The 72,089-nt window shown below is 38.0% G+C and overlaps 6 protein-coding genes across 6 annotated transcripts; 5 read left to right on the top strand and 1 right to left on the bottom strand.

Moving 5' to 3' along the window:
• Positions 1–9,549: 9,549 nt before the first annotated feature.
• On the bottom strand, positions 9,550–10,499 carry LOC126792042 (uncharacterized). Its single transcript, XM_050518547.1, has 3 exons — positions 10,386–10,499; positions 10,021–10,146; positions 9,550–9,696 (listed from the first exon to the last, which is right to left on the bottom strand). The coding sequence occupies exons 1-3, from the start codon at positions 10,497–10,499 to the stop codon at positions 9,550–9,552; spliced, it is 387 nt and encodes a 128-aa protein (XP_050374504.1).
• A 6,423-nt stretch (positions 10,500–16,922) lies between these two features.
• LOC126792041 (uncharacterized) lies at positions 16,923–17,390 on the top strand. The gene has a single exon (XM_050518546.1). It carries the CDS (start codon positions 16,923–16,925, stop codon positions 17,388–17,390), a length of 468 nt encoding a protein of 155 aa, XP_050374503.1.
• A 12,931-nt stretch (positions 17,391–30,321) lies between these two features.
• Positions 30,322–30,681, top strand: LOC126792040 (glycine-rich cell wall structural protein 2-like). Its single transcript, XM_050518545.1, has one exon. It carries the CDS (start codon positions 30,322–30,324, stop codon positions 30,679–30,681), a length of 360 nt encoding a protein of 119 aa, XP_050374502.1.
• Positions 30,682–36,816: 6,135 nt separating this feature from the next.
• On the top strand, positions 36,817–42,333 carry LOC126790759 (uncharacterized). Its single transcript, XM_050517103.1, has 6 exons — positions 36,817–36,893; positions 37,226–37,360; positions 37,480–37,569; positions 38,169–38,318; positions 39,231–40,825; positions 41,250–42,333. The coding sequence occupies exons 2-6, from the start codon at positions 37,268–37,270 to the stop codon at positions 42,175–42,177; spliced, it is 2,856 nt and encodes a 951-aa protein (XP_050373060.1). The 5' UTR covers positions 36,817–36,893; positions 37,226–37,267; the 3' UTR covers positions 42,178–42,333.
• Positions 42,334–49,264: 6,931 nt separating this feature from the next.
• LOC126792039 (self-incompatibility protein S1-like) lies at positions 49,265–49,660 on the top strand. Its single transcript, XM_050518544.1, has one exon. It carries the CDS (start codon positions 49,265–49,267, stop codon positions 49,658–49,660), a length of 396 nt encoding a protein of 131 aa, XP_050374501.1.
• An 11,772-nt stretch (positions 49,661–61,432) lies between these two features.
• On the top strand, positions 61,433–61,879 carry LOC126790788 (S-protein homolog 5-like). Its single transcript, XM_050517134.1, has one exon. It carries the CDS (start codon positions 61,433–61,435, stop codon positions 61,856–61,858), a length of 426 nt encoding a protein of 141 aa, XP_050373091.1. The 3' UTR covers positions 61,859–61,879.
• Positions 61,880–72,089: the final 10,210 nt, after the last annotated feature.

Raw genomic sequence — 72,089 nt, 5'->3', positions numbered from 1 at the left:
TAAAAATACACTTTGATAAAAGTGGTCTTAAATGATTAATAATAATCTGAGAAATAATTTGGTAACTGTCGTTACAAAAACTAATTGGTCGAAAGTGATTCAGGAATAAAGACAATGTGTGTCGAGTTAATATCAGATAAAGAGCTATTAGATGTCACAATCCCGAAATTTCGAATGATAAAAATTCGAATTAGAAGCCATGATAACTCTAAAACAATCTCAAATATAATGAAATTATCTTACAACAACAGTGTATCGAAACTGAGTTCTCAGTACGACATAGTGACTTGAATAATACATTACCAGTTTATATACTCAAGTATTAAAACAATTGAAAATGTAATATTCACCTAATCCTCACCACAAATAGAAAAATGAAACCCTCAGTAATCATCTGAGTAAGCTCTCCAAGCCTGCTAATCCCCACTTGCATGACTATCACATACACCATCGATTTGGTGCACCGGGATTATAAACACAAACCTGGTAAGTTTTGCAGCCCGTATAAGTAAACCAACATTATAATATACCTCATATACAAAGGAAATATAACATATAACATTTAAAGACAAGTATACTCATGAGACACTAGACAACCCATCTGGTTGCCCAATATTATTTAAAAATATGTGCACTCATGAGACATTGGTTCTTGATTAATTGTGGTGGATGAGACCGGAAGGGAGATAACGTACCTTCCAATATAATGGATTATTGGAGTCACTATATATATATATATATATTGTTGTGTAAGAGTCGCTTGGTTGTAGTACAATAACATGTGTAGATTGTTATATTGTACGTGGTTTTAACATAGAGTTTTGTTAAAAATGTTTTCTGGTCTTCGGACGTTGTTAACAGTAATCGGAACCAAGCCTTGGCCGGGTGTCGATTACGATCAGTTAGAACTCTAGTCTGTCTGCCGGTGTACTGCATGAGGGGTAACAAATGGGTTGTCTGGGTCTCATGAGTACTCATGTTTTGAGTGATATTGGGTAACATATGGGTTGCCCAGTGTCTGCTGGTGTACTGCATGAGGGGTAAAAGATGGGTAACTGGGTCTCATGAGTACCCATGTTCTCTGTTCGAAATATCGGCGATATCGCCGATATATCGCCGATATTTCGAATCCGATACGATAAGAGCATATCGGTCAAAATTTATCGGTCAATGGTCAAATATCGGTCAAACTTTGATTTTATTATTATTTTTTCAATTTTTGTTTAATTTTTTAATATTTATTTCCTCTTTTTTTTTTGAAAAACTTATTTTTTTTTTCATTTTTTCATATATATTTCTAATTTATATAAATTTTAAATATATATGATGAATTTAAAGTCTAAATAATCATTCTTAAATACCTATTTTTATTATTAGATGTCGTCCGTGTACTTTAATTGTCATTAAATCAAGTATTTATTTTCTTTAGTTTACTTAGTACCATTTTTTTAATTTATTTGGTACATATTGAAGTATAATTTTAGAAATTTTATTGAAAATAAGGAAATCCGATATATCCCTGATAAAACTGATATATCCCCCTATATATCGTTTTACCTCTCGACCGATACGATGCCGAAAACGATATTTAGACCATTGCCCATGTTTTTAAATGATATTGGGTAAGAGACAACCTTATAGTTTAAATAAACACTGTAACATTATATAATATAGCGACCCATATATATGTATCGTATTTACCATTTTAGTACACATACACAACCCACTATATTATATAGATGTCACAGTTCAGTCTTTTTAAGAAATCATAAATATGAGTCACCGCCAAGGGTAGACTCATCATAGTGAGATTTACTCACGTTATTGCATGAGTGAAATTTCCACAACACCGAGAGCGATTTCCTCACTCGTTTCGTCAGTCACCTAATAGCATGATAAATTTCTTAGAAATGACACGTTAAATTTACAGGCGACGACTCATCACCGTTAAAACACTGTTCATGCTTAGAACGTTCATAAAATCACTGTTCGTAAAGTTACTGTTCATGAACTTACTGTTTACGACTTTTACTGCTCACGCCACCCTCCGGCAGCCACGCGTAACCTCACACGCAGCCTTCAAAGCTCCAACATTTCACTTCCTACACCGTCTATGGTCGTTAACATGTCCTCTGCCACCCTCTGGTACTCCCACGTGCCGCCACAGACGGCGACACGCGCTCCACCACCACCTTCATTTAAACCTCACTAAATCAACAAACATTCAACATCAAAGATGAACAACATGAGGAGGAGATCACAACCATACCTTCAAATCACCCCACGCCGGTCGGAGACCGCTGGAATCGCCGCCACAAGATCCCGGATTGGGAATTGAAGATCGGAGTAGCTGCAGCTCGATTTGAGCCTCACCGCCGGTGGAATCGTGTCGAGGAGGAGGAGAGAGGACCCGCAGTCGTGATCTCGAGCTCCAGCGTTCGTCGATGCAGCATCTGTCCTCTCTCGGTGGCGCCGCATCACGGCGCGGGGTGGTTCGCCGCTGCACTGGATCGGAGCGCCTGGGCCGTGCGATTCCAACGCCACTACGGTGTCGTGCACGGTGGCCTGAGAATGGAGATCGCCGGCGGAGAAGGATCAAAGATAAATGAGGGTCGGGGAGGGGAGAGAGAAAGCGGCGTGGGGGAGGGGTTTCCGTTTTAAGAAAATTAGGTTTTCCCAAAATTTCCTTTTATAGCCTTCCAAAATCGGAAACCAACTTCCGTCGATAATAACTTTCACATACAACGTCCGATTAAGATGCGTGACATGTCCACGAACTTGTATCGACGAGTTCTATAACTTCTGTGAATGAAGTTTTCAGAGACGAGTGACGGAATAAAAGTCAACTCTCAAGTCACATAAAACGTAACGTTTTTCAATTTAAATTTTCGAGTTCGGTTCCGTTTCGTTTTACATCGATGAGAAAACGAAAAATGCGATTTTTATTCAAATTCTAAGTTTAATAATCTACAATAATTTATACGAAGCAAACCCGAAAATTCGGGGTATTACATTTAATCTCCTCTCTTTCTTTTTATACTCATCCCAAAATCGAAAACTAAATTTCCGTTGCTAACAACCTTCACATAATACATCCTATTAAAGTGTGTTGCGCGTCTACAACTTATATTGACGAACTCTACTACTTTTATGAATGAAGTTTTTAGAGATGAGTGACGGACTACAAGTCGACTCTTGAGCCACAGAAAACGTAACGTTTTTGAACTTAGATTTCCGAAATCAGTTTCGTTTTGCAAGGTATCAACAATGAGGCGTAAAAATGCGATTTTACTCAAATTACCAGACTTAATAATTTACAAGAATTATACGAATTAAACCCGAAAATTCGGGGATTTACATTGGAAGTAAAGAAATTAAAGCAGTAATCATTGGAATAAGAAGTTTTTTTTTTTAATAATAAGATGCTTAATATCGTTCCAATAGGTTTGGTAAAAAAAAAGCGGGCAAACCATCAGGTCCAGGGGCTTTTGGCAACCTGTTTGAGAAATGACAGTATAAGTATCAGCTCTAGTATAAACCATCTTTCGTGAAATCTGAACTACAATTTTTCTTTATTTCTCTTCGGTGCGTACTATTTCAGTATCAAATGGATCCATGTCCGAACTCGCGCATCGAGTGGCCGAAGAAATTGCACAAGTTGGGAACACAAGAGCACATATTAGATGAAGCCTAGCGGTAGATGGAGGACACGTTTGCGAGCTGAGGAAGATCAATCGTAAGAAAATTTTGCTCGAGCTGAGAGAAATTATCCGGCTCCACTGGAAGAAAGAGGATCACGTGTTTCCCGATTCCAACTCTATCGAGAAAATGGTGCTTTCTTGATTTCTTTTCTTTTGTTTGCGGTGATTTGATTTAGGTTTTAAGGATTTTGGGATTGTATTAATTTGTGGGCGTTTGAGATTGGTTGTGGAACATTTTGGGGACTAGGTAATGCTGATTTTAAGGTTTGGTGACCCGCACGCTGCCCCTGCAACAGCCCTGCACGCACCCCTGCAGCCCCTGCACGCAGCCAGCCCCGCAGCTCCGCACGCAGATCCTGCCCTGCACCCCCTGCGACCCCCCTGCTGCCCTGCAGCCCCTCCAACCCCCTCTGCTGCCCCCGCAGCCCCGCAGGGTCTCTTCCGCATTCGTTCCGCAAAAACATCTTTTTTTTTCCTCAAGACCCCGCATTAAAGGATTTAAAATTGCTCCTCCCGCATATCTATGCAAGAAACAGGAACTATACAAGCAAACTCTTCGCTCAAGAGAAGCTACTCCCGTCTTCTCTACCCTTTTGGGCCTATGGCATGCCGAGCACAATAGCCTTCTGGGTTTCATACTATATTTTCTTTTCCTTTTGCCTATTTCATTATTTAAATGTTCATTGGCACATTTTTATTTCTAACGATATTTCACGTGCTCGTATAGGTAAAATCATTGCTCGTCGTACTATGGTGATGACATTCATGCCGAGATGGACGATACTTTTGTCATCTACATACGATTTCGATCGTATTCTCCCAAGATTTTTATGTCATCAGACGAAGATCGAAAAGTAAATAATCAAGCAACTTCATGCATGACAATCAATTTGCAGAGCAATTTAATTAGATGCGGTCTATTTAGCAGACCAACAAGTATGTTTTTCTTAAAGTTGCTGCTTTTGAACATATATATATATAAATTATCGGGCGCTATTATCCTTTTCATGTCTTATTTTCCGGCCTTCTTATTACGCCGATGAGACCAAAGAGGGATATGATTCCCCTCTTGGTCGACGTTTTTCGTGTGACGGTCCTGGGGGAGTCACGTTATTATTTAAAAGCGAAGATATCGATTTCGTGTGCTCGCTTGAGTGCACCGCTGTTTTGGGTGTGATCATGAGTATCGCCGATATGCATCGATTATTTTGTGACCATATACATCACAACCCTTCTAATTTCGGTTACATACTTGAATAGTTTTGATTATTCGAAACTTATACAATCCTCGTTTCTTATGGATGCGGCGCCATCACGACCGTTATTTGAATGTTTGAGTTTTCTTAAACTCATGTCTATAAACGATAATCCCAAGGTTTACGTACTCATTTATTTGAGTTGAAATTCATTACTCTGAAGCAATACTATTTGCTGATAAAAGATCCCAAAAAATAACGAATTCTATGGGACACACTTAATGAACGTCTATGACGTTGTAGTATCAAAGATGACCTTGATGCAGACTTCACATCCAAGAAACGCATGCCATTTTTGGCACCTGTATCTATTTCTTGAGGGAATTTTGGAGATGGAAAAGTAACATTCTTCCATTCTCAAGTAAGCAAACATTTTTGAGCCTCAGGCTAAGGCTCCGCCCGATCGGATATGCAAGATTTTGTTGCTACAGACTTTTGATTAGTTAATCTATTTGACTATGTTTTCTGCTTACTATTTTTCAAGTATGACGTTGGCATTGCCATGTTTCTTGCTCGACTTTAGTTTAAGTCATCTATTGGAATTGGAAGTTTGGTTGTGTTGTATTAAATATTGGCATATTTAATAAAATTTCTCGTATTTCTTGTTTACAAGATGGACTCGTGAAAATTTTATTTGTCTTGACTTAGCATGCATGGTCAACGTTTGCAACTCACGTTGTTTTTAAATTGGCCGCTTTTGGGTTACATGGGACCCCAATAACACTACATGGGAACGTCAAAATTGACGTCGTTTTTCCCAGTTACTGTTCCGGCATTTCCGGAATGTTTTCCGGCGTATTCACCACCTTCCGGCCATTTGTCGGCGTTTCCGGCACCGCCATCCGGTTCCTAAAGGCGTTCCATGTTGGACCTGAAGTTACGGCCTCCATATCGGCCGCCGCCGGCCGGATTTCCAGCAATCGGTGCCGCCTGCTTCCGGCGAGTTTTTCAGACGATTTTTTCTTCGTTTCTCGTCATTTTTCCGACATATTTAAGCAGTCATTTCTGCCACGTTTTCCTAGTCCAAATCTCACCCGGTTTTGAGTTATTTTGACATGGTTTTCCGGTTAATTTTCCGGTTTTCTCCAAGTCGTTTCATAGCTCAAACGATTTTATTATTATTGGTGACCACCCACACCAAATGGATGGTTTTCCACCTGAATTGTTTGGTATAATACCATGTTTTTTCAACTCTTAAGTTGAAGAATGTAGTTCTATTGCCATGTGATACACTCGATGGGATTCCACATTTGTTTCGATCCCCCCTCTTACAATATCCTACGGCGTATTGTCTAGAGAAGTTCATCGCGTTGCTGACTCTCTTAATTTTATTTTGAGCATGTCCCGCCGTGAAATCGAGTGTCTTGCTAATTGCGTAACCACCCACACTGTCCTACGGCGCAGGTAGTTGTTTTACGGATATCGTGCAGTGATTGTGTTCTATATCTTCGTGCCTTGCTAAGTGTTAAAGGCCATACATGCCAATGATGGATTTTCATCTTGATATTTGTGTTAAGAATGGAGAGGAATAAATCTGTCAGATTTCATTGACAGTAGCTTTTTCAAGCTTAGACAGTAGCTTTGTTAGCCTGCAGACATAGATTTGCTTGCCTACAGCAGTAGCTTTATGTAACTCAAGATTCTTTGAATCATGGGTTCGGTTTTGCTGTCTCCTCGGTTTTGACATGATCATTTTTTGGTCATTTTGAATGAAATATGATGATTCGAGTTCTTTGAAATTCACATGATCATCTATTTTTCATGTTCACGAAGCGATTGGAGGACCACCTCATCCGTGCTCCACACAGTGAGGCCGTGCCTATCCGTGCTCCACACGGTGAGGCTGTGCCTATCCGTGCTCCACACGGTTAGAACTCTCAAAATATGAGAGAATTTCATATGACCTGGTCCTAGCACCGTTGGTACCATCCCTGACAGTGGGAAGGAAGCCGGCGATGGCACCATCGTACGCTGTGGTGTTTTCGACACTCGTGGTATTGCACCACAAAACAAGGGCGGCAAACGCAAAGATGAACTAGTAAGGGTCATAGCTTCGGTCTTGGCTCCTACCTAGACGAGGGTGAGACCATTATTCTCTGGAATCAAAACCAGAAAGAAGCGAGGTGCGTAGGCACAAGTATTTCGCCCATCATCAAGAGATATTCTCTAAACATGTGTATCAACTAAGTTTATGTGGGATGCTACAGACTCATTTTGTTGATGTTAGAGAAGAATAGAAATCTCACGAATTGATCGTATACAGCGCGCGTGTGTATTTAATGGATTGATTTCCCATGATTGATGATGTATTCGCTTATGCTCTTATTTCGTTGTAAAGCATCAACGATGAGCAACTTGACCGAAGTGGAAAGAATCAATACAGGTTGAACTAGACTTGTTTTGTTGGTCATTGTTCGTAAGTGTAATGAGAAAGATGAAGTCATGCGATATATGCAAGACTTATGGCGCAAAGATTGTCTCATTATCCTAGTATTGACTACAATGAGTTATATTCTCTCCTTATGGATATAATTGCTTTCCGCTACTTGATCAGTAGTAGTGTCCATGAAAACGGATTTGCAGCATATGATAGTGGTCATAGAATATCTGTAAAGGGATCTTGACGCAAATATGAGAGTGCCCGAGAGACTTTAAATGCCTCCAGACCACGGAGAGCTTATGTAATCAGATTGCAACGTTTGAGAGAACGTAGTACAATCGATTGCAAGAACTCATACCCATATGTGTTCATATGAAAGCTAATTCTTGATTCTCTATTCCGTCTAAGTATAGATGATGAAGAGATTCAATGAGATATACATTCATATATGTAAGTATTGTTGGGACACTATTGCTTTCATTATGACGTGATTAACTTTGCGCCTATGCATCGTCATTGGACTTGCATTGCTCCTTTAACATGGGTTTAGTTCTACACTTAGTGAACCAACACAAATCCTATCCACACCAACGCCGCCCGCCAGCAGCTCCAGCAACATCAACGTACGCCTTGGTGTAGCAGTTGACACTGGTAGAGTAGAGGATGCGTACGGTTCCGTCTCAGACCAAAATCAGTCCTTCAATGATCTATTCCCCCATTTTTTCCGAAAGACACATTGAATGTGACAAATCAAAATCTTTCCAGTTTCGTAGGTCAACTTCAACGAGACCTACAAGACAGCTCGCTTGATGAAATATGGTGAAATTAGTACCGTTGGAAAGGTCTATGTGTCTACTTTCCAGGGACACCAACCATTTGTTCATAGCTATCATATTGAGTGAGTTACAGCCGTTTTAGCAAAATAAGACAGTTCTGTCCGGAAATTTTCAAGTTAGTTAACTTCGACAGAGCACTGTGAACTGCTCCGATCGGATTAGGTTGTGAACCTTATGTCACTGGAAAGCCACGGGTGTTTACTTTCCATAACATTTTACGGTTCACTGATACCTATTTTGACGAAGAAGTTATGGCCGTTTAAGTGAGTGCAGGTCGTTCTATCCGAGAATCTGATTTTCATTGCAAACTCTTGTTTTGAGTTGTTATGCAATCTTGTTTCCTAAGATCTAAGTTTGGCTAAGTATAGCATGTATGATCTAAGGATGTCTGGCTAGATTAATGATTAATCATTAGCTCAAGACTACGTTTGAGAAGCGTGTAATGAATGTTGTATACGTTGTTCTTTGTACTTCATTATTATGGCACTAATCATGGGGAGTTGTTTCGTAGACTTCAGGGGGAGTCTACCTCACATGATGCTATCAAATGTAGACGGTGCGTTGTGCTCTTTTTCCCTTCGATCAAGCTTTTTTTTTATCCAAGAGGTTTTTATTTTGCTTAACAAGGTTTTTACCGAGGTAACGATGTGTGCACCATGCAACCTAAGCATGCGACACAAGGGGGAGTGTTCCGGGAGAATTATTATTCTACCCTTGTGTGTGTCTTAGCCTAATAGGTTTCCTGTTAGAAGATAGATTAGCATCTCCGTAATAGTTTAGGACTCCGAATCCTATGGGATTGTGGTTTTGTAATGTCTATATATAGGCCTCCATATCATTCAATAATACACAATTATTTCATTCTGAAACATACTTCAATTTGTTATGAACTCACACCAATTTGTGTACAACAAATTTCACATCTTCCTCAATCTCCTCTCTCATTTGTAGTCGAAAATCTTATCGGAAATTTTGGATAATATCGAGTCGATAATGACACGTGGTACATTATTATTGGTTGTAAATATATCTGGTAAAAAAAATTAATCATTTCACAACAAGACAAAATTGAATTGCTCAAGCAAATTGTAAATGAGTGTGTGAAAAAATCGATTTGCTTGAAACAAAATTTGCTTCTGAGACCACCTTTTGCTTGAGCAAAACCATTTTATGAGTGCAGATGCTCTAAGATAGCATGCAAGATCCGTAACCAAATTCATTCAAGGACTGTAAATTTATAATTGCAATTGTACAATGCTATAGTGCAAATGAAGATGTTTCATCACCAAAAAAAAAATCGAAAGAAAAATTTTTTTTACATGATTTTAACTTATTAGTTTTTGCTATATATTCTTGGCGCTAGATTTCTCTGATGTTCACTTGTCGATTACTTTGTCTTTGATAAACTCTGTAGTATTCTTAGCCACCCCCCATGCACTTGAGACAGTACCTTTTGTTTTATCTGTGATGTTTTCTGCTGTTTCTGTTACCTTCTCGGTCGCCTCCTTTGTCGCTTTGCCCACCTAAGCTCCCAAAACACTCAAACAAGTTAATTTTCAATAAACTGGTTGTTGCAAGCAAGTGTTCAATAAGTGCAAAATATATTCATGTGTGTTTGAAAATGCAATGTTGCGGAGCACCATGGAAGATCTCTTCTAAATATGCATTTTTAATAGATTGACAACCCTAAACCTGATCATCACCTTGCAATGTACGAAAATACTAGCTAGAATTCTAATCTAGTTTTTCCTTGTCAGATACTACAAAATATTAACCAGTAAACTCATACGTACTAGGTCAACCTATAACTCTGTGTGATAGAGAATCAATAGTATCGACTGCCTTACGGTTTTCGCAGTGGTTTCTACAGTATCCCTCATGAATTCACAGGTCTGTCTCACTTCTTTAGCTCCATCTTTAACTGCATCTGCTGCTTCTTTTGTCTTGTCAGCTGCATCATCCTCCTTCCTTGACTGTGATCAATTAATTTACCATCAGTAATTCATTGAGCACGATATCTAGCAACACACTGTGAAACTTAATTTTGGCAAAATGAATTATTTGTCTTAAACCTCCTTGTCTAATTAATCATTCATAGTTTATTTTGCTATTAAATCGTGCCAGCGAGTTGCAAAATATTTGAAATCATATATGCACAATTGCTACAACATTCTACCATGCAAAATATTGCCGAAGAATTTAAAGAACTAACTTGCAAAGGTCTTGTGGCCGAAGTGACAAACCCTTTGATGTGATCAGATATTCTCTTGAATGGAAGAGATTTGGAAAGCTTTGCAGTGAGGTTCAAAGCTGACTTCTTTTTCATTGTGTATTTGGTTACACAATATCACTTGCAAAAGCAGTTAATTCTATCTTTACTTGGTCATATTCAAGGTTGGTTATATAATGCTTGGCCGAGGAAGTAACCACCCACATTTCAAGCGATGAACAAATGTCGAACAAAGAGCACATAACTCTCTTTTGTGGTGTAATACTGTGCATGTGTGTGTTGTGGTATAATTTTCAAGATACGTATAACTGTTTATCTTAGCACATCTTTCTTGCAAACTAAAGAAAATTTTGTTTCTTGGTAAGAATACGTTTGTTGGTCTTAGCTTTCTGTTTTTTTTTTTTGATTAAGTCTTATAGGACCAAGCCCGGCTTGCTCGACCCTATAAGGCCGCATGTTTTACCCTAATAATAAATTATTATTAATTGTTTTTTAATATAGTTCTCCTATTTCTATCCTTTTTTTGGTTAATTGATTATGTAAGCCTTATTTCTATTTATTTTATCAAACAACACTATTTTGAGTGATACTACATATGAATATATATGCATATATGTCTTAAGCTAAATCTATTATATATATATATATAATCACAAGAGGACGTCCGCACATTCCTTAAAGTGAGGACGTCCGCACATCCCTTAAAGTGCGGATGTCTCTGGATTTTTAGCTGCTCAACGTCGACTGTGGTAGTTCTCTTGCCGGATGAATAACAACCATCAGTATAGAGCTTATTCTCTATGGTGGGTCGCAGCAAAACAAGTTTGCAGCGGACTCGATCGAGCTTGAAGTTTCTGCCATTATTGTTGCCTAAAGCTTTGATTCTCAATCTTCTTCGTGTTCATCTTTATGGAAATGCAGTATGGTAGCTAACTCGATCGAGATTGAAGTTTATGCCATTATTGTTGCCCAGAGATTTGATTCTCGATCTTCTTCGTGTTCATCTTCATGGAAATGCAGTTCAACATGTCATTGTTGTTCATCTGGCAAGAGAACCAGAACCGCCACCGCCACCGTTAGCGCCGGGCAGCTAAAAACGCAAACCAGACTTTAAGGGTTGTGTGGATGTTTGTTCTCTAACCGGCCTATATATATATATATATATATATATATATATATATATATATATATATATATATATAGTCTCTATCCAGAGTGAAGTTCCAATTTTGACACACTTTTCGGTCAAATGTTTTCACCATAAGAATTTGACCGAAAAGTGTGTCAAAATAGGAACGTCACTCTGTAATTTCATAGTGAAGTTTCACTTTGAAATTACATAGTGAAGTTCTAATTTTGGCACACTTTTCGGTCAAATTTTTTCACTATAAGCGATTCACTATTTAGGTATGTTATTCAAGATCATCTCTACAAAATTTCATCTAATTCGGACATCGTTTGAGCTTTCAAAATTGAGATTTACACGAACGATTCACGTTGAACAGTTTTAATTCATTCATTGATTTAATCTAATTTCAATATATTAACGATGTCCGAATTAGATGAAATTCTGTAGAGATGATCTTGAATAACATACCTAGATATTGAATCGCTTATAGTGAAAAAATTTGACCGAAAAGTGTGCCAAAATTGGAACTTCACTCTGTAATTCTAGAATAAAGCTTCACTCTGGATATAGACTATATATATATATATGCAAGTAAAATACGATTATAAAATAAAAAAGAAGAGTCTTGTATAATATGTATAATTATATAGCTAAATTTTGATTAAAAATAAATTTAATGTATTTTTTAGATAACATCAAAGTCATGTTCGGTCCGTTTCGACCCTAATTAAGCTTGAAGGAATGAGTCATTAATGGGGCCGATGACTTACATATTGAGGTCTTCCCTGGCCCTTACTTTTGGTGCCTTGGTTAAATTTTTCGATCCATCCCCACCCTAAGTCCTAAAATTCAAGATAGGGCTAGGGCTAGACCAGGATGGATCTCAAATGTGATCCTTTAGAGAACACAGTTTGACGGCCGTCACAACGCATATCATCCTTTGTTGGAGCCACAATCTCCGGTCTAGATACCGTCATTTGCATTAGATTTTCACGAACCAATCTTCTAGAGGCTCCACAACCCCTAGAAAATGGAGCTTCAACAAAACCCACCAATCCCCATGAAAACTCTTTGATGGGATGTTGATTCGATTCGTATCAACAACTTGAAAGAGTTCCTCTACGAACCCTCATATACACCATCGAAGCCCGCCGCCTCTTTTTGATAGGTCTCGTATTGCTTACCGAGCTCATTAATCTTTTATTATACGATGTCTTGACCTTCTTCATTTGAATTCAATTTCGAGTTTCATTCTATGGTTGCACGATGAATTTAATAGATAAGAGTTAGATTTAGATATTTGATTTTCTAAATGTTTGAAAACATGATTAATGGGTGTTGGGCTTTTTAATTGATTTTACGCTATATCCAAACATGATTGGGTGGAGCTTCGTTGTCTCTGCTTTTTGCTCTTTGAAATAAGAACCATTCGTTCAATTTGATGGTTGAGATTAAAATTTTTCAATAAATCCTCTACTAATGAAAGAATCACTAGTTAGTATCCCTGATATTCTGTAATCACTATCATTGATATACTTATTCTAACTCCTAGAATGGTGGATTTAGGGGTGGCACTTAAGACCGAAAAACGAAAACCGAACCGAAAAAACTGAACCGAACACAAACCGTAACCGAAATTTAGAAAACCGAACTGAACCGAAAAACCGAACTATTTATAAAATAATGTCGTTTTACGTTTATCTTACTGAATATTTGATTTGATTAATGTGATTTTAGGTTTATATTATATATAATTATATGTTTCTCTTTTGTAGTGTTATATATGTATATATAATCATTTATGTTTATATGTATGCCCATATATGTATGTTTCAAATAAGTTTGCTAAAATAAACATATATATATATAAGCGGATGTGTAATTACTAAATCCGCATCAATATGAAACAACTATATGAAGGAAACTTCTCAGAATCGATCGACACTAGTCGATATGATTGATATATATATATAGTGACCCTATAAAAATTTCATCCAATTCAGAACTCGTTTAACCGTCGGAATTTCCGGTAAACCGAAAACAATACTAATATGTCATAAGGGAAGACCCATTACCAAAATGCGAACACCAAAAGTCGTTTGCATATCTGAAATCACCTAATTTTTGTCACCAATTGTGTGCGGTCGCACCAAAGAAACCTATTTTGCAAAGCCCCGGTCAATGAGGATTTTTAATATGTCAAAACGCCTTTTTTTTAGTTGACTGTTGGTACGAACAGTCAAACCATGTCCAAAAAGGAAGAAATTTTTACGGGGTCTCTAAATATATATACAAATCACATCTACTGGTGTCGATCCAACCATATTTTGAACTAGAGTTGGGGATCGCCTAAGTGTCAACTAATGTATCATAACCTTTATATTAGGTTTAAAATAAAACTATCGCATTATGAAGCGGCTATATGAAGGAAACTTCTCGGGATTGATCGACACTAGCTGATATGATCGGTATATATATTTAGTGACTCTATAAAAATTTTATCCAATTTGGATCTTGTTTGACCGTCGGAATTTTCGATAAATCGAAAATACCACTAATATGACCTAAAGAATGACCTATTACAAATATGCGAACGCCAAAAGTCATTTGCATATCTGAAATCACCTAATTTTTGTTACCTATCGTGCATGGTAGCAACGAGGAAATTCATTTGGCAAAGCCCCGGTCAATGGGGTTTTATTATGTGAAAACACGTGTTTTTTGGTTGACCGTTGGTACGGACAGTAAAACCATGTTCAAAACTGACAAAATTTTTACGGGTTCCCTAAATATATATACCGATCACATCTACTGGTGTCGATCGACCATATTTCGAACTGGAGTTGTCTATCGCCGAAGTGTCCACTAATGTATCATAACCTTTTATATTATGGTTATAATAAAACTATCACATTATGAAGCGACTATATAAAAGAAACTTATCGGAATTGATCGACGCCATCCGATGTGATCTGTATATATATTTAGTGATCATTTTAAAATTTCATCCAATTCGGACCTCGTTTAACCGTCGGAATTTCCGGTAAACCAAAAACAACACTAATATACCATAAGTGAGGACCCATTACCAAGATGCGAATGAGAAAAGTTGTTTACATATTTGAAATCACATAATTTTTGTCATCGATCATGCGTAGTCGCAACAAGGAAACTCATTTGGCAAAACCCGGGTCAATGGGGTTTTATTATGTGAAAACGCCTCTTTTTTGGTTAACCGTTGGTACGGACGGTCAAACCATGTTAAAAATGGATGACATTTTTACATGGTCCCTAAATATATATATCGATCACATCTATTGGTGTCGATTGACAATATTTTAAAACTATAATTAAAAAAAATCAAAAAAATTTTTCAAAACAAAAAAAAAACGAACCGAACTGTTCGGTTCGGTTTTCAGTTTGACCTATCAGAGAACCGCGAACCGAACCGAACTGAAGTTCAATTTCAGTTCGGTTTCCGGTTTGAGCCCAAAACCGAACCGTTTGAACCGAATGTCACTCCTAGGTGGATCGTATTGTATGTAAGCTGTATATATGCCCTGTAATCTCTTGCTGCAATAGATTGAAAACATTCACAATTCTCTTTATCCTCAATAAGTTGGTCCTTATTAAAATTTTGAGTTTTTTTCACCAACAGTCCCTCAACTCTGGTGTACCTACCAATGTGATACCTCAACTCTTAATCGTACCAATGTGATACCCAGACTCTAATATTGCTATCATTGAAGTACTTCCGTCAGTTTTTTTTAACTTTTCCGTTATCTTGGTGACGTGGCAGGTACGTGAGGCCCACAAAGAGGGTTAAAAGACAAAATTAACCTCATCTGAGAGGAGCAATGTTTTTCCCGCCCTTTACCTTGAGAAAGACACCCACAATTCCAATTTTGGCGCCAATTTTTACTCCCTACTCCTTAATTTGTGTCTTTTATCTAACTAAATAACTACCGCCAACCAGTCGACCACAATCTGATCAAACCTAGATCAATCTCATTTTCTATTTTTACCCTAACACTTGTTAAACTAACAGAATAAATATATAAATTTATATGGAACATCTCATTTCCACAATCTCATAAGAATATAGAAACACATAACTTAACGAAATTCAACTACATGTACCATTAGTTCTTACAAGCAAAAATCATGGCAGATCAACATAAAAGGTGGCAACTAATGGTACTTAAACATGTATTTGAATTCCGTTAAGTTATGTGTTTTTATATTCTTATGAGATTGTGGAAATGAGATGTTCCATATAAATTTATATATTTATTCTGTTAGTTTAACAAGTGCTAGGGTAAAAATAGAAAATGAGATTGATCTAGGTTTTATCAGATTGTGGTCGACTGGTTGGCGGTAGTTTTTTAGTTTAGATAAGAGACACAAATTAAGGAGTAGAGAGGGAAAATTGGCGCCAAAATTGGAATTGTTTGGTGTCTTTCTCAAGGTAAAGGGCGGGAAAAACATTGCTCCTCTCAGATGAGGTTAATTTTGTCTTTTAACCCTCTTTGTGGGCCTCACGTACCTGCCACATCACCAAGATAACGGAAAAGTTTAAAAAAACTAACGGAAGTACTTCAATGATAGCAATACTAGAGTCTGGGTATCACATTGGTACGATTAAGAGTTGAGGTATCACATTGGTAGGTACACCAGAGTTGAGGGACTGTTGGTGAAAAAAACTCTAAAATTTTTAATGACTCGTAGCGTATATATAACCACATACATAATAGAAGATGAGATTCCACCTTCAAAACTATGTTCAAGAATAGAATAAATGAATACGTCATCACAAGTAAAGAAAATAATGTGGAAAATAATGTTTAAAAAAACTTCATCAAATAAATACGTACAGGATGTAGCTAGTTGAAAAAAATAATAATAATCGACACTGTCAAGCATTTTATTACACTCTTCGGTAATGCAGAATATGCATGTTGCTCTATTGGTGTGTTTCCAGATCGCACCACTCCCTAATGTGAGAATTCAGAGACTTCGACTAAGTGACTTACACGACTCAAATATGGCGTTGCACAAGAACGACATGACATCTGACCATCGTCCTTAAATTTTCTCACCTTTTCATTCGACCTACTTAACCACGTACCCCTTCTGAACTCTAATTCAAAGCATTCATTTCTTTTCTCAAGATCGAGTACCAAAGTCAATATCGCGATTTCTTCTTTCCTCAATTTACTGCAAACCCTAGTTCGATCTATTAATTACTCTCAACCGTCCCCCAACCTACATACCCCTATATAAACCCTAGCCCGGATTCATAAGGTTCTCAGATGTGGTGTTGTTCAAACAGGTGAGTCGTTGAGGAAGAAAAGCACAGAGAGTGAGAGATAGAGAGTGAGTGAGGTAAGATGGAGATGCAGCGTGTCGTTTTTGTGCTTGCTCTGGTTGCTTTACTAGCATCAGCAGCTTGTGCACGTATGGTGCCTGATGATCAACCCACTACTAGCTCTAAGGAGAAAACGGCCGTTCTGGATGCTACAGCACCGATGGCAGCTGCCCCGACTGGCGTTAGAGACAAGAAGTGCATAGGTGCGGTTGGTGGATTTTCCGGAATGGGGGGCGTAGCTGGCGTCGGCGGTGTGATGCCCCTTCTTGGTGGTGGGATAGGAGGTGCGATTGGCAAATTTGGCGGAATAGGTGGAGTTGGTGGTATCGGACCTATCGGTGGAGTAGGTGGGGTTGGCGGTCTCGGCGGAGCAGGAGGAGTTGGCGGTCTTGGTGGAGCTGGTGGGGGAGTTGGTGGTCTAGGCGGTCTTGGGGGTGCTGCTGGTGGAGGAGCCGGAGGAATTGGGGGAATTGGTGGCATTCACCCATGATGGATCGAATAATCTAGCTAGCTTGATCATTTTGTGTCTTTGCATGACATCCTTGGCTAATCGATCAGCTATCGATCAATTATTAGTACGTAGAATCATGTTTAGTCAGTACTATCTATGCATGCACGTTTAATTCAATGTCGAACTTTGTTATCTATCGGTTTCAAGCTATAGCTAGTTTTTTTGGTGATTGTTTGCTGTCTCATTTGAGACATGCATCCAGTTATATTGTATCTGCATGTACTTTTCCATATATTACATGTTTACAATAGCTTGCTCTGTTTGGATTAATGGTATTCGTCAGTTGGTCATTTTAAGCTGCATTTTGATGTGTTAGAAACGAATGAATCGAAGTTGAAATTAAGTCCAATCAATAGTAGAAGGCACAATCAATATATCCAGAGTGAAGCTTCACTCTGAAATTACAGAGTGAAGTTCTAATTTTGACACACTTTTCGGTCAAATTTTTTCACCATAAATGATTCTATATTTATGTATGTTATTCAAGATCATCTCTACAAATTTTCATCCAATTTGACAATGGTTTGAGCTTTCAAAATTGAGATTTACACGAACGGTTCACGTTGAACAGTTTTAATTCATTCATTGATTTAATCTAATTTCAATATATTAACGATGTCCGAATTAGATGAAATTTTGTAGAGATGATCTGGAATAACATACCTAAATATTGAATCGCTTATGGTGAAAAATTTGACCGAAAAGTGTGCCAAAATTGGAACTTTACTCTGTAATTTCAGAGTGAAGTTTCACTCTGTAATTTCAGAGTAAAGCTTCACTCTGAATAGAGACTGATATATAGTCCCTATAGATATATGCTGTTGTACAATAACTCATTGAAAATCAACCCGATTTGCTTATTCTTACCAAGCTGATTAAAGATGTTTGCACTAAAGTTACATCATCATCACACGAGCAACACGAGTCCTTCCGGCATGTATATCTCTTACTTCTACCAGATTATATAGGAATGCATGCATGCATGCCTTTCCCGTTTTTTTTTTTGTATGCCTACCCTGGATCAGAGAAATTTATATATGTTGTACGTACAAATATATACGCGAGCTAAGGGTATATCTGCTTGGCAAATAATGGCGGAATGTCTCCCATCTAGTTCTTCAAATAGCAGGAAATGAGTAGGAAGAGACTTGGGGATTGTTGGTGCAGAAAAATTCGCGAAGGTATTCCTTCACCAACTTAAGATCAAGTTGAACAGGAATGAAAGATCTCGTCGGGGATATTATGTAACTGTTAGTCTAGTAGGTAAGTGTTTGAGGAAAATGAGCTTTTGAGTTTGGTGCTCTCAGATGTGAATTGATCAGCCTGTTAATCTAATGTTTCTCCCTTCGTCATGCTTTTCAAATTCTATGGCGTTTGTTGGGATTACATCCAATGCAACTCAACCCCACATCTTATTTACTCCTCGCGGATGGTTAGCTATGGGTAGAAAGTGGGAGGTTCCATTCGGAATTCATGATTTCTTTTTCTGTCACCGGTTATTACGCATTGCCAAAACATATTTATTTTATAATGTGTCCCCTCGACCACTCAGAAAAGTATTCGAGGACCGAGGATTTAGTTTTTGTGGTTGGAAAAGTGAACCAATCATGATCCAAGGTGAATGGGCGGCGCCCAAAATCCCAATCAACATCCCTAAAGCTTTTTTCCACTGGTTGACCTCTTTCTTGATGTATATACTAAAATTTTTCCTAAATCATGTAACTCTGGTGATGAGCACATTATATATCATATTATTATTCTTTATTTATATTTGTTAGTGACTTATTTTTATTAGTTTGAGTCATTTAGTTTGATATTGTGTCATTATAAGTGTTTGTCTTACGTTAATAAAATGTTAAAGATATTGAAACAATTTATCTATTTTCATATGGTAAATTGAGTCATTGATTTAACATAAGTGTTTTTCCCTTTTAATAAGCAAATAAGTTCACCACTTTCTTCTTGTTCTCATAACATGTGTAGCCTACAATTGATGGAATGCATTCTCATTGCATTAAGTGTGTTGTATTGAAAATATTACCTTAGCCATCAATTGTTGAAACTAACTAGAACATGAAGGATGCATGAAACAATCTCTCATAAAATAACGTGGCTAGAGGCAAGCTTGCTTGAAAGAATGAATTAACTTTTCACTCGTTCAAAGATTGTGTTCTTGTCATTCATCTTTTCCACATGAAAAATAGAGAGAGATGTCAAATGGAATATGATGAAGAGAGGAATGAAGTATGAAAGCATTTATGAGTGAAGACATTTTGCCATCAAGCTTGAGAATTTTGAAAGAGGAAAAATCATATTCACATGGAGATGAAGCTAGAGTGAAGATCTTTGTTTCCCTATAAATAGATGTTGTTCAAGAGAATAAAAGAGGAGGAGAGTGAGGAGAATTTGAGAGACACATTGTTGCTCTTTGTTCTTCCATTTTCTTAGCTATTTTCCTATGTTGCATTTTATAGTTTTGAGCATGTTTTTAGTTTGTCTTATGTATTGCTAAATTTCCTTAACTAAGGTTAATGAGGAAACCATATTATGAAATAGGTTTTATTCAATTATCTATTGATTCCCATAATCACATATTCCATGCCTATGATTCTTGCTTCAATATGCATTAATAAAATCTTTGTTCCTTTCACCTCTAATGTTATGCATTTTTGGTAGTTCGGAAGTCACTTTTGTTAATTCATGCTTAGTTTTATATCATATTAATATGAAATCATTTGATCTCTTGTCATTCAAATGAGCTTGTTTCCATCTTATGCTTAGAAAACACTTTGATCTTTTTTAGTTTCAATAAGTTTGTATACATGTGATGCTTTGGTGTCCATAATTAAGAAGTGAATAAGAGTCTACATTAGAATTTATTCATGTGTGCTTCATTGATAAATCTTGAGAAAACAGTATATTGATTTCTAGACAGCTACTCCTAATTGGGAATTAGTAGATAATATATCGAGACTTATTGATTAATGTGGTGGAATCTGATACCTTAGTTACTTCGTCATCAAGGTAATCCTTATCTCTTTATTTTGTCTTTATTTTAGCTACTTCATAACCAAATTTCATTCAACTAGGTTAGTGTTAAATTAATTTAGATGATTAACTTTTTCTAATATCATACATTCCCTGTGAGTTCGATCGCGCTCTTACATCTCTGTGCTATAATAGATTTGTGCGCTTGCGAGTAACATTTTAAGACACATCACCCAGTTAAACTACTTAACATTATCTCTATGTGCAGCATACATCACCCAGTCAATATTTTGCAGTCCTCATCATTGGCGCAACAGCTTTGGATGAGGATGGAGGCTTCCGAAATTACTATGTGGGGAAGGGTGAATACAACCAAAGGATGCTGAAGAAAACGTCAAAAAACATGACGCAATGCGCAAAGCATTCGATGAAAAAGTGCAAAGTGATTGCGACTAAAGAAGAATAGATACATGGACTTAAGATTAGGTTGGATAATGAGATCTCTAACAGGGCCAAGAAGTTTGACCTGAACCAAAGCGAGATCCACAAGAGTTCATGCAAGTATTACCGCTTGGGATGGGTTCAAGGCCAGCAGGACGCGAATGACAGGCTTTTTGATGATCCTGACGCTTTTGACCATGCCATGGGACTAGAATCTTCAGCATATGATTGGATTAAGGGGATGCATCCTGCTGACAAACCGGATGACGATGGAGAAGACCTTTAATGCATTGTTCGTTTGTTAGCTTTTGGTGCACTTGTAATTTATTTTCCTATTTAATATCCAAGAATGACTCTTTTACATTTCTTTGAATCATTGAGCTGACTCTCTCAAAAGATTACAACTAATGTTTCATACTGGCAACAAGTGACTTTGGCTGAAGATATACGAATGCGATAAATTTTGAACTATCATGCTGACCAAGCCTAAGAAGGAAGTTTTATTATGAACATCTCTTCCAACTACCAAGCAATTCGTGGAAAAGGATCTCATCTCACCTTGGCAAGTGACGAATTTAAATGTAACACTGTAATTCAATGGCAATTGAATATTAGTTTTTACCTTGCTTTTGGTTTTAGATTTAAGACGCGATCCCGTCAAATTCAGATAAGCATTCATCGTTTTTAAATTTTAGTTACAAGATATATCATACTAAAATTTGACTGTAACGCCTAGACAAGATTTTGGGATAAGTATACTTTGACATTCAAATTTTAATTTAGAGATCTCACATCAATTTCAAACTATTGCTATGCACTCATGAGCAATATAAATAAGTCACATCGAGGATGTGTTAGCTATCTCTTTCACTTCTCCTTTTAGCTGTAGAAGATGCCTCCCAAAGATTGTGAGGCCAAACTAAACTTTAGCATATGTGCTGATTTACCTGATGAGACTCCTATTGGCCGCATCCAGAGCAAGCGAAAAGAGATTGCGCTTGATTCAAGTCCTGAATCTGGCGCGGCAGATATTCCTATCCCGATATCCTCTGATGGCTCCTTTGAGCGCTCTCAAACCCAGCCCTTCGACCTCAACGATGTTGGAACTTGTCGACGTCTGAAAGCTTGGCTTACGCAACTGGAAAAAGGTGAATGTGAAGACTTGCGAAAGACCAACCTCAGCAGCAATTCCTTATATGGTCACATGGATGCGGGCTCGTCACATCCCCTCCAAATGAGCCTTAGCTCTGAGAGGTATAGAAATTTTGTTCGCTTGTCTGCTGCTCAAGAAGAATTGAGCATATTCAAAGTTCTCCACGACCAATTGCAGGTGGACTTAATTCCCAATGATTGGCGAGGACAGATAGTGAATTTTCTCGAATACGAAATTCAACCAAAACATCCTATCGAGGTAAGGAAATTGCGGATGAAGGCTGGAAGGTATGTAATGATCAAAGATTTGTTGTTCCGTAGATCCTACTGAGGACCTCACCTGCGTTGTCTCGGGCCAAGTTAAGCACAACGCGTGTTAAAGGAGATACACGAAGGTTCGTGTGGATACCATGGGGGAGAAACATTAGATTAACAGCCTGATTAATTCACATCTGAGAGCACTAAACCCAAAATCTCATTTTCCTCAAACACTTACCTACTAGACTAACGGTTACATAATATCCCCGAAGAGATCTTTCATTCCTGTTCAACTTGATCTTAAGTTGGTGAAGGAATACCTTCGCGAATTTTTCTGCACCAACAGTTGGCACCGTCTGTGGGAAACGTCGAAACATGACAGGATTGGAAGGTCATGATGCGGTTCCACCCGAGGGTAATGGATCGGGAGGTTCGCAAGACAACTCGAACGTGGATTCGCATGAGAAAATGAAGAAGATGGAAGAAGAGATTGCTCAACTTTGAAAAGAGAAAGACCATCGAGAAGCTCGGAAGCAGAAACGCAAAGAGGACTCTCGTGACTCCGACGATGAAACAAGTGATGAAGACTCAGAGGAAGTAGACATGTAGAAGTCTACTCGCCATGATGCAAATAACTCGGGAGGACGCTCCGTACCTGCACCAGAAGGGGATCAGAAGAAAGCTTAAAAGGCCAAAGGCAAAAGCTGGAGGTCTCAAATGGAGAAGATGTTGAGAGATGTGCGAAATTCTAGTCCGAGAGAATTGGCAGCCACAATCGCCAGGGAGATAGGGAAATCACCATTTATTGAGGAAATTTTAAACATGGAAAAGCCACGCAAATTTTTTATGGCTGTCTTTCAACAATATGACGGGACAACTGACCCCGTGGATCACCTTCAGAAGTATATGCAGTAGATGACCACGGAAACCAATGACGAGAAGTTATTCTGCAAATTCTTTCCTTCAAGCCTCACAGGAGACGCAAGAGCATGGTTCCGTGATCTGAAGCCAGGATCGATTGCCAACTTTGAACAGCTGAGGAAATCCTTTGTGTCTCAGTACTTTTGCAATAGAAAGCGTAAGAAGGACATGAAAACTTTGTTTGTGGTGAAGCAAAAAGTAGGAGAGAAGTTGAAAACATTCTACGATCGCTTTCAGACTGAGCAGATACAAACTGAATGGTGCACATCTGAATACGCGGTCGTGGCATTCTGTGAATGACTTCTTCCTGGATCACAAATGTACAAGGACCTAGTAAGGAAGCCAGCTAAGGATATGGGTGAAATCCAAACAAGGATCGAAGGAGAAATCATACTTGAAGAAATAGAAATTGCACAAGCCTTAAGGAATACGTCACTCGTAACACCGCGAGTGCAAGGAGATTCAGGTAGAGTTCCAACTGAATAAAATAGATCATGGGGACAAAACTGGTGCTCCTGGCAGCAGGGAGTAAATAGGCAAGGGCCTCAAGAGATGCAAACAAGATACACAATCTCACCTTCAGCAATCCTGCACGCCCACCAACATGAGAGAATATTCACCAAGCCGCGACCGTTGATGTCGGACCCAGCAAGAAGAGACCAATCACGATACTGTGAGTTCCACAAGGCATGCTCGCACACCACAAACTAGTGTCGAGATCTCCGCATGCAGATCGATGATCTCATGAAAAAAAAGGAAGCTTACGCAATACTAGCCTCAAGGTTTGAAAAGGGGCGGAACAACTCCACCTGTTAATGCTACTTCAACTACCAATCCAGCTCCCTTACAGAACGGGCCGATACGAGAGATTCTTGCTATCCACGGAAGACCAACGTATCCTGGAGAAGATGATCTGAGGCTGCGTTCGAAAATTAGGTAGGTAGAAAAGATCAGAAGAGTTTGCTCCATCGAAAAAGAAGTACACGAAGAGGCGCGACCAGGGCAAGAATTAACAATAAGCTTCTCGAAACAAGACGCTCACGGTGTACAATTCCCACACAGAGACGCATTGGTGATCTCAGTACAAGTGGCCAATTGTGTAATGCGGAGGGTGATGATCGATGAAGGGAGCAGTGTTGAAGTCATATTCTAGAAGCGTTCAAGCAGCTTAAACTTGACGAGAACTACATAAAACCGAGCAGGGCACCACTCAGTGGGTTTGAAGGAACCGAAACATGGCCAATAGGCGAAATCACGCTGCTGGTGACCACGATAGAGAAAATAGTGGAGATAGATTTTGTTGTGGTAGACAAGCCGTCGTCGTATAATGATTGGATGCACAAAATGGAGGTGGAGGCTTCTTCCAGATACCAAGTTGTGAAATTTCCCAGTCCTGGGGGAAAGAGTATCATTTTCAGTTCGCGGAGCCCAGGTTTTATCAAAGAAACTTTATGCAATGGAGATCAAAGGAAAAAGTTATGCCCGGGAGTAGGAATAAGAGAAGCAGGCATAGCAATTAAAGGAGGGCCTACCAGATTTAGAGGAACCAAAAGAAGAGACAAGTATAACTGAACCTCTCGATGAAGTGATTCTAGAGGAAGGTGAAGAAAAGAAGGTCCTGGTAGGAACCCTCCAAAGCAGGGAAGAAAAGGAGCAGTTGGTGAATTTTTTGAAGGAGAATTGAGATGTATTTGCATGGTCCCGCCAAGATATTCATGAAATAGATCCCCAAATTGCTTGCCACAAGTTAAACGCCGACCCATATTTCCCACCGTATCAGCAAAAACAGCGGAGATCAGCCCCAGAGAGAAATAAATTCATCAGCGACGAGATCGATCGCCTCTTAGACGCTGGATTCATCCGAGAGGTATGGTGCCCAACATGGATCTCAAATATTGTTGTTGTGCAAAAAAAAAAACTGAATGTGGCGAGTTTGCGTGGATTTCACCAATCTAAACAAGCCATGTTCTAAAGATTGCTATCCCTTGCCAAAAATAGATCAGATGGTGGATGCTACTGCCGGATATGAGCGGCTGACATTCCTCAATGCTTATTCCGGATACAATCAAATCCCCATGGCAGAAGTGGACCAAGAGAAAACGACATTTATCTCAGAGCGAGGATTATACTACTACACCGTTATGCCGTTCGACTTGAAGAACGCGAGGGCTACATATCAACGATTGGTGAACAAAATGTTCAAGGATCAGCTCGGCAAAACAATGGAAGTTTACATTGACGACATGGTAGTGAAAAGAAAGAGCAAGACAGACTACATCCAAGACCTCAGTGAAACCTTCTGAGTATTACGTTGCTATAGAATGAAGCTCAACCCAAAAAAATGTGTTTTCGGGGTCGCGACAAGAGAATTTCTAGGGTTCGTAGTGAGCCGGAGAGGAATAGAGCCAAATCCAGAGAAAGTTGAGGCGATACTACGCACTGGCAAACCAAGAATGAGGCGGGACATTCAAATCCTAACTAGAAGGATAGCGGCTTTGAGTCAGTTTATTTCGAGATTAACATATCGGTGTAAACCTTTTTTCAAAGTTCTGCGAAGCAAAGGCACAAACATTTGGGGACTAGAACACCAAGATGCCTTGCTAGAGCTAAAAAGGTATTTGGCAAGCCGAGCTTTTCTAGCAGTACCATAAAACGGAGAGCCCATGTATCTCTACCTCGCGGTGTCGAATGTCGCAGTAAGCTCTGCCTTATGCTGAGAGGATTTTGGAAAACAGGAGCCGATGTTTTTCACAAGTAAAAGTTTGATCGATGCGGAAACAAGATATTGTTCCGCAGAGAAAATTATTTTGTCTTTGGTCACAGCGAAAAGGAAGTTGCGACAGTATTTTGAAGGCCATCAGATAATAGTGCTCATAAGCCAGCCAATAAAAGCAATACTGTAAAATCTGGATTTATCAGGGAGGATGACTCGATGGGCAATTGAATTAAGCGAGTTTGACATCAACTATAAGCTTAAAACATCGCAGAAGGGACGAGTTTTGGCGGACTTCTTGGTGGAGTGCCATGGTTTGGCATCTGACACGGAAGTAGAGTGGACGCATCAGACATGGGAAATGTATGCGGATGGAGCTTCGAATGTGCACGGTGCAGGAATCGGCATATTATTACGTGGCCCGGAAGGACTAAAGTTAGAAAACTCCATTCGTCTTGAATTTCCGGCCACAAATAACGTTGTTGAGTATGAAGCGCTAGTGATAGGCATGGATCTTGCAAGAAAGCGAGGCATCAAGCAACCAAGATGTTCAGCGACTCACAGCTAGTGGTCAGACAAATCAACAATGAGTATTCAGCGAAAGATGAAAGAATGGGGGCATACCAGAAAATGGCCCAAGGCAAAATGGCAAAGTTCGAGAAGATAGCTTGGAAAAGATTCCACGAGAACAAAATGTGGAGGCGGATAAGTTAGCCATAAGAGCGTTAGGATGGCCAGACTTGCAGCCTGTGGCAAAAATTGAGGAGATATCACAGCCAAGCACATCCAAAAACATTATGCCACGAACAGTGATGTAGGTGGACTCAATTTCCAATGATTGGCGAGGACAGATAGTGAATTATCTCGAATGCGAAATTCAACCAGAAGATCCTATCGAGGCAAGGAAATTGCGGATGAAGGCTGGAAGGTATGTAATGATCGAAGATGAGTTGTTCCGTAGATCCTACTCAGGACCTCACATGCGTTGTCTCGGGCCAAGTCAAGCACAACTCGTGTTAAAGGAGATACACGAAGGTTCGTGTGGATACCATGGGGGAGAAACATTAGATTAACAGCTTGATCAATTCACAAATGAGAGCACCAAACCTAAAAGCTCATTTTCCTCAAACACATAATATCCCCGATGAGATCTTTCATTCCTGTTCAACTGGATCTTAAGTTGGTGAAGGAATACCTTTGCGAATTTTTCTGCACCAGCAGGGATTGAATATTATGTTAAGGGAAACTAATTAAAGTCAAACTATTTGTTACGCAAATTATAGTAAGTTGTCGATCGCCTCTGCACTACGTACCAACAAATGGGCAAATTAAAATTTGAGATCGAGGTTTGTCTATTTCCACATGCATCCATTTGTTTTGTATAATGGAAACCAATTATGATAGTGATCGACACTCGTCTCATCTTATAGGTATGCAAGTGTTACTGAGTCACATGAATTTTAAAACGGGCCTATATTCTTGAGACAAGAATGTTAACTTTTTTTCTTTGAAAGGAAGATAAGAATGTTAATTTCTTGTCAAGAGTTCTTGTCAGATAGATCACGGCAACTTTTGTTTGACCACTCTTAAACGATATATATATTTTTGGATTGGATTAGGTTTTCCAAGGTGATTTTATGGTCATATAAATTTTGTATGGGAAAGGAAAAATGGTCGTATAATTAAATTTACTTAGCGCAAAGATAGAGAAGGGGCAACAGCTAGCTTCTGAATAATTGGCGTATTGCATGGACACTATGTGTAGGCGAGGCTTGTATATGTTTGTTGGTTTCAGGTGGTCGATCATCAATTGCATGTCGATCTCTTTACTTGCATAATAATACTCATAGTCTGACATGCCTCACGCAGTCACGCATGCATGTCAATGAAATGAACCGCGGATCTCTAATTGCATTTATATGGAAGCAAACTAGTTAATTAGCACTTCTGAGGACCGCAGCTAATGAAAAAATAACCAGCTAGCTAGTTCATAGGAATATAAGAGCTGTATCATACACTGGGAGTCTGGGAATAATAAGGACCATGCAACAGTACCTCTTGATTACGTACAACTTAATTACAAGCTTAAGGCAACTTAATGTGTTGGTTCTCGATTGGTACTGCATGTTGAACTTGATCAGCTCCCACCAACATACATGGATAACATATGTCTATCCTACATTAATTGTAAACTATTAACAGTATGGTAATGCAATCCATGAAATTAGACGAATAAACCAAACTTGATTGATTGCAAACTCTTGATGATATTATTACTACAGTGAGAATTGGCCAAGTATCATATGGATTATGGAGAACTTGATGCGATTATGATAAGGAAAAAAACTTGGTGTGATAAGATCTTGGAGGAAATATTAAGGCTTATAATTATTTAGGACGATGAATATAAGCTTGGCCCGAGAACATTAAAAAAAGAGTTGATATTGAGTACATGCTTTTATTGGCAGAAGTCTCTCCTCGCATTTACTGTCATGATGGAGCTCGATCTAACTCTTCAATTATCCAACACCACCACCACCACCGCCACCACCGCCTCCGCCTCCTCCGCCCCCACCTCCGCCACCACCTCCATTGCTTCCGAAACCATAACCTTCACCGTATCCACCAGAACCTCCTCCACCACCGCCGCCTCCTCCTCCGCCCCCTTCAGCACCTCCACTTCCAGAACCACAGTTGATATTGCTTCCCGAACCTCCCTTACCTCTACTTCCTTCATCTCCACAGCCACAACAATCATCTTTGGCACGGGGATTACAGTTGTTGTCATATTTAAGTGGTCTATTTCTAACCCCAACTGATCTAAAAAATGTTTCGTGGCTACTAATCTGGGAGGACAATATGGATAACAGAATTACTAGTAGGAAAAACACATTAAACATGAATAAGAGTGTCTTCATGTTTGTGATCTATGATCTAACAAGCAAAATAATACAGTTTGTTGGTTTTAATATGGGGGATTTCATGCTCATATATATAGTCGATTTTAGCCGAGGCCGGAGAAGGGATCATGCAAATGCATGTGAATGAATACGGTAAGTAGCTCTCGTGAACAGACTAGCCGATGATTCCCTCTTAGCACTGTTCGACACTTCATCGTAATTGGTTCTGTTTTATCACTGCGTATCTGACCTGCATAAGGTCCATGATTCTGATCAGAGAAGTTCAATGCATGTTTGTATAGTTCCAAAATGAAATAATGTTCAACCCGTTCCCTTATTCATACTCGATCTTCACCCATCTGCTGCTAAGTCGTAATCTGTCATTGTGTATCCACTATCCTGCATGCAGACACAATAAGAATCCATCCAATTAATCTGCATGCTGATCCGATTACTTCATGGTGCTCCACTAATTAATTATAGTTACTAGACAGGTATAAACATGTTTACATGCATGCTCAGATGCTCTCAAGTCTCGATCAACCAATAACAAGGCAAAAACACAACTGTGTATAGCTGTGGAGACATGCACGATGGCACGGATAACTCGATCATCAACTTATTTTTAACTCTTCCGAAATCTCCAGTGACCAAAACAAAACTCTCCAGTCATCTATCAGAAAGTTCTATGTATAAATTAATTAAACTTTGATATATTTTTCTTTACAGGAACTAGGTAAGGATTTTGATAGAATGCCGGTAAGAAGCATTTCGGAAGTTGAACGTACGTGTTGGTAAAACCTGAGTGAGTGTAACAGTGCAAGAGTATTATTAGCATCTATATATCTCACACTAGAGTCCTCGGTGACAATAATTTTTTATACATCTTACTGTACGTACGCACAAATTCTAAATATCACCAGAATAATCTGAACTACATATCTGGAGTATTTTACTGATGCTAATGTAAATATGAACGTTTCAACTTTCAACGCACAGAACTCCTAAAGGTATTTAAAAGAGGCTGTAAATTTGTATTTTCAGGCTTTAAAATATGTAAAACCAAATATACATATACTTACACAAAGTCACAAACATACAATTTTCATCCAATATACACTTTTCATAATATATGCATGCACACCGACAGTTTGACAAATTCACAAAAATTCTGGAGATAGCTAGGGAAACCGAGATTTGTGAAACCGATTGAACCCTTATCTCTATTGTAAAAGTTGGTCAATGTGCGTACGTAGCTTTCTGTTCAATGTTCTTTTTCAAGAGAAGGAGACGATATGCTCCATTGCTCCTCTACCAGATTTCCTGCATGGCGTTGATTTGTATGACCCATCGAACAATTGATAATACTATTATATATACGCCTTGTAACGTCTCCCTTTATAATATGGTGCAGTTTGATCGAACCATAAATTATAGTTACGTATGATTTCATGGGTCATCTCGATCCTTCTCTCCTATATAAACTGCTCACAGTTCCTTGCTATAGGTATGAACTTATCTGCAATACGTACAAGTCATGGCTCGCATAGTATTGTTGATCTCTGCAGCCATTGTTCTCTTGATGAGTTTAGACATCTCTGAAAGCACGTCCCCTCCTCCTAGGGTACAAGCTACTCCACCGTTTCCTACCATTGGCGGTGGTGGTGGAGGTGAAGGTGGTGGAGGCGGCATCAGTGCAGGTCCAGGCAGTGAAGGCTCTGGTTTTGGTTCCGGCACAGGGTCCGGCCGTGGAAGTGGTGGCGGTGGTGGAGGGGGTGGGGAAGGCGGTGGCAGTGGCAGGGATGGCGGTAGTGGCTTTGGATATGGAAGTGGCAGCGGGTATGGCGGTGGTGTTGGCAGTGCTGGAGGATTTGATGCTTTCCCGGGGATCCATTAATAATTATTAGATGGAATCTACTGTAATGCTCTGAATGTGCTTGCTTCTACTAGAAGGTGTTATGTGTGATCTATAGGCTTCTATTATGCCATACATGGTGAATAAATCAGTTCTTGCATTAATTTCATGTTGTAATCAGTTTATGTGCACTAGTTTTCTCCTATCTATTACTTTCCAAGGTTTACTGGTTTCATGTGTGCTCGTGTGTAGCTTTAAATTGTTGTGCTTTCTGAACCATGGAAATACAAGCAAGATTCTGCATTTCTACACAACTAGGTGCTCAAGTGTTGTAATATCTCGGATATTGGAAATTTGGTGATGGCTCGATTATATAGTACAAGGGTAATTTTGAAGGTGTTCGAGCGAATAATTACTCAAGAACGTTTTTGTGTGGGGTTAAGAGTTGACTTTTGACTAGTTGAATTTCTAAAAAAACTTCATTCATGAAAATCGTAGAGATCATCGATACGAGTTTGTAGACATGCAATACGCGTGATTTGGAGATTATATGAAGAAGTTATAATCAACACAAGTTTTGGACACTAAAATTTTTGGGTATAAATGGAGAATTTTCCTATAAGGGCTCATTATTGTTACACAATGAATTTGCCTTCCCCTTTCTCTCCCGAGCGCACCTTCGCTATCAAAATCTTTCGACTGATCCGACCCGGATATTCTGGCGAGCTCCGGCGGTTCTAGGAGACGCGGCTGACTCAGATCTCTTCGCCTTGCGCACCTCCCTGTGTGGTGGCTCGTGCAGTTTCGCGCTGGTTTGCGCGCATCAAAGGTTGAAAGACAACCCGACGACCCGATTGTGACCCGGTTTGATTTCCGGCGATTTTTTACGTCGCAACCGGTCCATATCGGTGTCTCTTCTCCTTGGATGTTCTCTATGGTAGTCGTTTGACTCGTTCCAAGTGTGAAGTAGCAGATTGACGAGCTTGGGTCCACTGTTGATGCATGACCTTCTCGAGTTATCTCCGGCATTTTCTACTGACAACCCCAACTTGAATAGCTCCGCCTTCATCTTCTGGTCCTCCACGTGAGTCTCCTACCTCATTTCGAGCTCACAAGGTCAAATGTTTCCATCAAGATCAATGGCAGCAAGGTGAGAACAATATTGTTGTTGAGTTTTGTATTCTGGCCATTATGGAACCCACAAATTAAGTTCATATGTTTTCTTGGTTAATTGAGGTTGGAGCTCCTATCGGGTTTAGTGATAGGTGAGCTTGTAGCAATCTTCAGAGTAAGCCCTCCAATTCTGCTAATCCGCACATGCGGAACTATCCCCTATACCATCGAATAGGTGCACTGAGATTGTAAACACAAACCTGGTAAGCTTTACAGGTCGTATGAGTAAACCAATAGTATAACACACATCGCATACTAAAGAAAATATCAATGACATATAAAATAAATGTACTCGTAAAACATTGGACGTCCATCTAGTTGTCCAATAACATCTGAAAATGTAAGTACTCATGACATATTGGGCAACCCATATGTTTACCCAATTACATTTAAAATACGGGTACTCATGAGAGCCAGGTACTCATCTGTTACCCCTCATGCAGTACACCGACAGATAATGGGAAACCCATCTGTTACCCAATATCACACAAAAATAAGGGTACTCATGAGACCTAGGCAACCCATCTGTTACCCCTGATGCAGTACACCGGTAGACATATTAGAGCTCTAACTGAATCGTAAATGACACCCGGCTAAAGCTCGGTTCCGATTACTGCCAACAACGTCCGAAGACCAGAAACATTTTAACAAGACTCAATGTTAAAATTGCGTACAATATAACAATCAACACATGTTTATTATACTTCAACCAAGCGACTCTTGCTCAATAATGTAAATATAATTGCCACAGTACAAACTCATTTGGAAATAAAAACATAACAGTATAAAATATAGCGACCCATATATATGTATCGTATTTACCATTTTATACACATACACAACCCACTATATTATATACATGTCATAGTTCGATCTTTTTATGAAAATGTAAATATGAGTTACCGCCAAGGATAGACTCGTCATAGTGAGATTTGCTCACCTTATTGTCTGAGTATAATTTTCACGACACCAAAAGTAATTTCCTCACTCGTTTTGTCGGTCACCTAATTGCATAATAAAGTGGTTTGAAACGATACGTAAAACCTCAAATGCCGAATCAGTACACTGTTTATTGTTCAACAATTTACGGTTTTTACGTAATTAATGTTTGTGTAGTTATTGTTCAGGCTACTTACTGCCCAAATCACTGTTCTTTGTACACGCGTAATTACTATTCACTACTTTACTGTTCAGTAATTACTTTTTATAATTTATTGTTCAGAAATTACTTTTACAATTTACTGCTCAAAAATTATTTTTACAATTTACTGCTCGGAAATTACTTTTACAATTTACTGCTCGGAATTACTGTTCACGCGCCACCCTCCGGCAATCACGTGTGGCGCTCACGCGCCGCCCATAGTGTGTGCGCGTGGTGCTCATGCGCCACCTCAATCGCGCGCGTGGCTTGCCCACGACTACCCAAAACTCACTCCCCTCCTCTCCTCTTCCCTTCCACGGCCTAATGTCGTCTCTCCGCCACTTCAAATCTTCCCACGTGCCGCCCTAGGCGGCGGCACGCACGCCAACTCTTCCTCATCCGAAACATCATCAAAACGCAATACATTCAACACCAAAAATGTAGATCGTACGGAAAGAGACGTTTTCGTACCTAAATCGGACCCTAGAACCGCCGGGAAGTCACCGGAGAAGCTCGAGATGCCGATGGTGGTCGAATTCGTGGAGGACGTGGTTGCGGCGCAATTCGAGTCCCAATTCGCTTGTAGGTGGAACCAGAGGTGAGGATCGGTGGAGAGAAGCTATCCCCGCGTGCTCGCGTCACCGGAGATGGAGCTTGGACGACAGTGAATTGCAGAAACTCCAAGTCGTCGATCGAGCTTCGATGCGGCGAGCGGCGACATATAGCGTTCAAGGGGTGGAGCTGGAGACCGTGCGGTGCCTTTGGGACCGGCAGTGAGGGCCAACGTGGCCGGAGATGCGATATCGCGGAGGCGATTTTGAGGGGGAGGGTCGGGGTTGAGAGGGACAGAGAGACTGTGGGGGGAGAGAGAGAGAGAGATAGGCTGTTTCCAAATTAGGAAACTAGGGTTTTCCAAAAACATATTTTTATACATTTTCCAAATTCGGAAACTAACTTATATCGACAATAACTTTCACATATGATGTCTGATTAAGGTGCGTGACATGTCCACGAATTCATATCGACGAGCTCTATAACTTTCTTGAATGAAGTTTTCGGAGACGAGCAACGAATAAAAGTCGATTCTTGAGTCACAGAAAACGTAATGTTTTTCAATTTAAATTTTCCGAAGTCGGTTTCGTTTCATTTGACATCAATGAAGAAACGAAAAATGTGATTTTTATTCAATTTCCAAGTTTAATGACTTACATGAATTTATATAAAGCCAACCCGAAAATTCGGGGTATTACAAGAGTTGTCTGTGTTGTCTTGATTTTCATGTTGGGTGTTGTGAAATGTGTAAAGTTAAGAGTAGAGACTTGACAGCTAGTGGGCCCTACGAATAGTCCCTTGCGATGACTCGTGGTGGTTCGACCAACCTTGTGGGAGCTACTAGCTGCTCCGTCACTGAGTACTCGTTGATACAAGCATGTTAACATGTAATCTTTAGTTCGATTAGTGGTGGAGCATGTTAAGGCGTTGTATTAACTTTTTGTGGTTGATCCGTATAGATTCAACCTTTGAATTAAGTTTTTGATTACGACATATCAACCTTGTGATTATGTTAAATACTTTCATTAGTCTCGGTGAAACTTAGCCACGGGTGGTAAATTCGAATGAATTTAAGTAGGGAAAGCAGAACTTTAATCACTTTCAGTGTACTTTGTGTGGTAATGAATTGCAATATTATAATGTTAGGTATGTGATGCTTTGTCATGGAGTGTTTTTGGCTATTGGTACTCTTATTTATGAGAGAAAACGTAGGGGGATTTAAGGTACCTCACAACGATCATCAACATCAAAGTTAGTTTATAATTATTGAATTGCTAAATGTTGAATTGTTTTACAAATAAGTCGACTATGGTTCATTAGTAAGTAAAATTGTTTTGTATAAAAATGATTTTTAAAGGTTAACGATTATTAGCTATATATGGTTGTAGATTTTGTTGGCGGATGAGACCGGAAGGGAAGAAAATGTACATTCCGGTAAATTGGATTATTGGCATGTCTTGATTCTCACTGTGCTATTGTGAGTCACTTGGTTTATTTTACATACTATATTATCATGGATAGATTGATTATATTGTACGTGTCGTTTTAACATATGGGTCTTGTTAAAATGTTTTTGTCTTCGGACGGTCACAGTGGTAGATACAACATTATCATTGTTGGATTGAAATGTTGTAAATGTGGTTTTTAACATTGAGTCGTGTTAAAAATGTTTTTGCCTTCGGACGGTCACCGTTGTTGTGACAGTGACAATTAAATCGAGAACCAAGTCTTTGGCCGGGTGTTGGTTACGATCTGTTAAAGCTCTAGTTAGTCTATCGTAGCACTGCATGTGGGGTAACCGAGTAGGGTTATCTGCTCAAGCTTAGGAGTGCATGTGTTAAAAAGAGAATTTTTTAATGATATTTTCTTTTGGTCGTTGAGGTGTAAATAAAACAAGAGTGAGTTATTTTCTTAGTTTTGAATGAGGGTTCTTGATTTTGGGTTGAGGTTTTGGTTTTCTCATTTCTAGCATATGGTAGTGTACTTGTGGAAATTCATGAACTATGTTTTCTTGCAGGAATCACTAATCTTTATCATACATTTTGTTTGAGTGTAATTTGTAGGTTTAGATATCGTTGCTTATGTTTGAGAAATATAAAACAGGTGTTCTATAGTTAAGTTTACTCATACGACCTTTAAAAGCTTACCGGGTTTGTTTGTTTACAACCCGGTGCACCAATTCATGGTGTAGGGTTATATGTGCAGGTGGAAGTATTCAAATTCTCAGAATGCGAGATTAGAGAAGTTGTGTACAACGAGGTAATATTTGAAGTTGATTTGAATTCTCACGTTTTTTAATTTTATTATTTAAAATTTGGGGTATGACAAGTGTAAACGAGATAAGTGCGATCTAGAAGGTAAATGATCAAATTCTAATTTCGATTGATCGGTCGGTGTTGTGAATTTTACTTTAAATCCTATTATCACAACGATGTAAGGGTAATATTTGAAGTTGATTCGAATTATCACGTTTTTTAATTTTATTATTTAAAATATGGGGCGTAACAAGTGTAAACGAGATGAGTGCAATTAAGAAGGCGGACGATCAAAATCTAATTTCGATTGATTGATCAGTGTTGTGAATTTTACTTCAAATCCTAATATCACAATTAGAGACTTGTTATAAGCTAAATATGAGACACGACTAAGAAAAAAAAAACTCGCAAACAAATAGGAACAAGAACACGATTATAGGCCGCATTTGTAAGAGTGGTGACTTACCTAATGCATAATAATGTCCTCATGCAATTCTACTCCGCGCATACAAGATTTTCTGTTAAAATGTTTTCACGTAAATGCATACAAAAGTTTCTTGTAAAATAGTTGTCGGACAAATCTGTGGAAAAAAAGAAAAAAAAGGGAAAATCTTGGGCCGTGGACTAGAATTGGGCTTCCTCACTGTAGCTACTTACACAGCGATAAAAGGCGGGAATACTCGGCTCCATAAACAGAGAAAAATCCCCAAACCTTCACAAAATCAAATTAGCCATTTGAGAGAGAAACAGTCATAGAGACTCTGAGAGTGAGTGAGTCAGAGTAGAATGGAGGGAGGGAGCTCAGAATTGCAGAGCATCCAAGACGCCATCAGATCCTCAGATGTAAGTACTTCCAGAATTTCCATTTCCATCTTCGATTCCGAACCCTAGGGTTTCAGTCGCTATTCAATTCAATTCTCTATTCTCGTTTCTCCACTTCAATACTTAGCCCATGGAATTGGCGAGCCTTAATGATCTGATAAGTGTTGGATTTTCAGTTGATTTTGGTTTTGGGCTTTGGAATTTTGTGTGTTATGCAGGTGGTAGAGAATCGGATTGGGTTACTTAAGAAGCTTGGTGACTTGAATGTAACTGAGAAATCCGAGCTGGCTTCGCTAACCGAGTGTTTAGCAGTATCCTGATTCACTGTTACTTTAGTTTTCGGAGTTTCTATATTGTCGTAAGTTTTCGAGATATAAGAACTGCATATTGAGCTGTGAGTTCTTACTCAATTTTCTAAATGTTATCTTTCGGTAGACAACTCGGAGCGGTAAGTTATAGAATCTGTGTTTGGCAGATTATGTCTAGGTTGTGTTTAATATGTAATTCCTGAAGTTCACATTTTGGCGCGGTGGAGAGAATCATGATGTGAATTTTCTACAGGTCATTGTTCAATGTGTAATCGTCTAGACTGTTTTACTAGTTACTAGTGTGGTCTATTATTTTGCCCTTAACAACAAGCTCGATATTCTGGGAGGACTATACATGCTTGGATTTAAGCCAGTGCATGTTAAATAGCGTGATATTACAGGTGGCGTCGAAGTACCTTGAATCAGACATATCAGACTGTCTAGTACATTTCCTTGTCCTCGGGACCAAGGTATATATATAATGTTATTTTGATGCACTGTGCTCGAACAAAAGACTGGTACATCAGTTGTTTTTTATTACTGTGAACTTGTGGCGTTGAATATCTTGAACATTATTTTTTTCTATCAGGCAAGCATATGGTGTGGAAAACACCTAAAAATGACTCTTATGTCCACTGAGGAATCTCAAGAAGAAGAGCATGAGAACCTGTTCTTTCAGGTAGATGTTGGTGACACTGTCCTTCTTCTTATTTCCTTATAAAAAGATGTGTTACGTCTTATATTAAACATCCTTTGTATTTACCTCGACTACTGCTTTTTGACGTGGGACTTTTTAATGGGCTCTTATTTTTTCCTTGAACCCCTCCTAACCATCTATTGGATGATATGCTTATGATATTTATTTTGTTAAGGTTGATCTTCATGCATTGCATTTAAGCTTCAAGTTGCTGGTCTTTTCTTAAGGAAATATTCAAAGTGTTATTGCTAGGAACCTCTAGATTGTGAATGCTTAAGCTCTCTGGGATTGTATAATATAGTAACACCTCCCTTCATGTTCATCCCCATTTTGCACACCTAGAGGTAGACAAATCCAAACAAAGAGAAACATATTGGTGCAACTCTTACACTTAGACCAACAATAAAGATGATAATGGTTTTGCTTTTGAGGTTTCAAACCCTGGAGCTCCTGCATTCAGAGTTCTGGTTCTCTGCTAGGCAACAATTTACATCAAGCTAACAAGCTAACAGTTTATACATCATCTGTCCTCTGCATTATACAAACCATGTCTTATTGATATCCTGTACTCATGTTCACAGCTGTTTCTGGATCTGCTTAGCTTTTCTGGGGCTAGCTTTTCAGCTTTGGCAAGATACCCTGTTTCTATTGAGAAGATGAGAGTTGGTATAGTTGAAACTTTCTTTGATGAAGAGTTAAACATGATCAAAGATTTGATATCAGAGATAAAGGTACTAATCTATCTGATTGCGTGTCTTGTGCTGTTCATTATGTATAATTTGTTCTAGTAAAAGTACTGTGTCTTCTATGTTCTAGCACTCCTGCTTTGAAGTCATCAGTTTTTCTATTGAACTACTAAATATTTCTTTTTTGTTTTAGAAGAAATATTAAAATAGTAGCACTACACTACTGCTCAATGTTTTTCAAGGCTATATTCAGTGCAAATGCTGCATACTTGATAAGCTGGAGGACTTCTGAGGTTTTTTTTTTCTTTGAATGAGCCAAAATTGAATTTTGGTTTAATCTGTTAGGTTAGGCTCAAATATAATACATAAAATGCAAGTGAATTACTTAAGATTCGTGCAGCAGTTTAGCACTTGTCTTTAATCGGTGCAAATGCGTTGTGTGTTGCAAGTCCTGTCTGTATTTGTGAAGTTGTGACCCTGTTCAAATTAACCAATGGTTTCCTCATATAATATGCAAATGGGGCTAAACATTCGTCACTAAATATCTCAAGGGTTTGCACCAACCCCATTCTTAGATGGTTTCACTGGTTTGGAGTAATGGAATGACGTTTAATATTGCAGAGTTTCTTATATCATCCTCTTTCTAGTAATGGCAAGTTATAACCTTGGGTGTATCTTTTAAACTTGTTTGATGATAGTGTTTTCATTTTGAGGGCATGAAAGTTTTGGAATTGGTAAATTAACCACATATTATGGTGAAGATTAATTCTTAGTATCTTAAAATTTTTACATATGTTTTACATTTGATGCCAATTTTGTTGGGCATACAACATCTAGTTTTACTCATCCAAATTGAACAATTTTAGATTAATTGTTCCAAATTTGTGAACACTATACTATATATTTGATAACCTTGTTCACATCTCTCACTTTTGCCATTCTTCCTTCTAAATGCAGAGAATTCAGTCATTTGTATCAGAAGAAGTAGTAGTAAAGGTCACACAGGAGGTCATTGATTCTGTAATAAGGCTGTGTGGGACATATGTCCGAGGAATGAATTGGGAGTCCTGGGAAGAAAAACTTGAGAGGGACAAAACTGACATGGACTTTGACGGGGCCAATAGTATGAATCATGTTATCAATGTAACGAAGTGCGCGGTTGAAAAACTATGTGAGATGGGCATTGTTGCAGCTAATAACGGCGGAAGCCTGGTACCAATTATCAATACGTCTTGGAAAGGTGTAGTTACCTTGCTGCAGCTTGGTGATGGGGTGTTAGCAACAAAGGTGAATGTAGCAGCTCTAATTTCAAATCTAATCTCATTAGTTAATGAATCTATAAGACGTGCAGCTGAGGTATGGTTTTCATCATTGAAGGAAAGCATTTCTGTCACAGAAGCTAGAAAGGCATTTCTTCCTGTAAAGTTTTATATGGTCAATGCCGTAAAAATATCTTCCCTATACCCATATCAAGCATATCTGGTGCGGAGTGAGATTACAAACTGTATCCTGATGATGTCAACATTAAAGTTTTCATTGAGCAATGAAAATCTGTTAAAAAATGCCAGTGATGTTTTCACGGAGCTTTTGGAAAAGACATCCTTGGATTTGCTTATTACTATGCTGAACCCAGTTCAAATAAAGCAGGAGCTCAAGGTTGAGATTTTAAACAATCTTTTCAGCGGAAGCTGCACAAATTTTGCCGGTGGAGACCCTAGTAAGATGCACTCAATGGTTGACTTATTTTCTACAAGTGGGGAAGCATTTCCTGGAGAGAGAACCTTCTTGATTGGCCGTATATCATTATTTCTTAATTTTCTGAGATTTTCTCTTGATCTTGACAATGATGTAAAGCTTGGGATTGCTGGAAAGCTTGGTTGGTTCTTTGATATGTTAGTAAAGGAAGAGATATATTCTTCCATTCTTCTTCTGCAAGCTCCTGTTCTATATGGTTTTGGAAAGACTGTGGAAGTTGTCTGGCAGCCTATGTACTCGTCTGTTTTGAATGCCTTGCAGATCTTCATGCTTGTGGTTTCTTCTAGTCCAGCTTGGAGGGAGTTGGAGTCTTTCCTTCTCGAGAATCTATTTCACCCCCACTTTCTTTGCTGGGAGATTGTAATGGAACTTTGGTGCTTTATGGTTCGCCATGCTGAGTCAGGGATGATGAGTGGTATTGCTGGTAAACTTTGCTCGTTAATGAAGTTGGTGGCATCTAATGAATCAGTTCTTGTAGCGGATTCTGCTCTAAGAAAAGTTGCAAGGTCAATCAGCATAATTCTTACTTTTGGTGCACAATCTATGGTAGACCAGGTTTACATGGCCATTGTTCGTGATGAGGGAACTCAACTGTCGTCGGTGATGCGTCTGGCATTGTTTATGGAGGGCTTTCCACTGAATTTATTGTCAGACAAGATGAAAAGAATTGTGACACAACGGATAATTACTGATTACTGTCTATACATTGAAAATTTTGATGAGAAATCAGTGAACTCTCATGATTTTGGTCTTTTTGGGGCCCCAGTTTTCGCTCTGTCATCTTCACTGCAGTCTCTGTAAGTGATTACAATCCTTTATGTTTGATACTTGGTAGGAAGTTGTTTCAATGTACATATTATGAGCCATCTAAACGTTTTGGTGAATGTTGGAAAGATTAATAAGGTTAAGCAATCTCTCCTAGCTGTAGGCTATGGGATGAATCTTTTAGTTCAAATTCTTAGGATTTTTAAAAATATTCAGAATATTTTAACTGAATGATTTTGTGCATCTCAGCCTCATTTGAATACTACCATTCCACCTATTATAATTGGTAGAAGTTTCTGCGCTCTTTACTCCATTACTTGTATTCTGCTAGTCTTTGGTAAAACATATTCTTCATCTGGATGTTATGTTGTTTTTCATCGTTACTGTGAATCCTCTTTCTATCTTTCCTCACAGTGATTATCAATGACTTATTGAATATTCTTCTTTCCCTTGAAGTCAGATCAGCACATCTGATATCAATGTCAAGACCCTGAAGTTTATAGTTTCCATCAGCCAGAACTACAGAGTTTGTGAAGATAAGCTAATGAAGGACCAGTATCGTAAGCTTTTGAGTGAAACTTTACGGATAATCTCAAATATGAAGCACCTATATGCATCTCTTGAAATGGAGAAAGTAATTGGTGAGATTGAAAACCTGTTTATCTCTGGACCTGCTGTTTTTGATACCCAGTTGTATGAATGCAAACCAGATCTGGCTCTTTTCATGGCAGCTCTTGCGCACATGGATATCAAAGAAACTGAAGAAAGTTCCAAGATCTCTGCTCTATGGGATTTATATCACATGTTACTGGCAGAGCGGCATTGGGCATTTATTCATTTGGCATTGACCGCATTTGGATACTTTTCTGCTCGGACAAATTGTAATAAGCTCTGGAGATTTGTGCCCAACAATGCAGCACTTTCTTATGATCTGGCCTCTGGAAATGAGGCAAATCTGGAGCTATTTATGTCTGAGTTCAAGGTATTCCTTGAGAAGGAAACAGCACTTCTCACAATAGCGGCTAGCTCTGACCAGTTTGGTCTGCTTGTGAGGGAGGGTCTAAAGCTGAGAGATATGTATCGAAAAATCTCACACGTAATTGTTGAGACTGCAGAATGTGACTACATGGAAATTGATGATGAAAAGCAGGCCATGGAATCGAACAGTGGAAAACAATCCGGTAGGAAAAGGAAATTTCCTGATGGAATTGAAAAGGGTATGGAACTGCTACAAAGTGGGATGAAGGTTATTGTGGATAGCATTTCCCAGTTGCAGCAAAATGATCAACCCAGCTCCTGTGAGCTTCCCGACAACTTCTTGACTACCTTTTCTCGCCTGGAAGCTGAAATCTCTCAACTAGTTGGCCTGGCTGGTAGTGATTAGGTTGCACTTGTATTGTTCGGCGTTGGAAAGTAGTTTTTCAATGCTTAACAAGTCAGGTACTCGTTCTACTGAATTAGTCTTGCTTAACTAGTCAGTCCATATATTTGTGTATATATATAGCCCAAAAGGAACACAATGAGTTTGGTGTTTCGTGAATACTGTTTTGTTAGGACAGTGTCAATCTGAGAAAATTCTCAAATGTCTTTTTTTTTTAACGATGGAAAATTCTCAATGTCATATTGTCGATTCATTTCTTAGGACAACTTCTTTTGCTCTACTTAGCCATAGCCTAGATGCTGAATAAGCCAATTTTTTTAATTTTTTTTTTAAGTTTTCATATATGGCTCCATCTGCTTCCATTTCCATGTAATGTTAAATGTTGGTAGTTTTTAGCAATACTACATAGGGGGGAGGCTAAGGAACACAGTTTTAGCGTGATTAACTCCGTGAATCACGGGCATGATTCACGGAGGAAATCAAGGAAAATATTCGTCAACAATGTACTTTAGTTAGCTTATATAGGCCATTTGATCTTGTATAACATTATTAAGTGATTAAGTGAAACACTTATCTTGTTCTTGTTGGTATCAGAGCAGTGCTCTGTTTCTTTCTGGGTTTTTTTTTTCTTGCGTGTTTGTGCAAGCTCGGCTGCACTCGTTGTCACCCTCTCATTGTCACCCTGCCTTCGGCGACGTCAGCCGGGCCAGCAAACCAAGCACTCGGGCCAGCCGGCTGTGACGCGCTCGCCCTCGACATACCGTTGCACTCAGTCAGAATACCTGACTCGGCTTACTCGCCCCGCCGAACTCACTTGCCGACAACGCGATCCTCTCCGGCGACGCGCTCATCCTGCATCACCGCCTTTGTCCCACCGCTGCCTTGAGAGAGAGGAATTGCTCCTCGATGAACGCTGGCCACCGCTACCTTTTTCATCGCTGCAAAAGCTCTCCACCGCCACATCGAGCTTGCCGCTGCATCAAGCGAGCTCTTCTTCTCTCCACCAGCGTCGCCGCATTCGCCGCAGCCAAAAATTTTGAAGTCACCGTGCTCCGGATCCGACCAGCCCAGCTTCGACCCGCCCGGCCCGGCTCATATTCGACCCGGCCCGGCCCATATTCGACCCGATCGGATTCAACTTTTTAAGTTTATTTTTCAATGGGTTCTGGAGACGAAACTGATGTTCCGAAATTTCTGACAGTGGGTCCTTGGGGGGAACTAAACTCAATGAGATTAATTTCCGAAAATGGAAGCGAATTATGGCGGCTCATCTTCGAGGCATGCACAAAATGGGGCATGTAACCGGAGCAATTTTTTAAATATCCCGATATATCTTCGATATATCCCCGATATATCCCCGAGATATCCCCGATATATCTCTGATATTAAGAAAACGATACGATAAGTTTTTTATCGGTCTATTCTATCGGTCAACCCGAAAAATCAAGTCAAATGGTGATATATCGGGTCAAACCGAGTTTGACCTAATATATCGGTGCTTTTATTTGTTTATTTTTTTAAAACCACGTTATCAATAATATTCGATGACGAGAGAGTTTATGATTAATTATCACCTCTATTTTTATTAATTAATATTATTTATGTATTTTAATTGTCAAAATAATTAAATATTTTTTTATGAAGTTTATTTAGTACATTTACTTCTATAATTTTTATTTTCTCAAGTTTATTTGGTATATTTTGATGTATATGTTTATAATTATATTAAATTTAATTAAAAATTAGCAAAAACGATAAATCCGATATATTCCTGTTATATCCTTATTTTACAAAACCGATACGATGCCGATAACCGCTATTTAGACCATTGAACCGGAGTAACTAAGGCTCCTAGTGCAGATGATATTGTTGCCTACACTAAGTGGGACGACGATGATGGCCTTGTGAAAAGCTATGAATGAATAGATAGTTGATCTGGTGGAGGCATGTGACACTGCGCAGGCAATACGGGAAACACTTGAAGGCTTATACACTAATGACTCTGATTTCGTACAGGTTCATGAGTTAATGTGCACCGCTTTAGCGATGCAACAAGATGGGCAACCAGTGGCGCAATATTTCACCAAACTAAAAAATATTTGGGCTGAGATTGATGTGAAACGTCATTGCATGATCAAGAATCAGGAGGATATTTTTTGGTACCAACGTGAGAAGGAGCTTGAGCGAGTTCACCATTTCCTGAAAGGACTTAATGTCAAGCATAACAGTGCGAAATAGGAATTACTCCGAAAGACGAACCCCCTAGCCTTATTACAGCTTTCACATATATCCAAAAGGATGAATCTCATCAAGAGTCTTCATCAGACACAAGTTGAAGTTTCCAGCCTTACTGTTCGTGCTAGATCTCATGCATCACCCCTTCAGCAGGCTACTTCAGCTCCACTTCATCAACAAGGACCACCACCAGGTTTCGGGAATCAGCCCCGCCCTCCTTGCTCTTATTGTAATAATACTAACCATGCTCGTGCGACCTGTTGGAAGCTGCATCCACAACTTCGGCCTAAGAGGCCGAATTATCGTCCCCATGCAAAAACAACTATTCAATTCCCCCAGGATCCCGATATCTATGGTGTGGTTGGACATGATCATCATACAACAGGACGAGCAATACCAACCGCATCCATAGCTGTTCGTGGCAAAATTGGTATGGTTTTAAATATTTATACCTTTGTTGGTTTTGATACATGGATTATTGATTCTGGTGTGTCTGATCATATGACTTATGACAAATCTTATTTTACCGCGTTGTCTCCTCCACCAGTACCCTATGTTACTAATGCTAATGGTGAGACATTCCCCATATTAGGGAAAGGGTCAGTTCGTATTACTCTCACAATAGAGCTTCACAATGTGTTATATGTACCTGTTTTATCTCATCATTTGATATTTGTTCCCCAATTGAACACTGACGCTAAGTGCTCTGTGACATTTTTCCCTATGTACGTGATATTTCAGGATCTTCTTACCGGAGAGTTAATTGGTCGGGGGTATCTGAGGGGCCGGTTGTTTCATCTGGATCAGGCATATGCGGGGGAGAAACCAGGGGCACCATCTCGGACCGTTTTAATCTCCACTTCTGACAAGCTAAGTGAAGTTTGGTTATGACATCGTCGCTTAGGGCATCCATCTTTTAGTGTTATGAAAAAATCTATGCCTCCTTTGTTTATTAGTGTAGATGAGTCACTTTTACGTTGTGAGACATGTGTTTTGGGCAAGAGTCATCGATCTATTTATTCCCCTAGTACTTCTAATAAACGTATTCTTCCTTTCGAATTAATTCATTCTGATGTTTGAGGACCTTCCAGAGAGTCTACTGTGTCAGGGATGCGGTATTATGTCATTCATTGATGATTGCACCCGTCTTTCATGGATTGTTCTCCTCAAAACTAAAGATGAAGTTTTTCCAGCTTTTCAAGCCTTCTATAACACTGTCCAAACACAATATAATGCCACATTTAAAGTTCTTTGTTCTGATAATGGGGGGGTGAATATATGAATCATGTCTTTCAGGAGTTCTTTAAAACACACAGAATTGTTCATCAAAAAACGTGTCCTTACACACCTTAGCAGAATGGAGTTTCTGAAAGGAAAAATCGTCATTTACTTGATATGGCTCGGTGTATTTTTTTTAGTGCCCATATGCCTCAGTACCTTTGGGGTGATGTTGTCATAATTTCTGCCCACCTCATTAATCGTCTTCCCTCTCGTGTCCTTCAGGGAAAGGTTTCGTATGAGGTGCTTGCATCTCATGTCTCCTTACCTTCTTTTCACAATTTTCCTACCCGTGTTTTCAATTGTGTTGCTTTTGTCCATCTCCCAAAACACCAGAGGTCTAAGTTGGATGCCCGGACCGTTAAATGTGTGTTTGTTAGGTATGAGGAACATCAGAAAGGGTACCGGTGATATCATCCACCTACCAGGAAGTACTATGTCACTATGGATGTTACTTTCTTTGAGGACATAAGCTATTTTTCCTCTTCCGATACTGCTCTTCAGGGGGAGAATTCGTATTTTGAAGAGCTGTATCATGGGAATGGGGAGACAAATACGCCAGTAGATATGGTGACATGTTCGATTGAGATTACCAATATGTCAGCTACACAGGCACCATCGGATGATTCTAGTGTCATCGCTCCAGAGATTCAGGTACCAGAAGATGACAACACAACTACCCCTCATGTCTCCCCTACTACTGTTTATACATCTGACCAATGCTCTCCTGGTACGGAAGATCACACATTTGAGGTTAGTCATTCTATTAGGGCTAATACTAGTGAGGCTAATAGTAGAGAATATGTCTTGCCAAATAGGTCTATTCGGGGTCAGCCAACAAAAAAAATATGAAGCTACCCTTTAGGCTAAAGCTAAGTATCCTATGACAAATTTTATGTCTACCAAAAGATTGTCTAAGTCATATGAATCATTTGTGAATCAAATATCTACTATATCAGTGCCTAACAAAGTGCAGGATGCATTGGGAGATCCAAAATGGAGGAAAGCAATGGAGGAAGAGATGGAAGCATTACAAAAGAACAATACTTGGGAGCTTGTATCTCCACCACATAGCAAGAAGACCGTGAGATGTCGTTGGGTGTTTACAGTGAAGCATAATTCAGATGGGTCAGTAAGCCGGTATAAAGCACGCCTAGTAGCAAAGGGGTTCACCCAGACATATGGCATAAACTATGATGAGACATTTGCACCTGTTGCAAAGATAAACATTATTCAGGTATTGCTCTCTTGTGCTGCTAACTTAAACTTGCCACTTAGACAGTTTGATGTTAATGATGCATTCCTCCATGGAGAACTTACAGAGGAAGTGTACATAGATCTTCCGCCTGGATATGTGTCCGTTTCTCCAAGTAATTTTGTTAGCAGATTGAGAAAGTCTATGTATGGTCTTAAACAGTCACCTCGTGCGTGGTTTGGAAGATTCTCACAATTCATGAGGAAAATTGGCTGCAGACAGAGTAATTCAGACCACACATTATTTCTCAGACATCAACAAGGAAATGTAACAGCCCTAATTATATATGTTGATGATATGGTAGTTACTGGGAATGATATTATTGAGCTGGATAGATTACAGAAACAGTTAGCCACAGAATTTGAGATGAAAGACCTAGGTACACTCAAGTACTTCTTGGGCATTGAGGTAACCAGGGAAAGTGATGGTATCTATCTGTGTCAAAAGAAGTACATCCTTGATCTACTAACGGAGACCGGTATGCTGGATTGCACTCCCATTTATACTCCTATTGAGCAGAACCATCGGTTAGCAGAATATCCAGATCAAGTACCTACTGAAAAACGTTGTTATCAGATGCTAGTTGGACGCTTGATTTATTTATCACATACCAGACCAGAAGTTGCGTATGCAGTAAGTGTAGTGAGTCAGTTCATGCATAATCCCAGTGTGGACCACATGGATGTTGTTGTAAGGATTTTGAGGTACTTGAAGTCAGCTCCAAGGAAAGGAGTAATGTTCTCTAATCACAATAATCACATATGCAGACTGGACTGGAAATATTACAGATCGAAGATCGACATCAGGGTACTTTACCTTTGTTAGGGGTAATCTTGTTACATGGAAGAGTAAGAAACAAAAAGTGGTAGCTCGATCTAGTGCTGAAGCAGAATATAAAGGTATGGCTCAGGGAGTGTGCGAATTATTATGCCTTAGAAATTTGCTACAAGATTTGGTTATTAAGCATGAGTGCTATGGAGTTGTACTGTGACAACAAGGCAGCTATTGATATTTCACAGAATCATGTGCAACATGATCGTACAAAACATGTGGAGATTGATCGTCACTTTATAAAGGAGAAGCTAGACGCGAAAATCATTAGTTTTCTTTTTGTTCCTACAGAAGAGCAACTTGCCGATATGCTCACAAAATGAGTGTTTAAGAATGCCTTTTATGACTCACTTAGCAAGTTGGGCATGGTTGATGTATATGCGCCAACTTGAGGGAGAATATTAGCGTGATTCACGGAGGAAATCAAGGAAAATATTCGTCAACAATGTACTTTAGTTAGCTTATATAGGTCATTTGATCTTGTATAGCATTATTAAGTGATTAAGTGAAACACTTATCTTGTTCTTGTCACAGCTAGCAGCAGATTAATGGCCAGAGTGTGAGACGAGAGTCCATGTCAATCTCAAATAAGCTGCAAGGGGCGTAACTCGATTCTTCTTAGAAGTCCCCAAAATTCAGCTTCTAGCCAAAACCTGAAGGCTTCCCCAGATCAGCAGAAAATATTATCAATCTTGTTGATGTAAACTCGAACACAAGTACATAACAAAGCTTTCAAATTTCATAAGTTTACGAATCTGGGAAGAGTTTTACTTTTCCTCGGTCTCCCAAGTTTTTGTACTCGGGTGATGGTGAAAGCAGGGACCTGAGCCCTAGTATATGGAAGTACTTGCAGAAGATTTCTCCCATATAGTAGGAACCATGTCATATCTTAGGTCCATAAAAACTCGGACCATTGCAGCATGACCAGGGAGCATAGAATATAGGAGTCTAAAAATAATATTCCACTTTCTTTACAAGTTTACCATATATGGATCATACGATTCAGAATTCAGTCCCACTATTTGATCTCCAAGCAACGCATACAATCGTTTGATTATTTCGAGTATGGTCGCATATATCACATGGACGATAAAATACTATTACCATTAAGGCGTTAAACACTAGCATACACGATTTGAGTATCTATGTTAAACCTTCCATCAGCTATACCAACCCAGAGAAATGAATATTTACGTCAAAACAGTAAAGGATAGTAATTTATTTGTCATAAAATCAGGAACCCGAAAATCAGTGTCATAAAACCATCTTGTTTTGAAACGCATTAAGAGAACTTAAACGGGAAATCATAACGTATCCCTAAATTTATTTCATTAAATATACCTTTATTACAAAAATTGATCTAAATACACTTACCATATTGGTTAGAATTGGTTTCACTATTTAAGGGGCATATATGCAACAGCACATCTCACAAGCCAGCCTATCATCACCACGTTCTTCAAGGATCTAAAACCCTAGAAAGAAATCACCATGGATAGACTAGCCTCCTTCTCCCTTCTCCTTCTGTTGACACTGTCCATTGTTAGCTCATCAATGGCTGACTTTAAGGCCAATGTTTTTAACAGCTTGCCCGGCAACGCCGACCTCGCTGTTCATTGTAAATCTGCAGGTTCAGACTTGGGCACACAAACTATAACCTATAATCATGACTTCACCTGGACCATCAATAACGTTCTGAACTGTGATCTGAGTTGGGGCACTGTGAAGGGAAATTTCGATCTCTATGATCCGAAAAGAGATGCAGCAAGGTGTGCTTACGCTAACACTTGCTTCTGGCGTGCGCAGCCGGATGGCTTGTATCTATTCATCAAGGATCATAAGAGGCTGGAGTTGCAGTTTAAATGGCCGGGAAAGATTTTGGCTTAGTGGCATCATGTACGCTATCTAATGTTTTCTAAAATAATGAGCTTAATTAGGGTTTTGCTCGATCAGTTTAGTCCTTTCTACATGCTTAGTTTCATCGGAGTTATTGTATTCGATCTTTCCTTCTTCTTTCGGCTATAATAATGTTTTTTTTACCATTTATGATTTATCTAATATTGATGATAATGCTGTAGAATGTCGCATCTTCGTAATTGATGTTTTGATACGTGGTTTTCATCATATATGCATGTCCCCAAATTGGCTACAAAGTTTTATTATATGAATGTGTCATCGAATTTGCACAAGGAAATCGGCCACAAAATACAAAGATTACCACATATTTATCGGTGGTTTTGGTTAGATACTTAGATATGCATGTCCATGAATTGGCTTCAAAATAAGAACCGTAATTAAGAAAATTAAATAGATTGTGCTATCAAACTCAAACTTGTATGAATAGGTTGTATCATGCACGTACGTGTGTATGTGATACGTATTTAAACACACAATGACAGAAAGGACACTATATATACTATATAGACATATGTTTATTATCTTCGATCTATTTCTAAGGACCTTAAGGGTGACTTGACGAGAAAAAGTTTAACTGGGGTGACATGAGTTTTACTGTACTCGTGACGCTAGGTGTGTTGCAGGGTTCTACGTACCAAGATCGATGCATGCCGGAAGAACTGTTCAATATGAATACCAAAGGATCTCTTAAGCCTTAAGCGGATTAGATCCTAGAAGCGAATCCATTAATTCGAGTTTGTAATTGTATATGCAGTGATCGACGCCAGCAATGGGTCCAAAATCAACTTCCCAATTTTCCTTTGTATTACAAAATTCGGACGTCGATTCTCATGATTTGCATGATCTATTGGTTCTTTGTATTACAAAATACGGACAGACGTCGGTTCTCTGGTTCTTCTACAATATATATATATATATATATATATATTTACTTCTTTCGAACGGTAATATATAAATCATCCCAAGAGGCTAAGAACTAAAAATTAATACGAGGTAAGGAATAAGAACTTATCCGCGCGAATCTCTTTATCCCCAAATAAATGTATTCATTTTATTCACTGTTCAGAGAGACTCAGATTACACTCGGACGATCGAATTTAGAGAAAAAAAAAGTACCATAACTTATACTTATTGAGCATATCGATCTTCTGTACGAGTATCGCCAAAGCATATTGTTAGCTTCTTTTCCACTGGAGGCAAGTACCATCAAGCCCCCAAAAACAAGGGCCTTCCTCGACGATATCCCAGAAGCAGTTCTTGCAATCGTCTCTGCTATTTCTGAAAATGTCAAAGTAACGAACTTGACCCTCAAATACGAATGTGCAATAGAAGAGTGTGGTTCCGGCCCAATTGCTGTAGAACTCGAATTGGTAGCTTTCCCTGGTAGCAAGTGAATGCCAACCAAGATTATCGTCTTTCGATTTGCAATGGACTCTCAGGGTTTCAGTAGTCTTTTTAAGTAAGTTTCTTATCTTAACCTTTCTATGCTTTGGAAATGCAAATCCTGCTTCAGTACTAATTGTTATTGAAAGAATGACAAGAAAGAGAGGAAGGGCATTTCTCAAGAAAGGATTCATCTTGTTTCTTCAGGTAAGGACAGCAGGTAGTATACAAAGAATATATATCGAGCTTGTCAAGTAACGCCACTCAAGCAAATCATTTCCTTAGGATTCTTTCTAACAAATCCAAGTACTAGAATGGTAATTCACCCGTATTTCCCATTTTATACAAAATGTAATATATATATATATATATATATATATATATGTAACATCTTGTTCTGGCTGTTTAACAGCTATTTGTAATGTATGAGTTTCTTGAATAAAAACTTTTTTTCCCTTATCTAAACCATAAAGTTGATTAAATATCAACTTTATCAACTTGTTCCATGCCATACTCGGTTTGATTTTCCTGTTTAGCATGTTCTAGATTTCTGGCAAATTTAATGTGTGTTTGCTAGATGTATCTGGTTCATAAAAAAGGGGATACACTAACTATATGTGCCTCAAGAAATTAAGCTCAGAAAGAAGAAACGGCAACAGCTTTTTTATTTTTTGTTAAAAATCAAAGCATACTCTTTTTGTTCTCCACAAATTCTTCTTGGATTTTATCTCGTTTATAATAGGTTCCTTCAGGGACATCCAATAAAATGTAAGCGAAACAAATAATAGTACTACGTTTGAAAAGTTACAATATTACCATATGTTGGAAAAACAATAATATCAAATTCTCCCGAAAAAACTATCAGGATCTTTCGTATCCATTGTGATCGGTGATAGTCTCGATCAAAGTATCTTTAATAGACTCTATTATAATTTTTTAGTTATTTTAGAGAATATTTCAAACTTTATAAAAAATAGCAGTTACTATCTCTATTATACCTTTTACAGAAAATTTTGAGCTATCTCAATTTCCAAATTAAACATTAAAACCTTAAAACTTAGAGAGTGAGATATCTCAAAGTTAAACATTTAAATAAAAAACAATTTATATTTATATTATATATGTTTGGTATATACATTTAAACTACTTTTTATTCAAACATTAGATTAGGCCTTATCATTTAGTCTACGGAGGCCCGTAAGTCCGATTGGCTTTTACCCGGTCCGACCTGGCCCGTGAAAAAGTCCGCAAAATCCTGCTTCCGTGAGTAGAGAGCCGGGCTTAGATTAGAGGTGTAAAACCCAGCCCGGCCCGTAAAAGCCCGCCAAATAATAAAATATTATACATACATATTTTATTAAGTTTAAAATAAAACTATCGCATTATGAAGCAACTATATGAAGTAAACTTCTCGGGATCAATCGACGCCAGCCGATATGATCGGTATATATATTTAGTGACCTTGTACAAATTTCATCTAATTCGAACTTCGTTTGACCGTCGAAATTTTCGGTAAACCGAAAATAACACTAATATATCATAAAGGAAAGCCTATTACCAAAATGCAAACACCGAAAGTCGTTTGCATATCTTAAATCACCAAATTATTTTCACCGATCGTGTGAGGTCGCACCAAGGAAACTCATTTGGCAAAGCCCCGGTCAATGAAGATTTTAATGTGACAATGCCTCTTTTTTGGTTAACCATAGGTACGGACGGTCAAACAATGTCTAAAATGGACGAAATTTTTACGGAGTTCCTAAATATATATACCGATCACATTTACTAGTGTCGATAGACCATATTTTCGAATTGGAGTTGTTGATCGCCTAAGTGTCTACTAATATATCTTAACCTTTATATTAGATTTAGAATAAAACTATTGAATTATGAAACGACTATATGAAGAAAACTTCTTGAGATCGATCGACACCAGCGATGTGATCAGTATATATATTTAGTGACCCTATAACAATTTCATCAAATTCGGACTTGCTTTGACCGTCGAAATTTCTGGGAAACTGAAAATAACACTAATATGTCATAAACAAATACCCATTACCAAATGCGAACATTGAAAGCCGTTTGCATATCTCAAATCACCTAATTTTTTTCACCGATCGTGTGCGGTCGCACCAAGAAAACTCATTTGGCAAAGCCCCGGTCAATAAGGATTTTAATATGTCAAAACGCCTCTTTTTTTGTTGATCATATGTACAGACGGTCAAACAATGTCCAAAACTGACGAAATTTTTACAGGGTCCCTAAATATATATACCGATCACATCTACTTGTCGATCGCCTAAGTGTCTACTAATATATCTTAACCTTTTTATTAAGTTTAAATAAAACTATTGCATTATGAAGGAAACTTCTCGAGATCGATCGACACCAGCCGATGTGATCGGTATATATATTTAGTGACCCTGTAAAAATTGCATCCAATTTGAATTTCTTTTGACCGTCGGAATTTCCGATAAACCGAAAACACCACTAATATGCTCTAAGGGAGGACCAATTTCAAAGATGCTAACGCCGAAACAAGTTTGCATATCTCAAATTACCTATTTTTGTTACATATTCTGCACGGTCGCACCAATGAAACTCATTTGGAAAATCCCCGATTAATGGGGTTTCAATATGGCAAAACATCTCTTTTTGGTTGACCGTAGGTACAAATGATCAAACCATGTCCAAAATGGATGAAATTTTTACGGGATCCCTAAATATATATACCGATCACATATATTGGTGTCGATCGACCATATTTTCGAATTGGAGTTGTCGATCGCTTAAGTGTCTACTAATGTATCATAACCTTTCTATTATATTTAGAATAAAACTATTGCATTATGAAGTGACTATATGAAGAAAAATTCTCAGGATCGATCGACACCAGCCGATGTGATCGGTATATATATTTAGTGGCCCTGTAAAAATTTCATCCAATTTAGACCTCTTTTAACCATCGAAATTTCCTGTAAACCAAAAACACCACTAATAGGCCCTAAGAGAGGACCCATTGCAAAGATGCTAATGCCGAAAGTCGTTTGCATATCTGAAATCACCTAATTTTTGTTACCTATCGTGCGCGGTCGCACTAAGGAAACCAATTTGGTAAAGCCCCGATCAATAAGGGTTCAATATGTCAAAACGCCTCTTTTTTAGTTAACCGTAGGTACGAACGGTCAAACCATGTCCAAAACGGATGAAATTTTTATGGGGTTCCTAAATATATATACTGATCATATATGCTGGTGTCGATCGACCATATTTCTAACTGGAGTTAAGTATACATATATAATTGATATATGTCCAAATTAAAGACTAAAACCCGAAGTGAATTAAGCATACAAGTCTCTCGATCGATCGGTATAACATCTGTAGTTATATTACCTAATTACCGTTGTGTTATGAGCCATGTAGGGTTAGGAATGGGATGCATCACTCATCTTAATTACTTTGACTCCTTCGAAAAGCCAATAAACATCACAGTGTGTGTAACAAAAAGTCAGAAACTACTGTATGCTAGTTCTTTTCCTCTTTGCTCTTCTCGATTGATCTGTATAACAGATGTCTTTAATGTTATAGTGATGTTTAATTAATGATATTTTTATCCAGTTGTCTACCACTAATTCCTAAAAAAGAATAAAACTTAGACTAAGTGAATTAACTCAATTAAGTATACAAGTAACAAGTCTCTATGCTCTCTCGGTCTCTCACTCTCCAGTTCTCACTTCTCAGCCGCCTCCTCCCTTGGAGCCTAGGACGACTCTGACAACGCCTCTCTTTCTCTTTCGAGCTTCATCGGTAAGAACCCGCGCCTATAATAACCCTCGTTTTCAAACAATATTTGAATTGAATTGAATTCTATAAGTTAGGAAATTCAACTAAAATGAAATTGGTTGTTTGCAAACTTTACGAAACGGAAACGGAAACGTTCCGAGAACGTTTAATAAGAAAACGTTACGTTTCCGAACGATTATATCGACTTTTATTCCGTCGATCGGTTGCGAAAACTTCCTTCACGAAAGTTATAGAGCTCGTCGATACGAGTTCGTGAATATGTGACGCATTCGAATCGGACGTCGTATGTAAAAGTTATTAACTTCGGAAGTTAGTTTCCGATTTGGAAACTAGTATAAATAGAGTATTATGAGATTAGGGTTTCCATAATTGGAAAACCCTCTCTCTCTCTCTCTCTCTCTCTCTCTCTTCCCTCCGCCTCCATCTCTCTCTCCCTCTCTCGGTTCTCTCTCTCTCCTCGCGATCCTCTCTCTCTCCCCTGACCTCCGCCCTCAGCCCTCCGTGGCTCACACGGCCACACCCTAGGCCACTGCAAGCTCGAATTCTCTCCCTCCTGGCCAGGACGCGACCGCCGCCTTCGCCAAGAAGCCACACCGAGCTCCTGCATCTCCTGCAAGTTCGGCACCGATCTTCTTCGCCACCACCGAGCTCAAGGCGAGCTTTCCACCATCGAATCGAGGTGAGATACATGCTAGGAACGATTGTGTGATTGTTGTGATGAATTTTTGGTGTGTTTGGAGTGAGATCGGAGTGAGATAGAGGGGAGAGTTACCGCCGCCTAGTGGTGGCGCGTGGGGGAGCGTGGAAGGTGTAGGAGAGGGTCTGCCACCGTAGGAAGGGGGAGGAAGAGATGAGGGAGAGTTTTGGGGCGGCGGTGGCGTGATACGCGCCGTGGTTAGCCTCGGCGCGTGGGCCCCACGCGCGGCCGGCCGGAGGTGGCGCGTGTGCCACACGCGCCGCCGTGTGAGGCGGTGTGATTAGTTTTGACTGAAAGGGTATTTTGGTAATTTACTATGTAACGGTAAATGTAAATGTAAATTTTATTTACTACGGTAAATGTAATTAATTTTTACCTTCGGTAAATGTAAATATAAATTACTTTCAGTAAATGTAAAAAGTAATTTGTAAAAGGTAATTAGTAAATTTTATTTACTGAGATTGTATAGTACGTATACGTACAAAAATACGTATTAATATTCATACGTACACAATACGTATTAATATTTATACGTACAGAAATACGTATTAATATTTATACGTACAGAAATACGTATTAATATTTATACGTATATAATATTTATACTTACAGAAATACGTATTAATGTTTATACGTACAGAAATACGTATATAATATTTATACGTACCGAAATATGTATATAATATTTATACGTACAAAAATACGTATATAATATTTATACGTACAGAAATACGTATATAATATTTATACGTACAGAAATACGTATTAATTGTATATTTGTACAGTAACCGTGAATAGTAACAGTGAACAGTAACACTGAACAATAATTTCGTAAAACCGAAAATTGCTGAACAGTAACCGATTATTACTGTTTCGGCATTTAAAGGTTTACGAAACGATTCTAAATTCTTTTCTTATCTTTTCAAGGTGATCGTTAAATCGAGGAAAGGAATTATCATCGGGAATTGTGGAATTTCGCTCAAGTCAATAAGGTGAGTAAAATCTCACTGAATTACGAATCTACCCTCGTGGTGATTCAACATTTTTGCAAGTGTGTTTATCAAATGAATTACAACATGTATATAATTTAGTGGACTACATATATACAGTATAATGGTAATAAGTACATATATATATATATATATATATATAGTTCATTAAATTACGTACTGTTATTAATTCATTAAAAATAGTCATTTCGATGACGGAAGTTTGTGAATTGAGCATGTGTGGTGAAATATGACATGTATAAGATATAGTGGACTATATATATATATTGTATAAATGGTAAATAAGTACGAATATATATAGTTTGCTATATAATATACTGTTATGATTTTATTGTGATTCTATTGAGCATGTGATTTGAATTGTACAATATGATGTGAGATTATTGTACGTGATTTTTAACATTGAGATTGTTAAAATGTGAATTGTCTTCGGACCTGATTTTTAGTACAATATGATGTGAGATTATTGTACGTGTTTGGCAAGTCGAAACCTAGCCTTTGGCCGGGCGAAAGTTACGATACAGTTAGAGCTCTAGTCTGTCTGCCTTAGTACTGCATGTGAGGTAACGGGTGGTTATCTGCTCATGGGTACTCAGTTTATTTGGATGTTGGGTAGCGGGTGGCTATCCAATATCAACGGTGTATTACGAGAGGGGTAACAGATGTGTACCAGCGTTCTTGGTACCCGTATTATAAATGCATTGGGTAACCAGAAGGGTTACTTAATTTCCTCATGAGCGTTTTCTTTCATATTTCTTTGGGTCAACCAGATGGGCTGACCATTGACTCATGAGGGCATTTATATTTGTTGTTTTGTGATCTTTCGTATATTTTGATATGCGAATTGTATTTTGTTTTTACTCATACGAGCTATAAGCTTACCGGGTTTGTGTTTACAATCCCGGTGCACCAATTCGATGGTGTAGGGGATAATTCCGCAGGTGCTGTTTAGTGGAGGTTGAGTGTCGACTACAGAGGCTCGAAGTCGTTCGGATCCTACTTGTGGTGAGGTTTTAGCATGGATTTGTGTGTGAGGATTTGTGTAATTTCATTTGTGAGATTTGTGAGTGATTTGTGAGGATTATTACATTTCCATTTTGTGTATGGATTATAAATTTGGGTTGTAATAGTTGGTTGTCTGAGTTGTATTGAGAACTCAGAATTGATCCGTTGTTACACTTAAATGATTTCGATTTATTTGAGGTTATTTTGTGTTTAACGACTTTAGAATTTTGAGTTTTTAAGCTCGAAATTTTGGGGTCGTTACAGCGTCTCTCTCTCTCTCTCTCTCTCTCTCTCTCTCTCTCTCTCTCTCTCTCTCTCTCTCTCTCTCTCTCTCTCTCTCTCTCTCTCTCTCTCTCTCTCTCTCTCTCTCTCTCTCTCTCTCTCTCTCTCTCTCTCTCTCTCTTCATCCTATGTTAAGTTCTCTAATGGTATTCTATTTGATTATATGTTCGTCACATGACTTTGAAATAATGGACAGTAGAAAGCATGAGCATCTTTGGAAACCAGTTGTGATTCGATCGACTTTTTAGCCCTCACATACCCAAGTCTCAAGTAACATCTAAACCTTGTTCTTTACAGCTAAGAAATGACTGATATTAATGCTGATAATTTGACTGAAATTGAAAGTTCATCTGTGATACAGTGATGTAATGATTATGTTTGTTCCATTTCATATTGAATCATTTGAATGGTTGGCCTTAGGTCTACTCAACTGCTCATATGCAGGTCAATTGATGTAATGATGGAGGAGCATTGGCTGGAAGCTTGGAATTGACATGGAGGAGCAAATTTAGAAATTGTTTGTATTAAAACTTTATTAATCTGCTGGAAACTTCTTAGTTGCTATTTGGAAGGAATTTGGACTTAGATTTGTTCCTTATTCCTAATTTTTTGTATTAATTGACATTTTATTTTAATAGATTGAAACGGGCGTATAGATGAGTCTCCCAACTTGTTTGGGTTCTAAACCCGCAAGAGCCCGCAAAATCCGCTTTAGGTGGACAGTCTTGGATCTTCATATTTCTGAAAATACACGGCCCGACCGGTTGACGAGTCCTACATCAAAGAAAAACTACTTTTTATTTATTTAATGTTTTTTTTTTCTTCTGTTTTTGTCTCTCCTCTATTCAAGCGAGATTTTGAACTTTCTAGTAATGGGACTGGGCTGTGGTTGTCCCTCCTCTTTGAGCAAGGTAGCCAAGGTCTAGTGTTGGTAGGGTGTGGTGTTGTTGGTCATGTCGCTGGGTCAACTATGGTTATGGTCTACTTTATAAGGCTATTATGACATCGATTAATACTTATAGCTAATATAATGGGGAGGGTTGTCACTTCATAAGGCTGACTTTTAATTTTGGTATATAGTGCTTAATGGTGCTGTTGTGTTCTTGAGGTTCACAAGGAGGAGGGGCATTGAGACTTCTTAAATAAGTTAGTTATAATAAAACCATCTCGGTTCTTTTCTGTTGTAATTGTTGGTTTTTATATAAGGATGAGTGTGACAATTTTATGTCCATCACCTATTGATCTTTAGTCTTGTAATTTTGGTTTTTATTATATAAAGTGTTTTTTTTCGAAAAGAAAAAAACAATCTCATCCTATAGTACATGGTTGATGTTTCAAATTTCATTGTTGTCAAATGTAAGAAAAACAATATACCTGGCTAGGAAGGCAAGGGATTATTCATAAATTACAAAAGATAATATATAACGTAGAGATTTCTCGATTACATTATTTATGCTTAATGAAAATGTTGGTCTCATCTATCGTTGTATATTAATCATCAATCATCAGTCTATGTTCCACTGGTAGCATATGCCATCAAGCCCCCACAAACACGGACCTTCCTCGGTGATAACCCAGAAGCATTTCTTGCAATCGTCTCTACTATTTCTGAAAATGTCGAAGTAACGAACTTGACCCCCGAATTCGAATGTGCAGTAGAAGAGGGTGGTTCTAATCAAATTGGTTTTGAACTTGAACATGTAATTTTCCCTGGTAGCAAGGGAATGCCAACCAAGGTCATTATCTTTTGATTTGCAATGCACTCTCAACGTCTCAGTAGTGTTTTCCAGTAAGTTTCTGATGCTAACTGTCTTACGTTTGGGCCATTCCCATCCTGCCTCACAACTAGTTGTTATTGAAAGAACAACAGCAAGCACGAGCAAGAAGTGAATGACATTTCTCAGGAAAAGACTCATCTTCTCTTTCTCGAGGAATCAAAGAATAGCACAAAGGATGGGTTGTTTTAATTCTATTGACATCAAGTTCAAGATGCGCCACTATTTATCGTGCTCTTGAGCAAATCATTACCATATAATTCTTCTATAAAATCAATATACAATTCATACTGAAATTGTAAGAATTTAGTATTGTTTTCAATAATATGGAAATCATGGATGAATACTATTCTAGCATTTCATTATTTACCATTACAATATAGATTTACAGTTCAGTTACCGGCCCCCAGTTATTGCTTTGTTTTATTTTAAAAGATGTTACTAATATGGTTGATTTTCGAATCTCTCTAGCTTATAGCAGAGAGGTCGTTTGAATCACATTGCAAGAATTACTGAAAAATATAATCCGGATAACCTTCACATGCGCTAGGGGCGCCTGGAGAAGTCATGCGACATTGACATGTCCACTTATCGGATATGGCATTCATATCATCACGATAGCTTTGCTTTATCGCTTAGTTGTACACTTGATTGTACGGATAAGTTTTTTCAATGCAAATCCTGATGTTGTTGGCTTTGCCACAGGTTTAACGAAGTGTCACGTTAAATTCATCTGATTCCTGCTAAAAATATCCAATGGCAACTTGATCCTTACAGTATGATTGCTATCGTTCTACATTAGATATTTGGTCCAACTAAACCGATCTAGTTTCTTTCAACTCACTTCTATAGGATGTAAGGCTATTGGTTCAAATCTTCTTACAAATTAATGTGATTTACTATACTACAGTCGATAAATATAAGCGAATCAGTATCATTGATTCTAACAAGAAATTCTCAAGTTGATTATAATTGTAAGGAAACCAAACATGTGTAGATGGTACGACGTGTGCTTCAGTGCTTGCACCAGCAGAAACTCGATGATTGAACTTTCATTCTTTTTAGAAGAAAGAAAATAAGAATAATAAATATGAGGGATTGAGACTATGTACGTAGATGCTTTACAACTGGTGCATATATAGAAGAGTTTTCATCTTTAGGATTAAGCAAATTGCATTAAACGTTATGAGTACAACAGATATCTCTCTTGTCATCTATACACAGCATTCTTTGTCTTCGATCTCATCTACTACGAAGATGTATATTGTTGTCCATAAACTTTTATATGGTTCTAACTGAAAGGAAAAATATAATTAGCTTTCCATGATCTATCAATTGGCCACCTTTCTTTTCTTACGTTATCAATACTAGCATTTTTTATTTACTTTCTCATAATATTTGGAGTGGTTTTATTTTCAGTTTTGTGTCTAAATTACAATAATATCTTTTATACATTAAATTTATTTTTTGTGAAAGAATAAAAATTAATAAATTATAGGTATTTTTGGTAGTTTAAAAATGTAACTATTAAAATCTCATTCTTGCTTTATTAATAGAAGATATTAATTTACAATGATCTTTCTAATTAAATCCAAAATCTCAAATATACCATCTCATATATAGAATTATAGATATTTTACTACTGTCATTAAATACAAAATCTCATATATACTTTACTGTCATATGGGTTTCATGGCTGTCCTCTTCTTTCTGTTCTCAATATTTTGGCTTTAAAGCTCTCACTTCATATCCCTCCAGTAACCGTTCTATTCAATTCCCCAAAATGAAAATCATTAACAGCATTCTCCTCCTGTGTGGCCTTGCATTCTTCGTCATCTTTATGTCTCTGTTGGAACCCCAGAACTTGCTGGCCACCGAATTCGACGTTCGAGTCATCAACGGCTTCACAAACAACTCGTCCCTGCCACTGGTCATCTGGTGTTCGTCTAAAGAGAATGATCTCGGTGGACGTGCGCTTCAGGAGAAGGATGACTTCAGTTGGAGGCTGAGGACTAACATCTGGGGCTCGACTAACCATTTCGTGTGCACGATGAAATGGGATGCAAGGCGAAGGCGCTTCGACGCCTTCAAGATTCCGAGAGATGTTCAACGGTGTGGCCCTTTCCGGAAGTGCTCATGGCTGGTGAGGGAGGATGGGTTTTATTTCAGCAGCGATGAAGTAAACTGGAAAAAGGACTTTTCATGGTAGTAATTAAATTTTGAATGGCGATTAAGGTACGTTTAATCGAGGCTGCACTTGTGTGGCAATGTGGCATTAGTAATTTTGGTATGATAATAAGTAGCATGAACTCAATAAGTGGAATTGTATTGTTGAACTGAAGATTCGCATACGCGTACTGTTCCAATATGTGGTTATAAGCTATGAGCTGTTTTTCTTGAAAATCGTTTGTTTCTTTTATGCGGTGTTTGGACCGAGTAATTTTACTTTTATGGAAATTTTATTAGAATTTGCATTGATATAAATTTTAAAAATTGAGAATTATTTTATCTGGGTACTATTCTCTAAAATCTAAAAACAATGTTAGAATTGCATGAAAAAAAATTGAGAGTTGAAGAATAATATCTCTTTTTTAGGGAAAATAAGTAGGGAAAACAAGTTTTAAATTCTCTTTATCTTTTCCTCTAAAATTTATATTTTTCTAATAATTTCACCTCAAACAAGTTAAAGAATATCGAATTTCTAGAATTTAATTAAATTCTCCATTGTTATCTTCTATCCAACACAACATTAGCTTAACTTGAAATCACTTGATATATACTTATCTATGAAGAATTAGTTAAATTCTTAGCAAATACTACGTATGTACATACTATATGCCTGACCAATATCTAGTTTTCTGGTTATTTTACGTGTTGTATCACTTGTATGTTAACACGCGTTAAGCCGTGAACTGTTTTTAACTTTTTATGCCTAACTGGACCTCTAATTAAGTTAATTAGGTTGTCATTTTGTTTCACTTCAAAGTTAATTAAGTTGTTAATTTGTTAAAGACTTCCAGGGATCGACGGTGATTTTACTATTACCTGGATGTGATATTTTTTCAATGCACTCATGTTACGGTGTAGAGAGATCATGGAATTTGAAATTATTCAATACACCAAGGTACAATTGGTACCGGTATGTATTGTGCAATTGTAATCTATTTAATAATAATAAAATACGTGATGAAATCTATTGTGCAATCGTAATCCATTTATAATGAAATCTAATTGTTTAAATAAGTTGCTACAAATATATCTTAGTGCTGGGAATAAGCTCTGCATGAAAAAATTTGGTAGAATACTTAAACATGCAAAATGGTTCTTTTTGCACAAGGAATTGCAATGAGGGCGAGCCTATCATTTTATTTGTGATGCCTGGAACTCGTGCACTTTTGTAAATCGATACCAGTACCATCTAATTGGCCATCATTTCAAAGTGAAAAGTAACCAAACGGATATACATCACCCACATCTATCATATCCATGCGCTGTATTTCTTTAAGTTTAGCACTTTAGCTCAAAGCAAAATCTTGTCTAGAATGATTGCTTTAGCCTACTAGTATTATCAATTACCACCAAATCTTTTTAAGTTCTGCGTTAACAAAAACATGGTACAGTTATTATGAATGAAAACCTATTTTCATTCTGTTCCATTTATCAGTGATATCACCTCTGACTTGCATTTGAGCAAGTGTGACGAAACCCTTAATGAGGTTTGATCAACATCGTAACTCTGGGCTAGCTTTGGTCGACCTTAGTGCACCACACGCAAAAAGGGAGTCATTCTTCTTGTTTCCTTATGGCCAACATAAGATAGCTATAAGTTTGAGATAACACATTTCAATCTCACTAGTCACTACTGCTCCTTCCAAATTTAGAAAGAGACACATCATGCCTTAACACTACCTACAACTATATCGTTCAGTCTCTTTCCCTGTTTTCGTGTCAACAACAAATTGCTCTTCAAAATTCTTTTTATCTTCCCACTGTTTCCTTGATTATGTTTGATTGTGAAAGACATCCTCTTTGATTATATCCAAAAAAAGACATCCTCTTTGTTTGTATCCAAAAAAAGACATCCTCTTTAATCAATGGAAAAAACTTGGGGGGTCCATAGTCCATACCAATATGGAGGTAGCCATCCATAACATGTACTTTATTTTCTTTTCAAAATTATTTAGTTAAATAGATGAGTTTGGATAATTGCATATGCTGCAAACTGCAAGTTTGAGACAGTGACTTCCTCCTCTTCGTCATCTCCCAACATACTTCTAATATCAATATTCACAACGGGTACTTAAATCCCAACAAAGAAAAATTAGATTTAAATGAACAATTTACAATAGATTTACTGAAATTCTGTTTGGGAACAAGATCAAGAGACATGCATTATATATTCTTCTTTCTTCTTAAATTGTTCATTCAATTAAGATTCTGAACCTCCTAACAAGAAGATATCGTGAGGATGCTAAGCGGGTAGAGACGGAAGAGACCAATCACATCAAGAAGAGTTAAATCAAGCGTAGTTCATCTGCTCCATTTCTAAAACCATACCTTATATCAACACCCAGATACAAATGAAAACCCATCAATTCGTTCATTCATGATAAAAGATTAATTCTTTCTGGGGAGCGGTGAGTGAGATTTGTTCTTCCACCACCATCAAGGGAAAACAATTTATTATTGGGATTGTATATGTGAATCTTAGAGAAAAACCTAAATTGAAAATAAAAATAGGTGTCAAACTTGTATAGGTCCACGTCCCTGAGTATGGATGGTTGCGTCCATATTGGTATGGATCCAAGTTTCTTCCTTAATCAATGTGCAAGTACTGAATACAAAACTTTTGAAATTATGTACCTTCGTACAATTACATAAATTCATCGGTTTGAGATGTATATATGAAATTGTTCACTTATGTGAAACTGTTGTATGACACGTACTTGTTGTGATGACATTTTTTTAGAAAATACCATCAAATGACATCTTCTAGCACTTTCTCCCACTCAAGGACATTCTAATTTTTTTACTCAAATAAGGCCAATCTTGCAACAACAACCACTACACAAATACCTAAATTACCCTTACAGCCATCCCAAATTCTTTCTTCCTCCCCGAGGCCTCTCTCTCATTTCCTCATCAACCTCAACTTCCCAAAATCAAAATCCTCACCCCAAATCGTCTCCCGCCAGTGCCACTTGTCCCCAAAATCATCATCTTCCACTTCATAGCCATGCACCACCACGTCGTAACAGCCACCTTCCTCTATCTTTGGGTCCGGCTCTACCATGCGCTCAACCTTGCCGATCTCCTCCCCTCCGGCTCAACCTCGCCATCTACTTCGACTCTAACAAAAGACGATGTTGCCACCGTCACCTAGTCAATGATGCCGATTTGCGCTGACGACATCGACGTCGATGCCAACCTGTCTTTCTCTAGATCCTAGGGCAGACTATAGGAATTCGACCTTGCTTCGATGAGGTAGAAGCACAACGTTGACGCATGTGATGACTCCGTCGTTGAAGCCATGACAACACTTCTTGAAGCCTCGGCAGCGGAGGCCCGAAGCCTCGATAACAAAGGCTTCATCTATATTTGATGGATCTCGGTTTGTTTTGGAGAAATCAAGCTTCATTCTCTAGATGGTGAAAACTACCTTGAACCACAACAATGGCGGCGGCGGGGCTGGCTTGAATGAGGCAAGTGAGCCTTCCAAGGCTCTTGAACACTGACTATTAATTTGGCTGGATAATAGCTTTGTTTTTTGTTGGTAGTGACTTTATTTGCCTTTAGTAGTAGTAGTTTTTGATGATGTTGATAGTAATTATAGCTTTGTATGGTAGTGGTTTTCTTTACCTTTGGTAGTGGCTTTCTTTTCCTTTGGTAGTGGCTTTTGATAATGGTGATAGTAACTATATCTTTATACGGTATTAGCTTTCTTTGCTTTTGGTAGTGGTTTTATTTCCCTTTGATAGTAGTGTTTGATGTTGGTGATAGTAACTATAGCTTTATATGGTAGTGACTTTCTTTCCCTTTGGTAGTAGCTTTTCTTTTGCATGATAGTAGCTTTCATTCGCTTGAACAGCTTGACAGTAGTTTTGTTTCTCTTTAATAATATCTTTGATAGGTAGTAATAGTAGCTTTTGCTTGGCTCAGTAATAGAATTTGAAATTTCGTCGGAGGTTACCGTAAATCCCATTGTAGTAACTTTTATTGCTAGCGATAATATCTTTTCATACATGCGACAATATTTTTTCTGACATCACAGGAGCATGGGAGTTGGCCGGGACCTCACCAGAGTCCTTGCCGGAGACCTAATTAGGGAGGAGATAATATTTTGATGTTTTACAATTTTAGTGGTAGTCTATAATTTCATTCAACTTTAATGCCTATAATAGAAGCCCTTTTATAAGAAAATGACCTTATGTGGGAAATAATGTTTGAGTGTTCTTATTTAAAAATATGAGTCATTAAATGGTCTTATGTGTAATTGGCCTTTTTTTTGTAGCAATGTTTGCTATGCGACCAAATTCACTCTTGCATAATTAATCTAATGTTTGCTAAATAACTATTTTTTGAGTTATTTATTGAAATTGCTCAAATTAGTCACTTGCTTCTTTTAGAGGGACCATTTTTCCTCTCGAAAGAACTGAAATTGCAAATACCGGTTAGAGAAATTATTATATATATACTCGCTACATATCCTACGTGGCGTACCCCTTAATATTATTGATCCATTTTTTACTGTGATTGTTTCTTATTGGTTATTATATGTAAATAATTTTTTGTTATTTTCACTGCATGCATGTTAATTACACCATGACGTAATATGATTAGTTGGCGTAATATGATTGATTGGGTACATCATATGACCCAACATTATTAATCAATTATTTTAGTTAGGCTTGTGACCTACGCTACGATTGCTTGCCGTATACGTGAATTTTGTGCGGAGTATATTTAGAATCTCTTTATACTATATAGTGAAGTATACCACATAACTGAAGGTACATATATTGGCCTCCATATAGTTGATGAAGATCCAAAGGTGTGGAGGACAAGTCATGAAGATTTGATATGCAAAAGGAGAATTGAAGTTGTTTCCTAATTGGACTAGAAAAAGATTATGGTTTATTTTTCCTACCAAAGAAGTCTCCACCGATTTGATTATGGGTAGATTGATATATATTTGGGAATATATATTTAGTTAAATGGTGTTTGAGAATTGTTATAGAAAAGGATTCAAAATAAAAGGTGTATTCCATATTCATATGGATTTTTTCCTTTTCTATGTGAGATGTATTAGGAAGGGAAGTTAGGTTTAATTCCTAGGGTTAGGGAATACATGTGGATGCTATATATATGATGTATATAGGCAGTAGGTTGGGTGGCCTCTAGGAGATACACGAACAAGAAAAAAAGAGAGGAGAAAGAAGGTGAAACCAAAGAGAAGAAAATTCACAAAAAGGGAAGCTTAGTGCTAGGAGATCTTTGTGACTCCATTGAAGACCTTAGTGGCAACATCAACGTTCTTAGTGAGGTTGATCATCCGTGTGACTACAACGATCTTAGTGAGGTTGTATCGACACTTGAAGCAACGATCTTAGTGAGGTTGTTTCATGCTTGATTGTGACTATCAAGTAAGAAGTATTTTTACTTTTGAGAATAACATTATTATTGATTAAGGTGTAATCATTGTAATATCGTTTATTCAATAGAAAAGTAAAATTCTTCTACATATTCCGCTGCTATTACTCGTTATTGTTCTATCTTGTATTTTCAATTGGTACCAGAGCAGGTCACTAGACGTACTTAGTGAGATCTGTGGGATTAAAGATGGAACGTCAAGGATTGAATCAACCACCCGTGCTCTACAGTATGGATTTCGCTCAATGGAAGCTTCAAATGAGATCCTTTATATATGGTATTGATTTTCATGCATGGAGAAGCGTTGAACGTGGATGGAAACCTCCAATGAAAGATGTTAATTCAAAAGCTACTGAGGGGACATCCACTGGTGAACTAAAAGATGAAGATGAGTGGACTGAAAAAGAGATTAAGGCTAGTGAAGGAAATCACAAGGCTCTTAATGCTCTATATGCGTCAATGAGCAGAGAAGAAAGGAAAAGAGTTCAGAATTGCGTTATAGCCAAACAGGTTTGGGATAAACTTTGTGTTTTAAATGAAGGTAATGATACTGTAAAAGAACAAAGATTACAACAATATTATTCTGAAATCGATGCTTTAAAAATGAGAGATGATGAAACTATTGATGATTTTTATAGTCGTTTTACTGATCTCTCTAGTTTATGTGAAAGCCTTGGAAGACCTTTACAGGAATCTGATATTGTAAGAAAAATATTACGGTCTCTTCCAAAGTCATACAGGATGAAAAAAACAACGATCCAAGAAAAATATAACCTCAATGAATATTCTGTGGACTTGTTGATTGGAAACCTGAAGGCTTGGGAGATGGAGCTTGAAGAGGATGAAAGACCGAAAGGTATGAATTCTAAAAATATTGCTTGTAGTGTTACAAAAAATCCTAAATCAAGCTCTGAGGAAGCTGAAAATAATGAACAGTTGATTTTGGAATTTGAGAAATTTTTGAGTCAGAGAAAGTCAAATTCAAATGAACAAAATAATCAGAATTCTAGGAGGAATTTTAATGGAAATAATAGGCGTTTTGAGAAACGTAATGATAATTACTCACAAAAGAAGTATGAGTATGGAAGTAGTAGTAATAATAATAAGAAGTGTTATACTTGTGGTGGCATTGGCCACGTTGCTACTAACTGTGGAAATAAAAAATTTAATTCAGGTAATAAGGCTTACAAGTCCTCTTGGAGTGATAATGATGATAGTTCCCCAAAAAGGGACAAAACTTTTACTCTTGTGTCTTCTTTCTCTTTAGATTATGCAGGTTCAAAAACTGAGGATGAAGAAGAAGATGGAGAAAACAACTATGAGGATAATGAGATGTTTGAATATCAAGCAAAAGTTATCAAGGCTGCTGAGAAAATTTCAGAAAAGAATATGCTATTAAAGCAACAAGTGGAGAAGCTGGAAGGTGAAAAAATTGAATGGGAAGTTGAGAAACTGAACCTGAGAAAGAAAAGTGACAATGGTGATCATGTGCTTGAAAGAAAACGTCTTCTAGCAAAGATTCAAATGCTCCAGGATGAGGTAATCGAAAAAGACAATCTAATTGATTTATTCTAAACTTAGCAAGTTGCAGATTTTGCTTGATGGAACATATAACAAGGTTGAAAAATTTCAAAATAGTTCGAAATCGTTATCTGACATTTTGAGTTCAGGGAAGAGCTACAATGATAGAACCGGACTTGGATATACTGGTAAGTCTAGCTCAAATAGAAATTTTAATTTCTCTACTAACTTTGTTCGTGAACAAACAGGTTCAAAGGCAAGTGACACATATGTTGGAAAGCATGAAAAAACTGAGAATATTCAGACTTCTTTCAATTCAAAAGTGATCAAGTCGAATGACATATATGAGAAAGATATTAAAGATATTCGAAGTAAGTTGAAAGAACATAGTCAGCTTTTACGTGATATTTCTCACTGTGTTGGTTTATCTAAATCTTATAAAGAAACTAAGCAGGATGTGAAAAAGACTCAGAGATATCCAGGTAAGAAAGTCTGGAGGAAAAAGGAAGACCAGAGTCACATAGAAGCTTATTGTAATATGTGTTGTATTGATATAGATTATGAATCTGATGATAAAGAAACAAGAACTGTAATTGACTCTATAAATGTAACTGCTGATCATTATGTGGATTTGTCTGAATTATCTGATGATGGGTTACCAAGAACTAATCATACAAATGTGCAGTCACAGGGAGAATCAAGAGAAGTTGATAAAAGTTTACAACATGCAACAAAATTTCGTACAGTTTTTAAACAGGTTCAAAAAGATCATTCAACTAGAGATGTCATTGGAAAAGGCGTTCGGACCAGAGGAAGGATAATGGAAATTGCGTCACACAAAGGAGAAAACGCAGAAAGCTCCAACACTGAAAATGTGGAAATTAACAAAGCTCTAGTAAGTTTTATTAAAAAGAACGTTAAAGGAACTAACGTTGAAATTACAGGTTATTCTGATGCTGATTGAAGAGGTAATCTGCAAGATTGGAAAAGTACTAGTGGTGGTTGTGTATTCGTTGGTAAGAATTTAGTTGCATGACATAGTTAGAAATAAATCTGCACTCATTGTCTATAACAGAAGTTGAATATGTTGATCCATGTAGTTGTTGTACACAAATGCTTTGGTTGAACAATATGCTTATGGATTATGGTATTCCGCAAGGAAAGCTTATTGTATTCTCTGATAATACAAGTGTTATTGGTATTTCCAAGAATCTTGTTCAACATACTAGAACTAACCACATTGATATATGTTATCATTTCATTCATGAACTTGTTGATAAGAATATTCTATCATTAGAATTTGTTTCTACAAATTATCAATGGACAGACTTGTTTACCAAACCACTGGATACATAACGCTTTCTGACCTTACATAATGCCATTGGCATTTGCTCTCAATATTGACAAATAACAGCTTTGGTGAGTACATATGTCAAGGTAACATTTCCTTGTCCTTGATCTTATCTTACTATAGATGAGTTACTGCATTTTACCTGTTAGTTCTTTAGGGCTCTTGACATTGTTACTTTGGATCACCCATCCAATGTTCTCGGATATTATTCATGATCATTAGCCTTTATGTTTGATTCTCACGTACACATACTTCATAGTGGTGGACAACTCTGAGTTGAGTCACCTAATCAGGAGCCGATGTAGTTGAATACATGTTATAGATTATGACTGCATGAAAAAAAAATTGTAAGGAATTTGTCCATGCAGTCTTAGGCCAGGCTAGTTCTACATCTCCAGGAGTTGACTAACTACTCGACTCCTAGAGGAATGGACTGGTTTGGTCTCCTCGGAGGATATGATATTTTTAGGCCAGGCTAGCTCTCCTCTCCAGGGATTGACTAACTACTCGATACCTGTTGGAATGGGCTGGCTTGGTCTCCACGGTGGTTGCAAAATTGTCTCAGCAATGTACTGAGCATATATTATCATTATCATGAAAAAATATATATAATACAAATTATGGTGTTACAAGGTGATTTTATGGAGAGATAAGGGGAGTGTCGTTTAAGTTGGCTTGCACATTTAATCACTCCTCATTTTCATTCCCATTATGAAGTATACTCAATGCACATCACATCTTACTATTGGCTAATAATCATGCATATTACTCGATGATGCTTGTTTGTGTGGTTGATAAAGTGTATTGTCTTGCTCAACAAGAATGTTCAGGTCATTGTATTAACTCTTACTATGGTTGTATGATATGCTTGGACATGTTTGTGTTACTGTGTCATTATGGTCTCTGTCCTGCCCCTACAAGTAGTGTTGAGAGCTAAGTGCATGTAAGGTCTTAAAATGGTTTCTATCCTTAGAGTGGTCTGCTTATTGGTACTGTGTAGTTTCAAATTCTTCATGTGCAAAAATTCTTGATCTATTCTAGTGTAGTAATAGGTGTTGGGTTCTAGCTTATCCTTGTTTTGCATACACAGGTCTATTTAAAAAATCATGTATTGTGTGCCATACTTTTTGCGTGAGTATTAATTGGCTGCATGCATGAGTTTGTGGTAATTATGATTATCATTATATATTTTCTCTAGATTATTTGTAGCCGTGCAGTAGTTTATATGAGTTTGCATGCAGTGCTATTTGTTAGAAGGATTCTCCGGGAAATATTCTCATCATATGCATGCTTATCTATATGGAAAGATATCATCACATATGTCATGTTTATTTCGAGATAACCATATGGTGCACCTCATTTCCTCTCGGTAATATATATATATATATATATATATATATATATATATATATTCATTCATTGCACAGTTCCTTACAGCTTGAGATCTTCATGTTTTCTTCCCTTATGCGTTACATTTCCTACCCCTTTTTGGACTCTCTTGCGTGTATATCTTTTAGTCAAGGAAATAAAACCTGAAGCTTATATTGCTATCTCTTTTGTTCTCCTTATAGTGTGTTAAGTGTGCAGTCTTTTATCATGAGTGGAGCAAGGAGCACTCGTCATGAGATAGAAGAGGATGATGTTCAGATTACTTTCTCCTCCTTTGGCTTCATCAACTTACGACATTAAATTAAGTCCCTACGACATTAGTGTTTATGTTTGAGGTTTGTTTATCGAAAAAATTGTACTTACATTGTTCATGGTGGTCTTGTAGGTACTTGATGGTGAAAGTTGCATGGAAGGCCAAAGGGGGAGATTGAAGGTACATATATTGGCCTCCATATAGTTGATGAAGATCCAAAGGTGTGGAGGACAAGTCATGAAGATTTGATATGCAAAAGGAGAATTGAAGTTGTTT

Source organism: Argentina anserina, chromosome 4, assembly GCF_933775445.1.
Source record: "Argentina anserina chromosome 4, drPotAnse1.1, whole genome shotgun sequence".
NCBI classification, from domain to species: Eukaryota; Viridiplantae; Streptophyta; class Magnoliopsida; order Rosales; family Rosaceae; genus Argentina; species Argentina anserina.
The sequence above is the reverse complement of the archived record's forward strand: the minus strand, read 5'-3'. Positions and strand labels throughout refer to the sequence as shown.

Bases quoted from the DNA above. Each gene is read 5' to 3' on its own strand.
- LOC126792042 (XM_050518547.1), bottom strand. From the start codon at position 10,499: ATGAAAAAGAAGTCAGCTTTGAACCTCACTGCAAAGCTTTCCAAATCT. The intron at 10,147-10,385 runs GTTAGTTCTTTA...AATTGATCACAG, and splicing joins CGGCCACAAGACCTTTGCAA to TCAAGGAAGGAGGATGATGC. The intron at 9,697-10,020 runs GTAAGGCAGTCG...TTGGGAGCTTAG, and splicing joins TAGAAACCACTGCGAAAACC to GTGGGCAAAGCGACAAAGGA.
- LOC126792041 (XM_050518546.1), top strand. From the start codon at position 16,923: ATGGAGATGCAGCGTGTCGTTTTTGTGCTTGCTCTGGTTGCTTTACTA.
- LOC126792040 (XM_050518545.1), top strand. From the start codon at position 30,322: ATGGCTCGCATAGTATTGTTGATCTCTGCAGCCATTGTTCTCTTGATG.
- LOC126790759 (XM_050517103.1), top strand. From the start codon at position 37,268: ATGTTAAATAGCGTGATATTACAGGTGGCGTCGAAGTACCTTGAATCA. The intron at 37,361-37,479 runs GTATATATATAA...TTTTTCTATCAG, and splicing joins TCCTTGTCCTCGGGACCAAG to GCAAGCATATGGTGTGGAAA. The intron at 37,570-38,168 runs GTAGATGTTGGT...TCATGTTCACAG, and splicing joins ATGAGAACCTGTTCTTTCAG to CTGTTTCTGGATCTGCTTAG.
- LOC126792039 (XM_050518544.1), top strand. From the start codon at position 49,265: ATGGATAGACTAGCCTCCTTCTCCCTTCTCCTTCTGTTGACACTGTCC.
- LOC126790788 (XM_050517134.1), top strand. From the start codon at position 61,433: ATGAAAATCATTAACAGCATTCTCCTCCTGTGTGGCCTTGCATTCTTC.